Raw genomic sequence first — 69829 nt, 5'->3', positions numbered from 1 at the left:
ATCTTGATTTAAAAAAAGAAAGAAAAAGTAGTAGTAGTAATACTCGTTTTATTTAAAAAAACATGCAGGAGGGGAAATAGCAAGATCTGGAAATCCAAAACAGTCGGCCCCAACAAAGCCAGTCTCTCCAGTCTCCAGCTGCCACGTAGGCCCAGCAAACGGCCAGCTCGCCCTCGTCAGACCAAATCCCATCTCATCAATCCCACCCACCGGAGAAGCGTTGAGCAGCGTAGTGAATTTGGCGTCGGTGGCAAACGGCACCAGCGCGGCGGCGGGGGGCAGGTGGTAAGCGGAGGAGAAAACGGGAACGTGGGAGGTGCGAGAGCGCTTGGCGTTCTTGCGGGTGCTGCCGCCGACGGGGATGTCGCGGAGGGTGCCGCCGTGGGTCCAGTAGCGGCGGCAGGCCTTGCAGAAGTGGCGCGGCTGCGAGAAGTTGTAGTTGTTGTAGTAGCAGAACTTGGTGTTGGTGGAGTCGCACCGCGGGCATGGGAGCTGCTCCGCCTCCTGCGCCTTTGTGCTCTTCTTTTCGCTTCTGTCTGTCGCCATGTCTTTGTATTTTGTGAAATTGTGGTTTGCGATTTCGGAATTAATTCTTGCGATTTTATTGTGTTTGTGTGAAGAGAGAGAGAGACAGAATATAATAGTGTCGGAGTAGGGAGGGTAAAGAGCAGCTTTTGCAGAGGTTTTGGTTAAGCACTAAACATATGTTCAGTCGGCTCGAAATTGGCTTTTCTGTCTCACCCCCTACTCCTATGTACGCATCATGCATGGACCAAACTATAATCCTAATTAACAAATAAGTATATATTTAACAAAAAAATAAATGACTAAGGGCATCCGCAATGGGGCGGACGATGCCCCTGCAGCATCGCGGACGATGGGTAACCCATCGTCCGCGCCCGATGCGCGGAGGATACCCATCATCCGTCACATCGTCCGCCACTGTGGATGAGGCGGACGATGGGTCACGGACGATGCGACGCGGTTTAGTTTTTCTTTTAATTTTATTAAATTTTCAAAACCTATATATATCAAATTCACTTCATTTTTCACACTTCATTTTTCTCACTTCACTCTCATCAAATTCACTACATTTTCAAGCAAAATGGATTCCGGAGATTATTTGAATAGTCCGATGTTCGGTGGTGCACGATGGCCGGGTACAGAACCCGACGAATACCGTCATTCGACACCAACGCCGAGTACGATCCCGACTTTTCCACCGACTCAGGGACGGATCTATATACACTCTACAAGGGGCAAATGCCCCACCTCAAAAAAATTTATTTGTGCTATTTTAATCACAATTTTTTTTTTTTTTTTGAAATACCTTTATAAATGCCCCTTCTCAAAACTTTAAAATCTCTTTGTATAGAATTTTGCCCCACCTATAGAGAATTTCTGGCTCCGTCCCTGCACCGACTCATACGGGCTGTCCGATATGGAGCCGTCTCCACACCGCCCCTCCGCCGCCGCCGCTTCCGGGTCCGCCACCAAGAAGAAGCGGACAAAGGCACGAGCCCAGAAGTTGCCTACAACGGAGGTGTGTGAAGAGTTCGCCCCGGGCAGGACGAACTACTCCGACCCCAAATCCATCGTCTTGACGAGATGTTGGATTGATGTTTCGGAGGATCCGGTGTACGCCAACAACCAGAGGGTGACTGCGTATTGGGAGCGCATCGCCGAGAAATACAACGCGGCCAAGCCGGCGAACGCGTACAAGCGCCACATGGAGCAGCTCCGCAAGCACTGGGATCAAATAAAGAAGCAGGTAAATTTGTTCGCGGCGGAGTACGAGAAGTGCGAGAGGGAGCAGGCCAGTGGCGAGAGTCTCGCGGATGTGCGGGACAAAGCGATGCAGTCATACATTTCATTGTACGGCGATTTCAAGCACTACCAGTCCTGGGCGCTCTTGAGGGACAAGCAAAAGTTCGTTGGTGGTATGATTCCCCAATCGACGGCGGCGAGGAGGAGGGCGTCGAAGCACACCTTCAATGATTATACAAGTAGCGATAGCGGCGCGTCTCCGATGGACCTCAACAGTCCGGTGTTCGAGGATGAGAGTTCCTGCACACCGATGTCCTCCCGGCGTCCCCCTGGCGTCAAGGCTGCCAAGGGCAAGGGCAAGGCCACATCCTCCTCCGTCGCGCCGCCTGAGTAAGCCCCGTCGCCGACCCCGAGTTCGACGCCGTCCGCGACTTCGACCGCGGCCCATGCGTACGCGGATTTGGTGGCCTCCTCCTACTACCGAACGTTGTTGGACGCGCACACCGCCCTCATGCAGGCGATCAACCCGACTCAAATCGAGGGCATCCAGTGGATGATCAATGGCCTCAGCCGCAAGTTGGGACTTCTTTAGACTAGCCTCCTTTTTTTGTATTTTCAGCTTTTTTTTATTTCTTATTTTGTAATTTTTTTTAATTAAGTAAAATTAGAATTTCCCTTTAATTGTGTTGTTTTTATTTGTTTAATATTTTTATTTACATTTGCAAACATAATAAAAATATAAATACAAAATAGTGAAATGCTTAGGGCGTCGCTTAGGGGGGGCTATAGTCCGCCCCGCTGCAGGTGGAATAGGAGGAGGATAAAATGCTGACGTGGCGATGCATAGGGCGTCGCTTAGGGCATCCCATTGTGGATGCCCTAAGTTGAAACATTGTTGTGTACTGTGTACAACTTAAAGTTTATAATGCTGGTGTTCGGTTTCCTAGATAAAATAATACTAAAATGCAATTTAGGATTGAATTGTGAAATTATTTTTGTCATAGGGGGGTTAGCTATGACTAATTATCTCATGATTATCCATCTAGAATTAAATTGTGGGATTAAATCTCATGAACCAAACACACAACATATTTAACCCAGGATACAATTTTGCAAACCGAACACCCCCATAGACTAGTAGTATGAGAAATTGATATTATAATTTTCAGGACTTATGATCATATACTTAAACAGAAATATCATAATCAACTTAAAAGTTTATTATATTTAGCATTATTTTCCGCAAGATATCATAGCAGTAAGTTTATGAATGTAGGCTGAAATTACAGAGGACTACCTAAAATATGGAGTAGCATAAAAAGTGCATGCATCTTTCATTCAATTTATAGTACGGAGTGGTATATTGCACATAACCTGTGCTGTATATAATATGATCTACTGACATACATTAATGATAAAATAGTAATACAAGCAATCTAGGTTCTTAATTAATACAGTGAACTTTTGCATTGGTAATTTTGGTAACCTTTAAAAGTTGTTTTAAAAACCACCAGCTTTATATTTTGTGCAAATTTCCATAGTTTCCTATAATGTACAGATCGCATGCTTCTACCACGTATATCAAATGCTTTCGCTTTGCATTCAGGATGTATTTCTTAATGTTTCTCTTATAATGTCTTTCCCCTTTGCATTCAGGAGTACTTATTAAAGCTTTCACTAACATTATTAAGAATTGAATCACAAGGTTGAGCATATGCAAGGAATGCCTTACACAATAAATTCACACAAAATTGTAAAGTTGGTGGTTTTTAAGAGCACTTATAAAAGTTACGTGAAATATTAGATTTTGACAAAAGTTGATGGTATTTTAAACCAATATCTCTTAATTAAAATAGTAGTCTCCACCTGGTAGTTTGGAACATATACAACGCGCGCCTTGCATTGAGCACAAGCCGGCGTGCTTACACGATGTAGACTGTTACATGACGCCGGAGAAACACGCTCTCGAATGATTAAGCATGCTTGCCGCATCATATTGGCATTGGAAGATGCCATGTGATATTATTGTTCTTTACTTAATTTCAAAATCGTATAACAAAAATAATTTTTCAGTGATTACGACACTCAAATCACACTTTTTCCTAGACTCGAGGATTCAGATTTTATTAAATTTTGTCATTTTTTTACTTATCTTATTTTTTTTGTTATTTAATTAAGTTAATAATTTTTCGTTTACTCAAAGTACTAATTTAATTTGAGTATATAACTAAGAAAACAAAATGAAAGAGAAAAATAGGCGGACTCTTGATATTTAACTCAACAGTAACTTTCATCAAATTTGTTCCTGTGTTTTAATATGATCAAATCATATTATCAGAGCAATATACTGAAACTCAAAATTTATTTAAGCCTTTTTGGAAATCTATGGTATTGACTGTTTGTTAATTGTTCATGTTATTAATTACGTCCGTTTTTGTTCTGTAAATGTTTTTGACTCAATAGTTCAATTTGTTAACACTCTCACTACAACAAAATCATCATTTCATAGCATTTGGAAATATCAAAATATGAACAAAAACATGTTATTAGGTCACTTCATATTTAATGACATATGTCATCATAGTAGATGTGATGATAAGTAAAATGCAATTTAAGGGTCTCCAGAACTTCACTCAAACAAGCCAGGAAAACCTTATGTAATGACACTAGAGAACTAGTTTTAAAATGTAGGAGTATATTTTTTACGGAGTATACGGAGTATATTTAGATAATGCATCCTATATACGGAGTATACGGAGTATATTTTTTACTATAATACCCCTGAAAATTTAGATAATGCATCCTATATACGGAGTATTTTTTTACTATAATACCCCTGAAATTCTATGTAATTCATATTTTCCACCCACAAATTTCTAGTACGTATATAATTTATAGTTTTACCTCAAATATTTATAAATTTGATTTTCATTTTTTAAATAATTAAAATTTACTAGTACATTTTTTTTCTTTTAGATACATATAATTCCATTTTCACTTCAAACATACAAAATTCATATTAAACTACTACTCCATCCGACCATTAATAGATGTCACACTTTCTTTTTTAGTTTGTCTCACAAAAGATATTACATTTTCTTTTACTATGAAAAAAGCTCCCTCTCACATGAATATAAATATATTATTTTCTCTCTGCACCTAACACATAAAACACCATCTCCTAAAATCTCGTGTCATTTTTTAAGGGGGACATCTATTATAGGACAGAGGGAGTATTATTATTCATCCAACGCAAGCTTATAAATAACATGTTTTAAACAAGCATACTAAACAAGATTAAGTCTTAGTTATTTTCTATTTAAACTACACACAAACAATAAATTTAAGTCCATAATTAATTTCGGTTTGTTCTGGAGGTGCAGATCTGAAAAAGGAGTATATAAATTTAAGTCTTGCTATATCCAAAAGAGTATAATATGTGAGGGTACATTGATTGTTTGTCTAAACACGTGGGTCTCCTCTATCTCTCAAAAGAATAAAATTGAAAAATAACATTAGCACTCCAAATTGTATACTTATATTGCAAGTCATACTCTCTTCGTTCAAATTAAATTGAGTTAAAAGTTTTAGACATAAAAATTAAGAAATTATTTTGAAAAATAAAAAAGAAGAATAAAGTAGAAAATATAAAGTGAAAGTAAAGTAGGTGATGAAATAAAATAAGAATAATCAGATGTTTTGTTTGTTTTATAAAAAAGGAAATGATTCAACTTGCATAAAATATATGATAAAAAAAAAAATATCACCGGATAATCTTAACGATTTATAACCACAAAGCCACGAGTAAAACATGGGAAGAAAAGTAAAGCTCAAAATAGTCTCTTATACAAATACTAGAATAAAAATCATATACCACATTGATAATACAAATATTGTAATTTGTTGATTAATTTTAAAGTATATGCCCACCAAGATAAATTATCAATATTTAATGGTAGTCACTCAATGGGTATAACTTGCCTATATATAAGTGGATATAAGTGGATATACACTATAAATAAAACTAAAAATGCATTTGGCAATTATATGTAAATAATTAATTTATAAAAAAAATATACCAAAAAATATGGCTAAGCAATCATATGACCAATTATATGGGAAAGCTCTTAAAAGTTATCGTAGGGCATGATGAATTGCTTCTTAGGTTCAACCACAACTTACATTTATTTTACATTGATTCAGTCCTAATGTTTGTCCGTCAACTTTGTACTTGGATCAATGCTACGAATACATCCATTAGCACTGATTCTATGAATACTTCCTTTAGCAATAACATTTTTAAAAAATTATTCTATTAAACACATATATATCAACCTCCAAAAATAAAAATATACTTTAATATGTAGTACTCTATATTTAAAATTGCATGAAAATAAAAGCAAAGCTAAGGGTGTCTCCAACGACGCCCCTCCCGTTCGCCCGTCGGCGACGTCCGACCGGACGGGCGCCGTAGAGAGCGGGAAGGGCGCCCACGCCCGTCCCGAGTGCCCCTGCGAAGGGCTCGCCCCTCGCGTCGACGTCCGGAATTTTTAATTTTTTTTTTAAAAAAAAAAACTCTATAAATAGGGCTCCTCCAACATCATTTCATTCACACCACTTGTGTTGACAAGTTTCTCTCTCTAACCTCTTTTTTCAATTATCTATAATGGCGAGTAGTCGTGCGGGTGGTAGTAGCGGAGGCGCTTGTGATAGTGATGGCTTTAGTTATGATGAATTGGATCTCGCTGTGCAAGCGGCGATTGATCGACGGATCCGGCAGAGGCAGCAGCGGCGGCGGCCGTGCCTCGGCCGATCCATCGCCGACGGCATGTACCCCGGGACCACATTGCTGCACATCAGCGGTTGTATGAGGACTACTTTGCTCCAGAGCCGCATTTTGGGGGTGCCTTATTCTGCCGACGTTTTAGGATGCATCGTCCTCTATTTATGCATATCGTTGGTGCATTAGAGAGAAGGTGCGAGTTTTTCTGAATCAGGGAGGATGCGGCTGGCAAACCCGGACACACGCCAATACAAAAGTGTACGGTCGCAATCAGGCAACTGGCGTACGGAGGCCCGGCCGACATGTTCGACGAGTACCTCCACATTGGGGAGTCTTCAGCCGTCGAGTGTCTGTTGGAGTTTTGTGCGGGCGTTAGAGCGATATTCGGGGATCAGTATCTTCGGCGTCCGAGCCCCGAAGACTGCCAGCGGCTGATTAATATGCACGGGTCGGTGCACGGGTTCTCTGGGATGTTGGACAACATCAATTGTATGCATTGGGAGTGGAGGAACTACCCCGCCGCCTGGAAGGGGATACACACTTCCGGCTTCAAAGCCAAGCATCCCACGTTGATCCTTGAAGTTGTAGCTGACTACCGGCTATGGATATGGCATGCTTATTTTGGAGTGATGGGGTCGAACAACGACATCAACGTCCTCCAGTCGTCGCCCCTGTTCAACGATCAGTGCAATGGCGTTGGTCCCGCCATCAGTTTCGTCGCCAACGGCAACCAGCACAACATGGGATACTATTTGGCGGATGTGATATACCCAAACTGGCCCGTCTTTGTGAAGACGATCAAGCATGCGATCGGGCCAAAGAAGTCCTACTTTGCGACCCGGCAGGAGGCAGCGCGCATTTGGTGCGCTCCAGAGTCGATGGGCGATGGTGAGGGGTCCGGCACGACAGTGGTATATTCCCAACATCGGCGACATCATGTACGCGTGTATCATTTTGCACAACATGATTGTCGAAAATGAAGGGGACGAACTGAGTCAGTGGACCAACGAAGATGACACGGGTGCCGGTCCAAGCCACGGCGTGGCCACCGCGAATGTGAACATGGGGGTACCTCATGGAGAGGTTGAGCGGTTGCGCGCATTTGCCGACATGCGGCAAAGAAATGCCCATATTCGACTTCAGGAGGATATCATCGAAGAGGTTTGGACGCGGAGGGGTGGACACTGATGTGTTTTTTTTTCTATCTACTACGTAATTTTTTTTTTTCGAATGATGTATGTTTTTTTTATTATTGAAATATTCGTATTTCCCGTTCGTATTTGTGTCGAATTTTAATTTAATTGTGAATTAATTTAATAGTGGGAAGGGCTAGTGACGTGGCAGTGGAATAGGAAGGACTAGTGCTGACGTGGCATGGGAAGGGCTAGTGGGAGAGGCGCGACCGGAGACGCCCTAATTGATCAACTTGATTTGTCGTAGCATTTCGTGAAAGAGGCTTATAGATCTATGACATGCATCTAGCCTTCTGTAGTCTACTTCATTACAAACGCAACCATACAAATACTATGTATTCACTATTTTCATTCCATTGAATTAGATTCAGTTTCAATTGAAGGATAAAATGGAACGACACTTTCTCTTTCGATGTGAATGAGCAACGACAAGTTAGCTCGTTCAAAGGGCTGAGAGCCAAAGATCACAACGGATTGGGAAAAACAACTGGATACATACAGCATCTCCTTATCCATCGATGGGGTCGAAGACAATCCTTTCCCACCGGCAGGGGTGAATACTAGTGGCTACGTACGAGCTTAGTGATATGGAATCAATGACAAGCCGTGGGGACAGGCGAAGACAAGGGCAAGGGCAGAAGCCGACTTTGTTTTACTAATCCTTGGGAAAATTTAAAATATTTAATTTATAGCAACATGTTATGACTTGTAATTTTATTATAAAGTACTCCTTCCGTCTCAATTAAGTTGAATCATATTCATTTTTAGAATATCTCAATTAAACTGAATCATTTTCTTTTTTAAAAAAAAAAAATATTTAATCACTCTTATTTTATTTCATCACCTATTTTACTCTCTTTATATCTTTCCTACTTTATTTCTCTCTCCTACTTTTCAAATTGTTTTCAAAAGTTTTGACTCAACTTAGTTGAGATAGAGAGAATATATATTAATAATGTAATTTCACCATACTACTATTCCAGTTGTCATGTTTGAAACGTTTCATTTATTTTAAATAGGACTATTTATTTAGTTGCTCCATATGATTATGACTTTTTAGTGTATACTTCTTCTGTTATAATATCTGGAAAAACTTGTAAATGATACAAGTTATAATGTATAATTGGTAAAGTAAGTAAAAGATTAAAAAAATAAGTAAGAAAAAGAGAGAAAATATAATAGAAGTAGTGTTAGTGGATCGTGGAGTTATCAGTGGTGTGTAATTGTTCAAAATTTATTAATGTTTAGACTTGATCAATTTTGGAGAACAACCCAAAGTTGGTAAAAACTAATCTATTTTTTTATAATGAAATATTAAAAAAATAATAAATCCACAAATTGTAACCTGAATTATTATAGCAATAAAATAAAATAGAATATGGATTTTTTGATAAATGGGAGTGACTAGATTATCATTTAGGTTAGTAAATAGTAATATCATCTCGTTGATGTAGCCAAGACATAGAGGATTTTATTGATTGAAATATTAATGGTTGGAAATAGAATTTGTTGGGAGTATGAGTATTGGGACAGAAGTGATAGAAAAAAATGATGATGGATGTCGGAGTAGCGTGGGGGTGCAATTATTGGATTGCTCCTCATTCTGTGTGGGCCCCACTCGTCTTCAGATTCTCTCCGTACTCTTATCTCCTTCCCCATATCTCGCTCTTCTGTCCCCGTTGAAAAGTTTAATTTTTAATTTCTCTTCCCTTCTAAAATTAAAGATTATGAAAGCAACACAAATCTTAACAAATTTTTTAAAAAATAATGCTAATAGATAATAAAATTATATCAATACTAATATTATATTTTATATACTAGTATATGTTAAAAGTTTCTAAAAATAAAAGTAAATTAATTTTGAGTTGCATATTAAAAGGACAAAAAAGAGATTATTTTTGGTCATCAATACTGCATTCAATCGACTCGAGTTGGATGAGAACGGATTTTTTTTTTTAAAGTGAGAACTGATCTTGAAAATACTTGAGGACAATAGTCCATATTCTATCCCAATTATCAAAATTGGACAATTATTTGATTGATTTCGTCTAAACTACTTCCTCTATCATATTAGAAATGAAACATTTTCCTTTTTAGTTTGTCCTATTAAAAACGAAACTTTTTCTAAAATGAAAACATATTTATCTCTACTTTTTCATCTCTCTTACTTTACTCTCTCTTCATTAACTCACAAAACAATACTATATAAAAATTTGTACCAGTTCCCAAATATTGCATATTTAATGGGACGGAGGGAGTATTTGTTTTGTAATAAAAGATTTCAAAATTTTCAAAATTTTAATAAAATATTTCAACTACAACAGTCTATCAGAAATATCATGACTAAATTAGTTATGCAATTTCATTATACTAATTAGTACTATTATTATTCTGAAATCTTACAAAATAAAATGCTTACCTAAGTATTTCATTCACAACCAATATCCTTGTATGGTTTGAAGTTGTGGTACTATCAAGTTAAGCATTATCCAATTTATTTAATTGTTTATCTGTATAGTATATTCAAAGTATTGAAATACTATACCATTACAAAAAACAAATAAAATTAGACAAAATCAAATCATAGGCTATTTGATTTAATTTATATTCGAAAGAGCCTATGGTTTAAATATACTTAGATATAGGATAAAAACAAAATAATTAAATACTACTCCTTATAGTATTTAGGTACTCAACATGATAGACTATTCCAAATAACATAAAACTATTTCAACAATTGGGTGGTGTCTTTAAAGTAAATTTACAACCTTAAAACAATGTGCGTGGGCTACATCATTTAAAAGTAGTAATCCAGTAGGTTATCAAACACCAATGAATATACATTTTGTGTGTGCAGATTGAATAAATAAAGCGGTTAAAATAATTTCAAATGGAAGCAAAAGATGAAATAGAGTGAGAGACATTGCATGCCGTATTGCCGTATGAACTCGATTCGGACTGCGATGATCTGTACTCTGTCGGCAAGTGTGAAGCCCAGCCCCGCCCAGGCCCCCACACATAGGCATAGTGAATTTGACCTCGAATCAATTAGCATATCCAGTCATTTTCAGCACTAACACTGCCACTACCTGCGTGCTCTCTTCTGCTCTCTCTGTCCCTATACACACTGTAGGTGTTGTGTTGTTTGCTTACTCTTTCTTCTTTTCTCTCTGCTCCTTGCATTATTTACATATTACTACATCAGTATATGAGATTGCCCCTATTTATGAAATATGGTATGTTACATTACATGTATATACATGCAATTGCTGTCATAGTTTATGCATGCTGTGCAATTCATGTTGCGAAGCTCATGTCAAATTGTTTAAAATTATTTGTTTGTCGGTTTCGTAGGAGGAAAGTCATTTTCCTTTTGTCTTATAGTACTAGGAAGAATATAATCCTCTCTACAATACAATTCGTGTCAGAAGATCATTTCCATATCTCGGTACAAATACAATTCCAACCTTTTGTTTCTCTACTTTGTCCCACCTACAAATGTGACAACATTATTTTTCTTTACTTTCATTCTTTGCTTTTTTTTTCAAGGAAGAAGCGTGAGTTTGTTTATTGAGTTGAACTGATTAAATGGACTAAATTGAAGGCTCGACTAGTGATTAAAAGTGACCCGCATTTTATTTGGCATGGTCCTAAGCTAGAATATTCATTTTTTACTCTTTAATTAATTTTTATTGATCTCACCACTTATATAATATTAATTCAATATGAGTTTACTCCATCCGTCCCCCATTAATTAAAGATGTTTGTGAGTTTTAAGAAATTTAGTACTAGTAAAAAGTGGGTTGAAAAAAAGTTAATAAAATATGAGTCATACTTTTAAATACTATGAGTGAGATGTGTTGGTAGAATATAGGGGTCATTACCAAAAAAAATAGTATTCCCTCCATCCCTTAGAAATAAGCCAAATTTCATTTTCTGTCTGACTTATGCAAATAGTCCATATTCATTTATGACAACTTTTTCTCCTTTGCTTTTACTTAATAACGAGTATGACCACCACTACTTATTTCGTAACTGATAAGGCTAATTTCATGCATCGGTTATGTGGTGAAAAGCACTATATTTTACTGGGTCTAACACAGTTTTTAAGCCAGGTGTGTGACAGAATCGCTAGATCCATGAAGAGCTGGAGGAAACGGACTAGCGAAGGAAATGAAGGAAAAGCGAGCAGAACTGAAGGAAAAGGAGGCTAGAAGAAGGGAGTCAATAGCTGAGGGCAACAAAGACTATCTATACCTCGCTGGGCCTCACTTCAACGTCAATGAATAAAGGAGCATGCACTACACAAAGAGAACGGATTTTGCTCTTAGCTCACACACAACACACACACTTGGGAAATGGGAGTTCTGGGGTAGTTAGGGTTCTAAGGGTCTCATCTTCCGAGAAAGTCAGTCGTAACACCGTCCGCGTGAAGGGCGAAGAAACAATCCACTTTCATTCTGTTTTGCACTTTATTTCGTTTGAACTTCGCATTTTGGAAGTCAATTTGGTTGTTGCTGTTACAGATTATCTATGCATTCAGTTTGTTTTTGTTATATTGGAGTTATCTTGTGTTGATCTGCGTTGATTCTGTTTGTTTGAAGTTTTATTTCGGCAGTTGCATGTTAATCTCTGTTTTGCTCAATTTTGTGCTTGATCTGGGGAATTCGGCTGTGGATCTGTGTTGTTGTTGTTGATCGGAGGTTGTTTGTTGAATCTGAAGCTATGGATTTACTTTTGGCCGGAGTTGTGTCGGATGCTTGGATTCGGAGTGGATTTAGCATCCGAGGTTGGATCTGAACAGGGGAAATCGAGTAGTGCATGGATTTTGAGTTTTCTGTTTACCTTCTGTTTAACTTCGTCTAGTAGCCGTAGATCTGTTTAGTTCCCAATTGCTCTTCGTTAAATTGCTTAAATGTATTCTGCTTTGTTTTCCGATTACGCTTCATACCTGTTTCTACTGAGTTTTGATGCAATTTGATTTGAAGAAGATGATGTCGCTGTTAGTTAGTATTTTAGTTAGTTGTTTTTCCAGCTTTTCGTCCGTACTCTGCTTTTTCAGCCATGGTCCCCACCGTCAGTTTATTTCCCAGGTCTAGGTAATTTAGAATAGTTTCTTAGATCTAGTGATTGTCTCGATTTCCAGTTACATGCATGATTTCTGTTCTGCCTAGATCTAGCTGTTAGCGTAGCAGATTTCAATTCCAAGTTTAGTCTAATTTCCTCAACCCAAAAATGCGTGGCAGCAGCCAACCCAAAAATAATTTCCAAATCCTTGAGCATATTTAATTACGCATTCGTCTCTGTGGGATCGATCCCTACTTCCCTGTGCTAAATTTTAGTATAAGTGGTTGAGGGTTTTTGAAGAAGTATTCTGTGTGTCCGACGACTGAGATTTTCCAACGACCAGTGAGCTCCTAGGCCCTGTGATCTAGTGGATTTGCTGGACCTAGGAAACTTGTTATTCTTTTCTGTGCACACAGTCTAAACACGTTATCGTTAAAAAAGAAAAAAAATAGCTCTTCAAATGGCGTCGTTGCCGGGGATGGATGGCGTTTATTGTTATTGCGTTTGAGGATTTGGTGTAAATAGTTAATTTCTCTTATTTTGCTTTTCTTGACAGTTTATGAACATGAGCTTCCATTCTAGAAGTTTGGCTAGTTCATCTGGGTCAGGGAGCGGGCGATACAAGTGGCAAGTCAAGGAGTCTACGTCCACTATCACCACCAGATCAAGTTTGAGGACAGTGGACCCATTTCCGTTCGAATCAGAAAGTGAGAAGGAGTGGAATTCGTCAGGAGAAGAAGACTCGAAGTCGTCAACAGAAACAGAGCGTTCCGAGACTGAGGAGGAGGAAGACCCAAATATGGCTCATTTAGTAGATCCCGATCCGGAGATAGGGTCACTCACCGCACATCTCGACGGTGAACCCGCCCATGCAATAGTCTCAAACCCGCGTCGGAGGTCTATTGATATCAAGACAAATGTGCTCGGAGTTTTGCCCACGTTCTCTGAACGAAGGAACGAATGTCCTTACGAATTCTTGAACGAGTTTAGTAAGCTGTGTAGCATTCAAAAGCGCCCCAACGAGGCAACTGAGGAGGACTACCGTTTACGTGCAGTTCCGTTTGCCCTCAAGGGGGAGGCTAATACTTGGCTGCTGAGGCTCCCACCGGACTCGATTAACACATGGAAGGATTTCAAGCTGGAGTTTTTGGATTATTTTTTTCCGTCCAACAAGACGAATGCCTTAAAGAAGGAGATCCAGGAGTGCAAGCAAGAATATGATGAGTCTCTGAGCTCTTATTGGTCCCGGTTCAAGGGATTGCTGGATGCTTGTCCGAACCATAGGATGATTGAAGCGGAGACTTACTATCTGTTTTACGAAGGTGCAAACCCTGAGTCAAAGGACTTGATGAATTCCTCAAGCGGGGGAAGTTTTACCAAATATAAAGCAAGTGAAGCCAGAGAAACTTTGGGAAGATTGATCGAGGCAAAGAAGGCCTATGATAACCCGCGGAGTATATTGAGAAGGGGGTCAGCCAATGCAGTAACGGAACAAGATGACACGAAGGTGGAAGACAGGTTAGATAAATTGGAGAAAGCACTGCTGAATGCAATTGAGAAATACAACCCTTATGCTCGAGCGGAAAATGAGAAACCCCCTGGTCCAGAGGAAAGGCAACTTCAGCCTTATTACAGTCAGCCCTGTGAAGGGGAATGCCAAGCTCAAGCAAATTCGATGGGGAGCTTGAATCCAAATGGAAGTTGGAACCAAGGAAGACAGAGGGATGCCCCATGGAGGACTCACCCCAATTTTAGATGGACTGACAATGATCAAAGTCAGCCAGCCCCACTGCAGCTCACGAATTATGCACACCCTCCAGAGAGGCAGTCCAACTGGTCAGGAAAAAGTCAAGAGGGGCAATTGCAACTGGGATACAGGAATCAAGACCATACTAATTAGGGAAATAGGAATCAGAACAACCAAGGGAGCTCTTATGTGCCACCTCACCAGAGAAATAACCAGGGGAACTATCAGAATTCCCAACCGAATCACCAAGGCAATCAAGGGTCTAACAACCAGTACAATAACCACCAAGGGAATCAAGGGAACTATCGGCAGAACCAGGGGCAGAACCAAGGTCAAGGATCAAATTTTAATCAATTCAACTCCAGGCCACAAAGGAGTTTGGATGACATGGTCCACGATCTAGTGAATTCACAGCAGTTCATGCAGAATAACTTGCATTCCAACAACGATGTGGTTCACAAATTGCAAGACGCCCAGACGAAACATAAAGCCGCCATGGATATGATGGCGAAGCAACTGTCCCAGATCGCAGTTTCTTTGCATGAGATGAGGGGAAATGAAGGGAAACTTCCTGCCACGGTCAAACCACCAGACCGAGCAAATATTAGTCAAATCACCTTAAGATCCGGGCGGGGCTATGAAGGACCGACCCTGGAGATTGACGAGGAGGTACCCATACAGGCTAGTAAGGGGAAAGAAGGTCAAGTGTTTCAAGGGGATAGCCCTAGACCCAGACAAGGCCTTGTTCAGGATGAGGATATCAAGGCTACCTTACCCCACGAACCAAAAGGAAGTTAGAGGCTTCCTGGGTCATGCGGGTTTTTATAGGAGGTTTATCAAAGATTTCGCGAAAATCGCGCAACCGCTCACTCATTTGTTACACAACGATGTGGAATTCGTCTTTGACGAAGGGTGCAAGAAGGCATTTCAGTTGCTCAAGGACAGGCTCATGTCAGCACCAATTATCAAAGCGCCAGATTGGAATTACCCTTTTGAGATAATGTGCGACGCGAGTGATTTCGCTGTGGGAGTCGTCCTAGGGCAGAAGATCGACGGAAGGAATTATGTGATCTTCTATGCATCCAAGACTCTAAATCAAGCTCAGAAGAACTATGATACCACGGAGAAGGAAATGTTGGCTGTCGTTTACTCGTTCGAAAAATTTCGACCTTATCTTCTTGGGTCGAGGGTTATAGTCTTCACAGATCACGCAGCAATAAAGTACTTACTGGCTAAAAAAGAGTCTAAGCCGAGGTTAATCCGTTGGGTATTACTTTTACAGGAGTTTGATTGGGAAGTGAGAGACAAAAGTGGAACAGAGAATCGAGTAGCTGATCACTTGAGCAGAATTCATCAAGGGGAAACGGAAGAAGCCATACCCGATGTTTTCCCTGAAGAGCATTTGTATTATCTAGGGGAATTTCCTAGACGGATTAGTTGGGAAACAGTTTTGGCTTTAAACCGGTCTAGGAGAGGTTGATAAAGGGAAGCGCACGCTTAACGCAGAGCCGTGGTTTGCTGACTTAGCTAACTACTTGGTCATGGGAGAGGTGCCGAGTTCAGAAGAAATCTCTCGGGCCCAGAAGATGAAGATTAAAAGCGAAGCCAAATATTACTTTTGGGACGATCCTTACCTGTGGAAGATGTGTTCAGATCAAGTGATTAGGCGCTGCATTCCCGAATGGGAACAAAGAGATGTGTTAATTCATTGCCACAGTTTGGCATGTGGAGGTCACTTTGGACCAAGGAAGACAGCAAGGAAGGTTCTTAACAGCGGTTTTTACTGGCCGACACTCAATAAAGATGCTTTTGAATTTTTTCAGTGTTGCAAGAGATGCCAACAAATGGGACTTCATGGGGAAATTTCAAGGAGGGACGAGATGCCTCAGGTCCCGGTGATTGTGTGCGAAATTTTCGACGTATGGGGGATGGACTTCATGGGACCATTCCCATCATCCTGTGGGAACACATATATATTGGTTGCGGTAGACTATGTGTCTAAATGGATAGAGGCTAAGGCCACCATAACATGTGAATCGAAGGAGGTGGCAAAATTTCTGAAGGCCAATATTTTCAACAGATATGGAGTTCCTAGAGCCATCGTCTCAAATCAAGGAACACATTTATGTCGCACCATCGAGGCTCTGATGAAGAAATATGGTGTTCACCATAAAGTATCTACCCCGTACCACCCTCAGTCTAATGGCCAAGCGGAAATTTCTAACCGCGAAATCAAGGCGATATTCGAGAAGACAGTTAATCCGTCAAGGAAGGACTAGAGCAAGAGGCTCGATGATGCATTATGGGCTTACAGAACTGCCTTTAAGACGCCTATTGGAATGTCTCCTTACAGGCTTGTGTTTGGCAAGATGTGCCACTTACCCGTGGGTATCGAGCACAAGGCGTACTGGGTAGTAAAAGAGTTGAACATGAAGCCTTCGGCTTGTGAAGAAGAAAGGAAATCACAGTTACAAGAACTGGAAGAGCTAAGGATGGAGTCGTATGAGTCTGCCATGTGGTACAAGGAAAGGACGAAGTTATGGCATGACAAAAATCTCCGGGTCAAGGAACTCCATGTGGGATATAAGGTGCTCCTTTTCCAATCCCGGCTCCAGCTGATGCCAGGGAAGTTGAAGTCAAATTGGATCGGTCCATATACCATCGTCGGCCTCCGCGCAAACGGAGCAGTGGAAATCCAGGGAAGTGCCTCTAACTCCGTCCCTTTTCTTGTTAATGGTCATAGAGTGAAAGTCTATAGGGATAATTCTGAGCTGTGTGTAGTGGAGGAATTGCCACTACGCGCACTCTCTACTATCACCTAGATAGACGAGGAGTTATTCTCGATGAATTCCTGGGTTAGGTAAATTGGTTGACATTTTTGAAAATATGCACTGAACCAGGGAATCTCGGGGATACTCAAAAGGAATGTGTAAATAGTTTAACTGCTTTTCAAACAAAGGAAAATCCAAAAAAATAGTATATACAATTTAAATCTCCCAAAAATATTTTCGAAGTACTAGACTCCAAGGAACAACCAATTTTGTATTCTCTAACCTTGACCCAGGAGTCTGGCGTCTTCAATTTTTTTTTTTCTTAAAAAAAAAGGGTCATGGTCAGGGAAGTCAGCTAGGGAAGGAAAGCCTGGAGGAAGAAGTCAAGGAGAGTTTGGAGGAAGAGGTCAAGGAAGGATGGAGATAATTTGAATTTCAAAATTTGGCCGATATTTATGGGAGGAGTACGGTTGCTTACATCACGCCTGCAACCGCACCATCTTTTCATCAGAAAAGGCAAACCGTCGCTTCTCTCTCCAATAATCCCAATCGGCGAAAACTGCATTTCCTCTCCCTTCTCTCTACTTTCATTCTCTCTCTAAAGCACAAACCCTAACCAAATTCGACCAAGTTTCTTTTTAATTTCAGATCTACAGTAATGGATTCAACCCAGGCCACCGGAAGTTCGCAGCCAACGGTGTATGACGCAGCTCTGTTGGCAGAGTTGACGCAGAAATTGGGAAGCGTCGAGAAAGCGAAGGAAGTATACGCTCTGTTCTCCGCTAGCCTAATGACATTCGTGGCGGCCATACCATCACTGACAATTCCAGCGGATTCAGCGGCACAACCCGCAGTTCAGCAGGAAGAAAAGCTTCAAGATTCAACCGGGGTACCGGACTCTGGATCTCAACATGCAGAAACCGCTTCACGGGAGGCGGACAAAGAAGAGGCGGCGCATGAGCGGATGGAAGATGGTGGGCAGACGAACGGCGGAACAGAGATGGAGGCCGGACGACAAGGTAACGAAAACTCTAACTCTGAGGGTGAGAGAGATGCTGAGGGGGAAACCCCTGTTATAGAAGACGTTGCGGAGGGGGAAACCCCTGTTGTGGAAAGGACTGTTGAGGGGGAAACCCCTGTTCACGAATCGATGGTTGAGGGGGAAACCCCTATGGAGACTGGGGATGAAACCCCTACGGATTTTAGGGGTGCGACCCTTGAACCCATGGAAGAGGGGGCGACCCCAAGTGATGTCAGGGGGGAAACCCCCGTTTATATTGAGGGGGCAACCCCGATGGTGGATGATGTGGGGGAAACCCGGGAAAACTTTTGGAAGAGACAGATTTACACATTACTGGAGTACCGGAGCCCGTTGAGGGAGGGCTGAATTTGATCGTGGACCTGGTGGATGACCAGGAAGAGGATGAACCCCAAGAGGACAGAGAGGAGACGAGCCAGGATGCCCTGCTCGACGAAGTTGATGACTTAGTTCCTGCGGAGAAGGAAGAGTTCCCTGCCCGAGGGACAGATGCTGAAGAGGTAGAGGAACGTCGCCTGGTCAAGGAGAGAGCGAGAAAAGGAAAGACAGTGGCGACCACGTCTACACGGTCAAGGAAAGCTCCCTCCGTCCAGGAGGTTTAGGAGACCCTTTCCCCAGTGACCGAAGATCCCTCTGCCGAGGAACAAGACAAGCCTACCTATGAGTCCGACTCTGAACTTGGGGAATCTGAAGAAGAATTTGTTCCGGGACGACCGGAGATATGGCTGACTAAGGAACTGCTGGAATCTATGAGGCAGTTCGACGATCAGAAACGGGCCACAGTGTACAAGGAACGATGCAGTGTAGGGAAAATGGCTAAGTCTGGGAAGCAGTACAGCCCCAAGGAACTTTGGATGATTGCATGCGATGAAGATTTCTGCGCATGTATCTATTCAATAGGGTTCGAGTGGTTGCTAAAGCACAGCCAGGAGAAAGTACCGGTGGACCTAGCACAGGAGTTTTTCTCCACATTCCGACTGAAGAACACCTCTGACCTTGATGCGGACTCCATAACTTTCAGGCTCTTTAATGAGGAACACGAGATGAGCATTCGGGAATGGTCCTTGAGGATGGGGCTGTTCACCTAGGCTGAGGATGATGAAGGAATATGGAACGAGAGGATGATCGGTGTGCCAAAGAATACGCCGGGATTCAGAGTACAAGCAGCCTGGGAATTAATCACTCACTCGAAGGCAGGGGCATTCAAGTCAAGCTATTCCAAGGTTTCTCACATCGAGGACAGAATCCTCCGTTTTGCTCAGACGTTTATCAGCTACAACTTAATGGGAACTGCAAATTCAGCTCTTACAACTACCGACCTTTATTTCACTTGGTGCATGGCAAAGGGCGTTAAGGTACATCTGGGTTATTGGCTGGCTCAAGCATGTCATCAAATGACCAGCAACCCTGCTCGACATATGTATATCTGCCACCTCCTAGGCGCCTATCTCCAGCGGAACGTTGAAATGAAGATAGCCAAAGCCGCACCCTTGGTCGTGATGTGCGAGCCCCCTGAGGTTTTCAGTGTTGAATACTTTTTCAACAAGGGGTTGCTTCAAGCGCACGGAAAACAAACCTTCTTCTACACGGTAGGAGATAAGGTGAAGGCGGAGACAAAGGAGGTTGCGGAGGCCATGCCGAGTGAAGAAGTTGAAGAGCTGCGGAAGGATGTTCAGGATGTGAGAAAAGAAATGCAGATGATGAGAAAGGAAATGGTGAAGGAGCTTGGGGGGATAAGGAAAGAATTGAACGGGAGCTGAGAAGAGGTGAAGACCCTTAGGGGTAATATTGCAAACTTGGTAGTGAAGTCCGCTAAGCAAAACGAGCGCATGACGGAGGTTGTGGACCTTGTAATGAAGATGATGAAATGGTTGCAAAAGACACTTCCCTTGACCCAGTCGAAAGTAACTCCTGGGTCCAGCAGCGAGGTCAAGCAACCAGTCCAGAGCAGTCCTTCCGTCCAGCGACTACCGCAACCGCTCAAGCAGATGGTCTCCCCACCCGTCCCCAAGCAAGTGTCAATCCCAACAAAATCAAAGTCCGTCATGATCAGGAAGCCAGTATCTGACCAACCAGAACAGGAAGAAGAGGAGCCGGAGCAGCCGGCGAAAAATAAAGTGAAGATGACCCGACCCGGAATCCCACCCCAATCTGGCTCTCGAGGGAGCCAGCCCCAGAAGTGAATCACCCCCAGGACCAAGTAACTTTTAAATTTTGTTCTCAGTTATTTTTCTTTGTTTTTGTTGGTTGTTTGTTATTTGCACTTTGTGGTTGTCTTCTCCCACTTAGCCAATGCTTGGTCTAAGTGTGAGAAGTTTATGTTTTCTGTTTTGTTGTGTCTTCTCCCACTTAGCCCAATGCTTGGTCTAAGTGTGAGAAGTTTATGTTTTCTGTTTTGTTGTGTCTTCTCCCACTTAGCCCGTTGTTCGGTCTAAGTGTGAGAAGTTTTTATTTTCATAAACTGTTTGTTGAGTGTTGCATTGATTGATCTCTCTATTTCCCCCCTTCACGACGATGGCTTGGGGACAAGCTTGAGTGAAGTGGGAGGGGAGAGGAGTCAATGCATGTAATTGTCAGCATGATAAGAGTCTTTAGGTCTAGTTTTTGTTTGTGTCGCATGAGCCAGTGAATACAATACGGCATGATCTCCTTAGTGAAAGTAATTGAAAATATGAGGTATTTCAACTTAGAAGCCTTTTCCTTTAATAAGCCAAGTCAATCTGAATGAAGTAAGAACGATAGAGGATGCCTTTACTTACTTAGTTGTGAAGCCCCACTATAAAAGCGAGTTATAAGCCTTAAATAACTTCGAGCTAACACATGTAAATGGGCCGCCACTGAATGCTTAGGGAGAAGAGTCATGAAGAAAAAAAAAGAGGGGGAATTGGGTTATGAAGGTATAAGCTGGACGAAGTCCAGGAAAAAGGAGTAATAAGCTGGACGAAGTCCAGAGGAAAAAAGGGGGAAAAAAAGAAAAATAAAAAAGAGGAGGTATAAGTTGTACGAAGTCCAAGGGAAAGGTAACTAAGGGCAGGAACAATAATAACCTGACCCAGGAAAGAGAAGGAAACTCTCATAACCCGACGCTTCAGTGGTATGGAAATAACTTAAGAAAGAATCGATCCTAACATCCCTGGTGAGGAATGAGTGATCGAGTGAATCCAACAATTGGGTAAGTAAGAGGCTATCTTGACGAACTGACAGATTGGCTAGGTAGAGAAGGGAGAGGGCCTATTTGGAGGATTGCAGCCTGTTGGATTGACCTTAATCTTGTGGGGACGGTTGCCTAAAAATTGAAGCTAGCTCATGCATATGTGTTTATGTGTTTTCATTTGTTTTAAGTGTCTATATTTGTGCGTCAGTTATGTCTAGGTTTAGGAGTCTGTGTTAAGATAGAGTCTAAAGAGTCGGTCGAGGGATAACCTTGCTTGAAATTCGCCTTATTCTTTTTTTTCTTGTCTTTATACTTGAGGACAAGTATGGTTTAAGTGTGAGCAGTTTGATAAGGCTAATTTCATGCATCGGTTATGTGGTGAAAAGCACTATATTTTACTGGGTCTAACACAGTTTTTAAGCCAGGTGTGTGACGGAATCGCTAGATCCAGGAAGAGCTGGAGGAAACGGACTAACGAAGGAAATGAAGGAAAAGCGAGCAGAACTGAAGGAAAAGGAGGTTAGAAGAAGGGAGTCAATAGCTGAGGGCAACAAAGACTATCTATACCTCGCTGGGCCCCACTTCAACGTCAATGAATAAAGGAGCATGCACTACACAGAGAACGGATTTTGCTCTTAGCTCACACACAACACACACACTTGGGAAATGGGAGTTCTGGGGTAGTTTAGGGTTCTAAGGGTCTCATCTTCCGAGAAAGTCAGTCGTAACACCGTCCGCGTGAAGGGCGAAGAAACAATCCACTTTCATTCTGTTTTGCACTTTATTTCGTTTGAACTTCGCATTTTGGAAGTCAATTTGGTTGCTGCTGTTACAGATTATCTATGCATTCAGTTTGTTTTTGTTATATTGGAGTTATCTTGTGTTGATCTGCGTTGATTCTGTTTGTTTGAAGTTTTATTTCGGCAGTTGCATGTTAATCTCTGTTTTGCTTAATTTTGTGCTTGATCTGGGGAATTCGGCTGTGGATCTGTGTTGTTGTTGTTGATCGGAGGTTGTTTGTTGAATCTGAAGCTATGGATTTACTTTTGGCCGGAGTTGTGTCGGATGCTTGGATCCGGAGTGGATTTAGCATCCGAGGTTGGATCTGAACAGGGGAAATCGAGTAGTGCATGGATTTTGAGTTTTCTGTTTACCTTCTATTTAACTTCGTCTAGTAGCCGTAGATCTGTTTAGTTCCCAATTGCTCTTCGTTAAATTGCTTAAATGTATTCTGCTTTGTTTTCCGATTACGCTTCATACCTGTTTCTACTGAGTTTTGATGCAATTTGATTTGAAGAAGATGATGTCGCTGTTAGTTAGTATTTTAGTTAGTTGTTTTTCCAGCTTTTCGTCCGTACTCTGCTTTTTCAGCTATGGTCCCCACCGTCAGTTTATTTCCCAGGTCTAGGTAATTTAGAATAGTTTCTTAGATCTAGTGATTGTCTCGATTTCCAGTTACATGCATGATTTCTGTTCTGCCTAGATCTAGCTGTTAGCGTAGCAGATTTCAATTCCAAGTTTAGTCTAATTTCCTCAACCCAAAAATGCGTGGCAGCAGCCAACCCAAAAATAATTTCCAAATCCTTGAGCATATTTAATTACGCATCTGTCTCTGTGGGATCGATCCCTACTTCCCTGTGCTAAATTTTAGTATAAGTGGTTGAGGATTTTTGAAGAAGTATTCTGTGTGTCCGACGACCGAGATTTTCCAACGACCAGTGAGCTCCTAGACCCTGCGATCTAGTGGATTTGCTGGACCTAGGAAACTTGTTATTCTTTTCTGTGCACACAGTCTAAACACGCTATCGTTAAAAAGAAAAAATAGCTCTTCAGTAACTCTCAAAGCTCTTATGCAATCTGCTATCTGCATGGGCTTGTATCTTTATCTTGTACCCACATTTCCCACTTTCTCGATTAACAGAGAGCCAGTGTACCAAGAATATGTTTTCTTAAAGAAGTTAAGTTACCAGTACATATGCCAGGTTAAGATCCGACGTAAATTAAATATGAAATAACTAGATCTAAGGTATCTAAAGATGACAAACGAGTTTATCTTCCTACTCCATGATTTAATGTTTAAACATTATAGTATGTGATTTGTTTCAAATTTATTATGCTTCAATGTTGATTTGTACAGATTTTTTATTCTCATATAATTAAAAGTGTTACTCATATTATTTATTGTTAATATTGATTCTAATTTTATTTATTTAATATAAAATGGAATATTAATGTGCTAAAAATATATTAATCTATGCATAGCACATGTGTGGTACTAGTTTTCTCTAAAATTCCACTTTATATGTATATAGATATAGATTAACTTCTATTGTTCATAGTGATCTTCCCTTTATTTAGTCAAAGTAAAACTTCATTCTAGAAAGAGTAAATGTCATTTTTAGTCCTAAACATATGACCGAAATGCCAATTTGGTCCAAAAAATTCACTCTTTGAAAATTGGATCCATAACATATGAAATTCGTGTCATTTACGTCCATTTTTTACGGTGCCGTCAATTTTTTACGGTCAACCGTCGATTAGCACAATTTTGACCCGATTAAGCTAATTTTGACTCTATTAAGCTTATTATTACTTTTTCAGGATCGATTTGATCTTGATTATGAATATCATGGACTACTTTGAAGTTTATGAAGTTGTATGTTTTCTTGCATTCAAAATCAATTCAGATCCAAAATCCAAAATCCAAAATTCATCATTCAAAAATCAATTCAAAATTCAATTCAGATTCAAAATACATCAAAAATCCAAAATTCATCATTCAAAATAAGGATTTTGCATTCAAATCCATCAACACTTGAATATACAAACAATTGTTACAACAACAAACCAGGGACGGATGTACATTGGTTCCACAAGGGGCAAATGCCCCTCCTCAAAAAAATTCATTTGTGCTATTTTGAGCATTATTTGTAAAAAAAAATTAAAATACCCTTATATATGCTCCTTCTCAAATCCTTAAAATGCCTTTATCTATATTTTTGCCCCAGGTATATAAAATTTTTGGATCCGTCCCTGCAACAAACCATAGACAATAAGACACAACATTCACCAATTTCTCAAAATCGGAACCACCCACTGAGGTTGACGAAGAATAGCCTTCGACTTCATGAATTGGCTCGCACCACTTGAAGAAACAACATTCCATGCTCTCACATACAAAGTAAAGCTTCTCCCATGTCGGTTTTGCTTGGTTGGTATACGAAGCGACGCCACCTTCTTGCAATTGCAGAAAACGTAACTAAATCGAAGATCTCGCGAGCCGCTGCCATCGTCGGAACCCCTAGTGCGCTTTGACTCGGCCATACCAATGGGTCGGACGACGTATGGTGGTGTTGCAGAGAAAGAGCTGAATTAGGGTTCTTGAGAAAGAAAGAGAAGAGAAAGAAAGGGAGAAATCGCGATACTTCGGTTTTTATTTTACATTTTCATATTCAATTTTGCATTTTCAATTTTTTTAAAAAAAATAATACTAAGCTTAATCAGGTCAAAATTGTGTTAATCGACGGTTGACCGTAAAAAATTGACGGCACCGTAAATAATGGACGTAAATGACACGAATTTCATATGTTATGGACCCATTTTTCAAAAAGTGAATGTTTTGGACCAAATTGGTATTTTGACCATATGTTTAGGACCAAAAATGACTTTTACTCCTCTAGAAATATTATTGTTCATAGTTATTAGGCCAAAGGTTCCAGGCATTAACGTAAAACTTCATTCATTAACGTAAAACTTCATTCTAGAAATATTCAGAAATAAAGATATAGATAGAGAAAAGTATAGAACTAAAAAGGAAACAAAATAAAATAAGGTCAAATCCTTACCATGTACTCCCTATCCCATAGGAAACATAATTAATACAAAATCAATTATTTATCGAAAACAGTTCCTAATACTTCCTCGTCTCACTTAAGATAACACATTTTTCATTTTAATTTGTCTCAATTAAGATGACACATTTCTGTTTTTTAGAAACTCTCTCTCTCTCTCGAATTAATACACTCAACTATTCTTTTTCACTCCTGTTAAAATATTCATCTTTCTTTCTCTCTCTATTTTAATACTAACACTCACATTTTCTCTCTTCAATTAAACACTTTAATCAATAGTAGTAACTCCTAAAATTCCGTGCCGGCCAAGAAATGTAATCATCTTAGCCGGGATTTTCATCACTATTCATCAACCACAAAATTGTTGGCCAAGGGCCTTCACAAATCAATCCACACCATTTCAATTTTCGGCCCACATTCATGCAATTTACTACTCGTTCCGTTCCGGCCCATATGGAAAACAATAGTACTACTATTGAGTGTGGATTGACGGCACCAATGTAAAATTAAATAAATAGCTATTTTACGAAAATAAATATGGTATAGTAACTAAGTAATTTGGTTCAACTACTCGTTCATTTTGAATCCCAGCTACTTTCAATGCTGACATGATCATATGATGGTTGATGTTGCATCCACGTATTGATAGATGGTCACATTAATCTAATTCTCATATGTCGTGGCCTAATTTTAGTAGGTTGTAACCACAATAACATTACGAAAAAAATCGGACATATCAATTAAGTTTTAACAAACGTTTAAAGGAAAAAAAAAACAAGAATCAAGTAGAAACAAATACATATGAGATTTCCGAGTTGTGTATAATGAAAATGAAAAAAAAGTGGAAATAAACTTAAAGATCTCGAAGCTGGCGAAGATTGATTGGAGAGATATATCTGTGGTCGCCGTCGAGCAACTCTTTGGCGATGAGAAGGTTAGCTGCCTCGCTGGGGTGGTATGGGTCCCAGAACACGTGCTTGTCCCTGTCCGAGCACATGGTCGACGTCGGCCCGCATGGGATTACTCCGGCGTACTGCCCGCCATCTCCGCAGCAAGCCTTGCTTGCTGTTGCAAATCCTGGACATTCAATGTAACCATTTCTTGTGTTACTACTATTAATTTGATTGAAAGGTTTTTAATCAAATTAGTGTCAGTTTGGATGGGTATATAATTCATATGTCACGAAATTATATGACCTAAAATGTGTTTATTATGTTTTGTTTATTTATCTTTCTAGCGAAATTGCCGGTAGGGAAGAATCCTTACCGTAGTTGGCGTAATTTGTGATGAGTTCCATCACAAGATCGTAGACATTAGCATACACAAAAGTGGACCCAGGAAGATTCTCATTTAGTTGTTGCAGAAGATCCTTCAACTTAGCATTATATTGCTGCGCAAGCTTGTTTGGCAACGAGACACATTCATTCTCTTTCAATTGGTTGATAGTTCTTTGATACGGGATGCAACCGATGGGCCCCACATTCCCTACTATGAACTTCCTTGCGTCTAATCGGTAAAGTCTCTGCATTTCATTTTCTCATTATATACACGAATTCAAATACGACCAATATACATAAAACATAGAACTTATGTAACACATACACACCGTGAGTTGTGTTCGTAGATGATTGATCATGTCGTCCACAAAGGCATCGGGGTTTTGTTTTATTCTTGCACCCATCGAGACGACGGGGAGGAGATAATTGTTGAGGAAATCATTGGAGCCTATTGTGATGGAGAAAATTGAATTTTTGTGGAGATAGTCTCTTGCTTCTGATGCCCCTAGCAGTTTATCAATTTGCTTCCTTGTGATGGTGAAGTAATCTACTTGAATTTCCATCGATAGCCTGTTTACCTGTCAAATTATAACATTTTTTATTACTAGAATAAATATTATATATGTCATGTTACTCAATTGTCCTTAAATTAAATGTGATATTTGTGATTGATGCATGTTTCCAAGTGTACTTACAAAGATACTTCCGGTAGCATTCAAGATTCCGCCACCTCCGGATGCATAATTGACGCCGTACAATATAGCTCTTCCGGTGGTGTTGGGGGCGAGAAACGGCAGTGCGTAACGAGGCTCCCCTAGCTCCTCCCCTAACACGTTCAAAAAAAGGTATTTAGCCCTCTGTCGCGTTGATTCGTTAAAAACATAAAAAGAGAGACTTACCCACGATATCCCCAATGGTCCTTCCGTTGGTGTAGCGGCCCGTCGGATTCCCACCAGAAGCCTTGAAATCAATACCATTGGGTGTGATATCGGCCTTGGACAATGTTTGCAAATAGTTGTTGTTTCCAGCATCAACCAAGGAATCTCCAAAAATAAATGATGCCCCTTTTGTCAAATCTATATCTTGTGAATTCCCATATTCGATTAAGAGCAACACTAATAATAGGACGCAATGCAACCTCAACGCCATGACACAAATCAAATAGTACACAATAATAAGAGTTTAGTGATTTGGACTTGGATTATTTGATTGTTGGATAGTGTGAAACTACAAATTAAATGGAATTGCAATCGTGGTTTAATGACCTGAGTTATATAGAAAGGAAAAGTTGGAGGATTTTATGGGGGTGTTAGGTCATCAACGTTTGGACTTGTCGTATATTATCGTGAATAGGATTAAAATAGATAGTTGCTTCTGTGATAAGCAATAATGTATCAACCCAAGTCAAATGGAGTATTTATTTAAGATTATTACGTGTATATATGGCGGTTTATGATAATCAAGATTGTATCAACTCAAGTCAAATTTGGTATTTATTTAGGCTTAATATATGTGGATATGGAGGTTTATGTTGGAAATGAGAATCTTCTAGTGAAAATATAAATTAGGTGTGTTTGGTGGATGGGGTTTGAATAATTCTGCGGGAATGTGATGATTAGGAAATAAAAGTTATAAATTGGAAGGTGATAAAATGGTGAACTAACAATGGTGCACATGAATGGAGTCCTGTTTTTGTCTATCTTCCCTTTTAATTTCTTTATATTTTCTCCTTTTTCTAATTAATGATATATTTTCTCATTTTTTGACTTATTTACAGTTCCATAAAATTCATTATGTTATCACTCCATAGTGTAAAAATAAAATTTCTTAGTATACTACTATAATATTATAGTTAGTCAGAGCATCTCCAATGTTATGCCATTCCCATCGTCCTTCCCGTCGGACTTCCCAAAAACACATTTTGTCACGTCATAAGGACTATCCACCCTTCTTCTATGTCATAAGGACTTCCCACTGCACAATTCGGACTTCTCATCGCCCTTCCCGCGCGGACTTCCCGCAATAAAAAAAAATTCATAAATATTCAATTTACGTTACGAAATTAAAATCAAGTTCAACGAGCCGTATATATAGAATTTAAAAAAAAAATTAAATGGGGACGTCCGCGTGTCACTGCAATGACGGACGTCCGCCCGCCCTTCCGCCGAAGACCGCGCCCCTCCCATGTCCTTAAGGGACGTCCCCGAGAAGGGCGCTATTGGAGATGCTCTTAGATTTAATTTTATTTTCAATGTATATTAAATTAACCCATCTAATCAATTGATGAATTTATTTAATGTATTAAAACATGGAAAACCAAAGGTCCGGAAACAGTGCAATTTGACTCTATGACCATTTGCATCCAAATCATAAAAATTGATAGTAAATATAAATCGATACATGGAGAGGGCATTTTTGGGTAGCTGATTTATATTCAGATCTACATCTTTCATAAATTGTGGTCTACATATAACCGGAAGAATAGTGAAATATTCGGACTTTTTTATCTTTGGGCCGAGCTAAAAGGCGGGCCGATATATTTATCAAAAGTGCAACGGATCCTAAATATTTTCAAACTTATTTGTGCCCTGAAAATGAGCGAGTTAGATTTTTGGGGTAATCAGCTTACTAATATGATAAGCTGATCATTTGACTTTGAGCCAAGCGATCAATTTTCTGTGTTTTGCTGCGATACCAATTGAAAACTGCAATTTAAGGGAAGTCAATTTGTCTTCCCCTTCACAATCTATGTTTGGGTTTTCGGTGTTTTACAATGAAGAATTCCACTGGAGAAGAGGGAAAATGTTATCAATTGTTTACCAATTCACAACTGAAGTAAATGTGCATTGGTTGTGGAAGGTCTGCTTTAAATTTGATTGCTGAAAATGAGAGGAGATGGATGTTGGTCTCAACACAAATTTTCAAAATTTTGGAGCTCATAGCTTGCTCACACTGTCTCTGCTCCTCGCTAACGCAATTTCATATTGATTTTGATTTCCCTTGCTATTGGTACATCTCTTGATTCCCCCTTTTGATTTCCCTTGCTATTGGTACTTCTCTTGATTTTGATTTTGATTTCCCTTGCTATTGATTTTTGCAATTTCATCCTTTATAGGAGTATTTACTTTTTCCAATTTTTTAAATTAAACACAATACTCTCATTTTTTGAATGTTTGATTAAAGCAAATGGTCATGCCCTTTCCCTCCTTAAGTTGGGGGGATTTTGGGTTTTTGAGAAAGCAAAGTCTTATTCCTAAGATAGCCTTTTTCTTGCTTTAATTCCTTTTGCCCTTTGAAATTGGGGTCTCCTTTGTATGGCTAGTCAGTAGAAATGCTCTACCAATAGAGAAAGAAAGAAAGAAAAAAGCTTCATTTAGTTCGAGTCTCCATCGCATTCTCTCTCTGTTTCAATCTGAATTTTCTTGAACTGAACTCTAAGAGCAAACAAGAGAAAAGAAAGTAAGATTTGATGCATCTCTCTATGTTGAAACCGCTCTCTAATTGTGCCGCACTGTTATTGGATAGAAAGAGCAGAAAAAGAGATGGTTCTGAGCATTCTAATGAGGAAATTCAAGCTAATCCATCAATTTTGAGGAAATTGCAAGAAAAAGAGATGGTTCTGAATGCCATGCGTTGGACTAACCAAGAGTAGACATGCCCACGGTTCGTAAACGGGTGGTTCCGGTTTTGGGAAATGTGAAATCGGAACCGAACCGTGAGGCTATTTCACAATTCCGGTTTCGGTTCAAAAACCAGCGGTTCCGGTTCCGGTTTCGGTTTGGAACAGCCGGTTTTCCGGCGATTTTTTACGGTTTTTCACGGTTCCAAACCGCCGGTTTCCGATGGATTTTTGCGGTTTCGGCTCGGTTTCACGGTTTTCCGACGGTTTTCACGGTTCTGGTTTGGAACCGTCCGAAACCGACGGTTCCGGCACGGTTTCGGTTCGTAAAATTTGAAACCGGAACCGGCCCACGGTTCAAAATATGGCGGTTCCGGTTCAAGAAAAAAGTCACGGTTTCGGTTCGGAACCGGAACCGGCGGTTACGGTTCCGCGATTAACCGTCAGAACCGAAAACCTTGGGCATCTCTAACCGAGAGCAATAAATCTATGTGACCAAATTTTGTACAACCAAAAATTAGTTTATTTGAAAAAAAAATAGGTTTATTTATGTATTTAATTAAAATATATGGATGCATATATGGTACATTGAAAGTGCATAATATTGTGATTATATATTTATGATTTTTTTATATATTTTTCTACTTTTTTGGAACCATAAATATAATTAGTGCATACTTTAGTTCAAATTTTAAAAATAATGGAAGAAAATTCAAATACTCCATCTGTCTCGGATAATTCGTCCCAGTATTCCATATCGGTCCGTCCAACATAATTTGTCCCACTTCACTTTTACCAATTTTGGTAGTGGACCTCATATTCCACTAACTCATTCCTACTCACATTTTATTATAAAATAAAAATAGGACTCACATCCCACTAACTTTTTCAACTCACCATTAGATTTCTTAAAACTCGTGCCGGGTCAAAGTGTCCCAAATTATCTGGGACGGAGGGAGTATATAAATAAAAAAATGAGGTTAAGGCTAATAAGTCTTTTTAACTTGTCCACTTACTATATTTATTATTTTAATATATAATTAATATATCAAATTATTAATATAACCGTATTTTGGTTGTACAAAATTTGGTTGTTTATAGAGTGTCCACAATAAGGCGGAACAACCTTACCACAGCCACAAAAACTTGTCCAGCCACGCCACACCCACAAATCACTTATTTTATCAATTGTTGGTATATTTTAATTGGACTAGAATAAAATCTATTAGACAAAAATAATTTAAGTGGAATAAAATTAAGAAAAAAAAATCGGAAAAGCCCGCTACAGCGGTCTTGCAGCGTGCAAGGCAGTAGACCGTTGTGGCGGCCTTTTGTGGTCACTCTAAGGGCACTCACAATGGTGGCCTTAAATCCAGAGTTCATCTCAGAGCTTATCTCCATTTTCTTCTGCCATGTTAGCAGCTATCTCTCTGCAATGAGAAGCCATTTCAGAGCCTATCTCAGAGCCCATCTTATTTCCACATCATCACTATTTTATATTTATCACCTTTAATTGTTAGTGTGAAATAAAATGATATAAAATAACAAGAAAAATAATTAAAGATAACTCAATAAGAAAAACAAATTTAATTAAAAAGAAAACATCGTGCATTTAAAAAAAATTTGAAAAAGCAAACTAAAAACATTAATAAAAATATTGAAAACATTGTGACTAGAGAAAAGTAAAAATGTAGAGTGAGATAAAATGGAGTGAAATGGATGTGAATTATTAGTGAAGAATGAGGTATATATAGAAAATAAAAAATGAATTAAAAAAAAAAGAAATCAATGCAGCCGGTGGTTGTTCATGGAGATCGGCCCCCTCACCACATTGGGGGTTGATGATGGCCGATGGGGTGGCCGATCGCTCAGTGGTGGTGATCGGCCACAATAGTGAATGCTCTAAGACATTCTCGACAACCCATTGACCTAGCATGACGTGAACTTAGTGGTCGGGTGGGTTTACTCTGGACGAGGACGTCATTCTAGATGGTTCGTTGATTTTGCAAGCATGAACTCATATGGCCATTGGGTGTATTATGGTTGGAGTCACTTTTTCAGCGGTTTGATATACTCGCAAGGTGCGAACTCGACAGTTTGATGTGTATGTTCTGTTCGAGCAATACGGTTTTAGCGTTCCATAGTCTTTAAAGCGTGAACCCTTCAGCCCGCTAATTTTGAGTGATACTCTTCTTTTCATACTTTGAAGTACATTCTTATTTTCTATGTCTTGAAACACTCCTACAAAATTGTATTGGCACTTCCTAGACCTTATATTGCCTTCACCACAAAGTAACAAATTAGGAAGAGTAATGCCAATTTAATTCACTAAGTGGTCACTACTTACTAGTGCACTCCACATGGTGATTCTCTTTTTATCTTTTTTACATTATGAACTTCGTCACATTTTAATTTGCCTTAAACCACACTGCCTACACCAAAATTAGTGTTTAAATCGCTCAAAAGTGCATAAAATTTAAGAAAAATAACTGACAATTTAATTCACATTATTAATCAAGTTGGAATCATATCAAACTCTAGTAGTCTTGTAATTTACGGAAAATTGCTACCATCCAAAATTTTCACAATCTATGATGACCATCCAAAATTTTGCGTCGATAGAGTTATCTATAACAGGTATTAATCGATAAAACCCGTTTTAATTGTTGAATTTAGCGTATATATAGATAAGAGCATGAATTTAGGAAAAAAAATCCAATAATAAGATGAGCTTGAGTAGTAATCGGGGACCGGAAGTAGTGGACTTTGATCGAAACGCTGCTGCACAAAAGCGATTATTTGACTTTATGCCCCACCACTAATCTCTTTATTTTATTATTCATGATGCTTTCAATAAACCAAATCACAGTAATCAATATAGTAATACCAGATTGAAAACTTCAATTTAAGGGAAGTCAATTTCTTTATATCTCCTCAATTCAAGAATCCCACTAGAGGCCCCCTACCCCCAAACAAGGTCAATTTAGAGGAGAGAGAGGGAGAGACTGAGTAGTGGGGTAAATGAATTGAGGTATGTTTTTGATTCACAACTGTAGTAAATGTGCGTTTGTTGTGGAAGGTCTGCTTTAAATTTGCTTGCAGAAGAGAGAGAAAGAGAGAGAGAGAGAGAGAGGTGCTCGACTCAACACAAATTTTCTAGATTTAGAACTCATAGCTTGCTCAGGGGATCCAAGAGAAAGAGGTAGAGAGGGCTTCTTCATTTGATTCGCAAAAGGCTTTGACTTTGTTGAAAATGCCCATTTTGTATCTGACCATCTCTTGTCGATTTTGATTCCCTTATTGTTGATTCCCTCCCTTTCTTGAGGTTTTTGCAAATTTGATGCTCAGACATCGAATCTGGAATGTATCATCGTGCAATTTCATTTTTCATTTTATCTGAGCTACTCCTTGAAGAAATGTTGAGTTTAGGGTTCCATTGATCTGACCCAGTGTTTACTGTAGTCCATTTCTTTTGATTGAACTCAAAAATCTATTCTTGCTGTTTGAATGTTTGTTTAAAGCAAATGCTCTTGCCCTTTCCCTCCTTATATGTTTAGGTTTTTTTTAAAGCAAAGGTTTATTCTCGAGGAAGCTTTTTCTTGCTTTGATTTCTTTTGCCTTTTGAAATTAGGGTTTGAATTGGGTCTCCTTTACCTGGGCTCAGTCAGTAGAAGGCTCTACCAATAAAGAAAAAAAAAAGCTTCATTTTGTTTTCCCAGGCTCCATTGCCATTCTCTCTCTCTTTGTTTCCGTTTGAACTTTCTTAAATTCTGAGCAAATAAGGGGGAAGAAAGTAAGATTTGATGCATCTCTCTCTGTGGAAACCGCTCTCTCATTGTGCTGCACTGCTATTGGATAGAAAGAGCAGAAAAAGAGATGGTTCTGAGCATTCAAATGAGGAAATTCAGGCTAATCCATCAATTCTGAGGAAATTGCAAGAGCACAAATTGAGGGAGGCTCTCGAGGAGGCTTCTGAAGATGGCTCCCTTGTTAAGTCCCAAGACATTGATGGTGAGTCATTGGCCAATCAAGATGAGGGGATAGGCCGTTCGCGGTCACTGGCACGGCTTAATGCCCAGAAGGAGTTCCTCAGAGCTACTGCTCTTGCAGCTGACCGCACATTTGAGTCAGGGGACTCGATTCCTGAGCTCACTGAGGCCTTGTCCAAGTTCCTGACGATGTATCCTAAATACCAGTCGTCAGAGAGGATTGATCAGCTGCGGCAGGATGAGTACTCGCATCTCTTGGGGGTTGGTTCAAAGGTATGCCTTGATTACTGTGGATTTGGATTGTTTTCATTTCTGCAAAGTGTCCATTATTGGGAATCATCGACGTTTAGTTTGTCTGAGATCACGGCTAATTTAAGTAATCATGCTTTGTATGGGGGAGCTGAGATTGGGACGGTAGAATATGATATTAAGACTAGGATTATGGATTATTTGAACATCCCTGAGAATGAATACGGGCTTGTTTTCACTGTGAGCCGTGGCTCAGCTTTCAAGTTGCTTGCTGAATCGTATCCGTTTCACACTAACAAGAGATTGTTGACCATGTTTGATCACGAGAGCCAATCCGTGAACTGGATGGCTCAGAGTGCTAGAGAGAAAGGTGCCAAGGTTCAAAGCGCTTGGTTTAGATGGCCTACTCTCAAGCTCTGTTCGACTGACTTGAGGAAGCAAATCTCGAACAAAAAGAAGAGGAAGAAAGATTCTGCAACCGGCCTTTTCGTGTTCCCTGTTCAGTCGAGAGTCACTGGTGCCAAGTACTCGTATCAGTGGATGGCTCTTGCCCAACAGAACAACTGGCATGTCTTGCTCGATGCTGGAGCATTGGGCCCGAAGGACATGGATTCTCTTGGATTGTCTTTGTTCCGACCAGACTTCATCATCACGTCATTCTACAAAGTGTTTGGTTATGATCCATCTGGTTTTGGATGCCTTCTGATCAAGAAATCTGTGATGAGCAGTCTTCAAAATCAATCGGGTCATGCTGGGTCGGGTATAGTGAAAATAAGCCCCGTCTTTCCTCTCTACTTGAGTGATTCTATGGATAATATCCCTGGATTTGGATTTGATGAGGATGAAGAAGTGAGTGGTGCGGGTAAAGTGAATTCTGAAAATCGTCCAGTATCTCAGCTGCCAGCCTTTTCTGGTGCTTACACCTCTGCTCAGGTGAGGGATGTGTTCGAGACAGAGATGGAGCATGATAATAGCTCTGACAGGGACGGCGCAAGCACTATATTTGAAGAAACTGAAAGCATTTCTGTCGGGGAGATGATGAAAAGTCCGGTCTTCAGTGAAGATGAATCATCGGACAACTCACTTTGGATTGATTTGGGTCAGAGTCCAGCAGGGTCGGATACGGCTACTCCTTCAAACAAGCTTAAGGCATCCTCTCCTTTACCACCTGCTTGGTTTAGCCGGAAGAACAATAAACTCACTTCTCCAAATGCCTCAAAGTTAGCGAGCAGCGGAATGCACGACAAGGAGTTGAACCCAGTGTATCATGAGGCTCTGTCATTTGACGCTGCTGTTCGATCAGTTTCTCAAGAACTAGACCATTTCAAGGAGATACCTGAAGAAGAGCCATTCTCGGAGGGGTATCCCGCTTCACGAGAATACAGGACTCGGGATAATCAGCACTTCCAAGAGATTGAAGAAGAAGTTGGTATCAATAATTCAACTAGCTCTGCTCTTAGGGGATCCAATCTTCTGACTACTCAAAATGGCTGTGCTTCTAAGATATGCCTCGAGAAAGAGAGTGCTATAAGACGAGAGACAGAAGGAGAATTTAGATTGCTGGAAAGGCGAGAAAAGAGTAGAATTGCTGGAGGAAGGTTTTTTGGGATTGAGGAGAGTGAAGCAGCTGGAAACAAAGGGGGAAGGATATCCTTTAGCACAGAAGACAACCACAGAGCTCATATTGGTAAGACCTTGGATCCAGGAGACATGTCTCCCAACAGCATAGACGATGATGACTATTTGAGCAACGGGGAATGTGATGACCAAGAATCAGAAAGGGGTGAACCCGAGATAATCTGCAAGCATCTGGATCATATAAATATGTTGGGCCTCAACAAGACCACCTCCCGGCTCCGTTTTTTGATCAATTGGCTTGTGACCTCTCTGCTGCAACTAAGATTGCCTAGTTCAGGTGGGAAAGAAAGTGCGCCGCTTGTTCACATATATGGCCCAAAGATTAAATATGAAAGAGGTGCTGCAGTGGCTTTCAATGTGAGGGACAGAAGTAGGGGTCTGATCAGTCCAGAAGTTGTACAAAAGCTGGCTGAATCGCACGGTATTTCTCTTGGTGTTGGAATACTCAGTCATATACGCATCATAGAAGGGTCCAAACAGCGCGGACCTCTGAGTCTTGAGGATACCACCCTTTGCAAGCCGATGGGGAATGGCGGGAAAAGTGGATTCATCAGAGTTGAAGTAGTGACTGCCTCACTTGCATTTCTGAGCAATTTTGAGGATGTATATAAGTTGTGGGCTTTTGTGGCTAGATTTATAGAACCAAATTTCGTGAAAGAGGGCGCGTTGCCATCTGTTGTAGAAGAGGCTGAGGAATGATGGCACTCCATTGCTGCTGGTCTAAGTTGAACAGCAATGAAGATGGATTTTTTTGCCACCTCCTGCCTCGTTGCTGCTCTGTGCATTTCTTCCTTTTTGTCTTGTTGCTTTGATTTGCCTTGTTGTAGAGTCTGATTTTCGAATTTTTTTCATTGTTTCAAATATTTAGTATTTGAACTGAAGCAGATGCAGCGTAGCATTACACTCCTCTTATTCAGAATGAATTGTTGACCCCATTGCTTTCTGCTCTAGAAAAATGCCATCATTTTTTTCTTAATGTTTCTTCTTGTTTCTGATGCTGTTTCCACTGCTTCTCATCTTTCTTTGAACATAGGTTCTCAAAGATAAAAGGGGTCTAATCAATACTTATTGACTAAATTATTATCTATTCTTTTAAGAAGGTAGTATATGTGATACAAGGCACAGTTCTAGAAAAAGCTCCTATGAAATTCGTTAGATAAGTAAGAATACTATTATTAATGAATTAGAAAATTGATTTTCCTAAAGTGGTGGTGAACCAATACCATAGAGGTAACAATGACAAGATGGAGAAAAGTTAGAGGGTGTCATTAATTATGTCGTTGTGAAATGGGACCATTGACTCCATTCCAAAATTCGTACCCCTCTTGTTCCATCTCTAGTTGGTTGAAATTCATTATTGTAGTACTATCTATACAATAAACTTTTGTGATTACCCTATAGATCATTAATTATCAGGATGAAATTGTAACCCAAATGAATCCAGTTTAACTATAGTATTATTTTAGTTTAATTGTATTATCGTCTGAGGTTTGGCGATGAAACTGAAAATAACGATTGCAAGATTACATGAAAAAAATAAAAAAAATTATGCAAGTATTCCAATAAAATGGAGTAATATATTTATGAAGAGTCTGGTCTTTCTGGCTGGTCCACAACAATTATTAATATTAATTTCTTTTTTGTGATGCCTGTCCATTGATATTGATTTTCTTTTATTTAAATCAAAGCACCCCTAGAGAAAAATAAATATACATATTTTTTGTGAGAGTGTAGTCTGTTAGATTATCGATGGTTATCTATATAAATTAATAAGAGTATTAGTAATAATGAAACATATGCTAGTGGAACAGCCAATCACTCAACTTTTTGGCTTTTTATATATTTAATTGACAGCATTAACATATAAAACAAAAACAGATAATAATATATCTTCATCTAAATAACAACCAATACAAAAAAGCTAACACTGTCTCTTTCTTACAAGTAAAATATATTTAAATAAATGTCAGAATTTACTAAATCGATATCAACTTTTACCAACTCTTGTCATTGATCAACGTAGAAATGTGTTTCTCGTCAGTCAAATAATGATTAAAAAATTGCAAAGTCCAGAGGTCAATTTACCTAAGTTTTGATTATGAATAGTGCACATGATATAGTAATTAAACAAGGACAATAATTGATCAGTCAGGCTCAGCAACCAATTAATTATCACCACATAATTAACGCTGTAAACAACTAGTAGCAATTAAATATAATAATTCCATGATTATATAATTGAACAATTAGTTGAGCCATGTAATTATCGTTATTGGGCCACACCATGTAACTTTGTTTGTCATGGAATAATAATAATTTCAGACTGTTGAATGATTATGATTGATATTCTGTTTAAAGACATGCATATGATGATTGAACCTTAACTTTTCTTCTACAAAAGCAAAAACTACAACCAAATCATTCAATCAAACTTTACTATTTACATGTTATCAACATGTAAAAGTGGGGCATAAAGCAGAAAAGAAAAAGTTGTTTGAACAAATAATACTAAGTATAAATAAAGTAACAGACGCTATAGTGACTCTGACAATCTTAGAAGTCCAATTTTATTGCAATATTTATGGAATAATGGATTGTAAAGAAAAACTCCACATGATCATTGCTAATTTCAAGTGTATAAAAGAGAAGCTACTTTATAATTTCCCTGCTGGCAATGTCACAAAAAAAGAAGAGACCACCCACACCAACCATGCGCCATGCGACCCCTCCATGAGTCGCTTAATCGAGAAAAAGCCCCTTTCCAACGTCCAACGCATGGCGATGGCCGCATAGTAAGTCAGACTTCCACTTGGAAAGACAAGTTCTCCCATCTGAAGGCAAGGGAGTGCAAGGAAAAAGTTAAGTTGAATATGGCATCCTACTAATCATTTTATTCTATTGCTGTGGTGAAGCTGTATAAATGATTCACCTGATCATCTACAAACTTGATAAGCAAAGCAGTCTCTTTGGAAGCAGCTATCTATTCTCCATTCTCAAATTAACAAGTAGTGGATGCCTAGGGTCACGAGTAGTGTACTCCCTCACTCGCGCAACCATTTTTCTGCTTCCCAGTCTCCAAACCTGATAGATACAAACATGCAATCTAATTCCTATAAAACATTGAAGAGGTTGCAAAAGTAAAAAAATGAATTTTTGGAAATTCTTCAGACTACAAACTAGATGTCATTGAGTTTATCTACCTTTAAAACAGCAGTTCGAAATAAAGTTAAGAGCTGATGAAGCAACTAGCCAGCCAGTTTGCTCCATCAATCTCCCTTTCAATTAGCAGACTTAGCACAAGGTATCTGATCCTTTCCTTGACTCTCCTGCCGTCATAAAACAATTTTCTATCTCCGCCACCTCCATCTCTGGAAAATAACATCACTCGACTAGTCAGAGATATGCACCATTCATGTCATCACTTAAAGAACAAAACTGCTTTCCTATAGATAACAATTTCCACCAACCTATCACAAAATAGTCCTAATGTCTTAACTATGAAGATGAGAAGTGAAGTTTCTTAAAAACAGAATGGAGAAACCTACTTTAAAATTTGTACACATGGACCAAGTAGATGAGATATATTCATACACTAAAATCTCAATAGCCAAAATATTTCACTAGGAGCAAAATCCATATTTTTCCTGGAGATGAATTTATACAATAGGATGACAGCAATTCACAAATTTGTACCCACTTTTATTCTTGTAGCGTGATTAAGTATGGTAAGTGAAACCGGAACCCTCTCAAGTGAAGGAACGCCATATTGTTCACAAGCATCATCTTCTGCATTATTGACATAGATGTTTTTGGATATACATGTATTTTCACTACTGCTTACAGCAGCTGACGATCCATATAAACAAGTTTTGTTGTTGAACAATAGTCCATTTTCCATTCAGCAAATCATAATCAACACTGTGATGTGCATTTAAAAAGGCTAAAGGAAGTTAAGGCACACATGTATTACAAGAGATAAATAAATATAGCAAAGCATAAAATGTATGCATTTAGCTCCAAAAACCAAGCGGAGACTGATAATGAGAAATTTTCTAACAACTCCACTTCAACTCATTTCTAGATTATTTATCTAGGCACTACAAAATTGTTTTCTGCAACAAAATGTTGTGGTTAGATATAAAATTTTTCTATGAGATAGACATATATATGCAACCCAAATATGAGATTGGTAACATTTTGAGGCATAGAATCCAGATATGTTTTTGATATTGATCATCCGTGAAGATTATTTTCAATTGTTGCCAAAGATTATCAGATAATTGTCCATCTTCACCTTTTGTTTATTTTCATGTGTAACTTTTGTTTGTTAGGATTATGTTTTGTTGGCAAAGTCTTTAGTCAATTGTATTCTATTTAGAGTTTGAGTAGGGAGAGGAGTCTACTTCATTGAGGTTTGAGACTTATACTCAGGTTAGAAGTGGAACACAACTACCAATCTAAAACCTATGTGTGGACATGTTTACTGTAACTCGTAAGCATCCTGCAAAACACATCAAATCGACGTTGTGTAGGCAAATTACAGAAATATGCTAACCTTTCCAATTCCTTGCACTACATGAAGAAGCAATGTGACTAGACAGAAGGTAATGCTTATCAACAGGTTGCATTTGTAAAGAGGTAGAGGTATCCTTGATGATGCTCAAACGCAATGAGCATTTGGTTCACCTTCCCAGATAAAGAGGTAGATGGACGTTTACTTAATCATATACTACTATACAAGTCCATAACTCTCATAAATACAAAAACAAACTGAAAAGAAGAATATTTGCCGGTGTGGTGGGAATGGCCATCGGAGTTCAGTCAGTAAAGAGTTATGATTCAAGGAAATATCCTTTTCATTAACTGAGTGTAAATGGTGTTGATCACTTGACACTTGGCATTTAAGATTAACTGATTTGTAACTACTAACTTCACTCTGTTAACTCATTTTGATCATATTCCTTTTTTTTTTCATGTATAGAACTGTTCATTAGGTACATACAATATTTTTAAAATTCCTCCCATCATGTAAATTTATGTGCTTCCAACGCCGTAATTAGACAGCAATGTGAACTAAATTTTTGAACAATCAACAGAACAGGTACGTGTAATAGAAGCTGAGATTACCAAGGAGGGTAAAGGCCATCTCTTGGGATTAGTGATGGTTATGGTGGGGATTGGGGAGGGAGGGATGCAGCTGTGGACTCTTCGGATTGTAATTCGCCTAGAACCACCTGAACCGTCACAAGAGCTTGTTTTTGAACCGGTTATCCCACCGGTTACGGTTTGGAGTTTTCCATAACCGATACTGGACACACCTCCATCCAAACAAAATAGATTTTATTGGAAGTATACAAAGATGGAGAGAAAAAAAATGATTCAAATGTTGTTAGTAGAATTGTAGAAAATGAGATCCATTAGTGAAAAAAATTAATACTCCATCCTTCTATAAAAATAATCCCATTTGTAGACCGGATACGAGTTTTAATAAGAAAATTAATTAAGTAAAAGAAAAAATAGAAAAAAAAAGTCTCATTTACGAAAGGTGAAAAATGGAAAAACATAACTAATACTACTAGTAAGTACAAATGGAGGAGCTTAGTATTTAGGGTGCCCACTATAAAGCTCCAGGACTGGCAGCCGGGGTGGTTTTTATGGTTGAAATTAAAAGGGTTATTTGTCTGTAAATACACGAGCTTTCAACATTTAATAGGTTTTTCCCCAGAACTTGTATTTTTGAATCTAAATGCATGAACTTTCAATTTTTATGTTTTTTCCCCAAAATATAATTTTTCTTTAAATTAAAGCTGACGTGTACGCCGGAAGTGCGAACATGGCAAAAAGCGGCAAGTATTGAAGCTGAAAACTACACGAACTTTTGAGAGTTTACATAATATCCCCTGAACATTGAGATTTTTCGATTTTCCCAACAATAGATTTTTTTCTTAATTTAATGTCCAACACTTAAAGAATTTAGACATAAATGTTAATTTATATTTATTAAAATTCATGGAGAGTATTTTTTATAATATTTCATTAACATTTTCAAAATTACATTAAAATGATCAAAATAAACATAATCACTTAAATCGTGAATATACAGCATTAGCACATAAAAATGAAACCGCCGTCATTCTAACCACATACAATTTGAAAAATAAGTGTCACAAATATCTTAAATCACTAACATTTTTTAAATTTTTTCAAGATACTCGGACGATATATTAAAACTTCTCATTATTCATATATTTAAATTAGAAAATGAAAGTTTAAAGGAACAATCAGAAGTTGGTTATATTGATTTTCCACCTTTCGCCACTTAGATGGTACTCCACATAAGCTTTAACTAGGCCAAAATTTGTTGTGGAAAAAAATCAGAAAATTTCAAAGTTGATGTATTTTTATTCAACAAATAACCCAAATTAAAAATACTGATATGGCAGAGAATAAGTACCGCTGATATCTTGGTTACTAAAATCTAAGCAGCATAACAAAAAAAAAAAATCTTAAAATAGAATCAGCTACTAACAACAGTTGGCCCGCCGCCTGGCTTCACAGCAGCAGCAAACAAGTAAGCTGTGATCATCAAATTCTAATCCCCACTCCCTCAAATCCCTAAAGTTGAAACCCCCCCAATTCCGCCGTTCTCCATCTACATCAAATAAACATACTCTGTTTCTGAGAATTCGTACCATTTTATAGTGATGAATTTAACGTTACACGCACATACAAATTCACCACTTTATTGCACAAGATATGACCCCATCAGACCTGCAAAACCCATTGACCCTAAAACCTCTCTTAAACCCTTGGCTGTCTCAAAACCATCAAGCATCCCATTCAAATTCAACCATGAATATCAAGATGAACAAAAGATTAAACCCCTTCACTTCGCCCAAGAATCCCCTAAAAAATTCGACCTTCCTGTCGTCGTTCACCGTTCAGGGACGATTTTGAGGTACTTTTGGGATGGAAACGAGATGCAATTAGTCTCTGTTGGCGGTGTTACCCAGTTTTCTATATGGAATTTTTCGAGTTTGGGCAGAGTTTGTGGGGTTGCGATTAGGAACTTTTTTCTTCCTAGGGAAGTGAATGAGAACTACATGGAGTATGTGAAGTGGAAATTCTTGCATAGAGTTTTCAGCTCTGCTTTGCAAGTTCTTGCTACTCAGGTACTACTTCTTTTAGCATTTCTTCGTTTATTGTATCTTCTGATTAGTGCTGTTTTACAATTTAGCCTCGGCACTAGCTGTTGATTTGAAACTCTTTCATCCTTTGGATTAAATATGAATCATTATTTCAACTTAACAGTTTATTTTTTCTTGTAATTTTAACTTAGAGCGTTTGAATTTATATGATCCTGGATTAAGTTTGAGACTGATCACGAGTGTGCATGTGCGTGAATGTGTATTGGTGTGAAAAATCACTGCATATATTGACTAAGGAAACTGTGATATCTGAATGGTCGTATTAGGCGATGTTTCGGGCAATAGGTATGGGTTATTCTCGCTCACTGCCATCAGCTGCAGCCCTAAATTGGGTTTTGAAGGATGGCCTTGGGCGGCTTAGTAGGTGCATTTACACTGCTAGCCTTGCTTCAGATTTTGATACTAATCTCAAGGTATATATTCTCACTTGGTAGTCATTGTGTAAATTATTGTAAGCCATTTTCCATGTTCTGGTGGTTAGAAATCCTTTTTTCTCTTTATTGAGTAATCTTACTTATCTTCAATTAATTTTGCTGATTCTGTTGTTTTGTTTTTGGCTGAAGAGAGTTAGGTTCTCAACTTCTATTCTGTTTAGCCTGAGCATTGGTGTTGAGTTGCTGACTCCTGCCTACCCCGCACACTTTCTTCTTCTTGCAACGATAGCCAATATTGCTAAGCAAATAAGCCTGGCTTGCTACTTATCAACTGGTGTAAGTTTAGAGTTACTGCTTTGATTATAAATTCAATATCGTTGTCAAAATTGGATGTAGCCGTGACTGACTACTCAAGAAGCATTATGATTGCCCCTTGCCTATGAAGTATGAACTTATCCTTTAGTTGGAAAGCATTATAAATTTAAAACGAGGCATATATCTACTTAAACAAGTTGAGTTCTCTATAGTGTGAGTGTCTTCATGTTTATACTTGATGATTATATGCTTCAGTTAGTCTAATTCCATAATATCATATGCCAATCATGTTCATCCCACCTAGTTTTCTACATGGTGACACAGCGTATTGTGTTGTCAGACTGCTGTTCACAGAAGCTTTGCCATCTCAGACAATCTTGGTGAAGTTTCTGCAAAGTCCCAGGTAAGCTTTGGTTTATCTGGAAGATATAAAAATATCTTTATTTTATTCACTTAATATGAAGAAATCTGATTCTTATTTGCACTTCAGATTCAAACAGTGTGCTTTGATAATGTCGGTCTTCTGCTTGCTGCAACCTTCAACATTTTGTTCAGAAACAATCAGAGGTTGGTGCTCGATCCTCATTTCCTGTTACTTTGTTGCAGTGTTATCAAATAGCGGATATGGCGGTGCCATGGCACTATGGCATGGCGTTTGGTGGTGGTAACGCCATAGCACCGCCATATTCGCCATTTGACAACATTGTGTGTGTATTGCATTTAGGAATGGGGCGTTATGCTAGAAACATGGAGGTTAGATTTGTATTTTATGCTTTATTAATTGTTTTAAGAGTTTTAGATGGTATATTTTTATTATTTTCTAATTTTTGAATTATATATAAATATATAAGTATTATTTTATTTATTTAATTATTGACCGCCATACTAATACGCCAGATCCCTGTGGCGGTTTTTAGGCGAACCACCATAAACCGCCATACGAGATTGATAACATTGCTTTGTTGTAATTTATGAATTAGTACAATTAATCTATTCTTATCTTATAGTATTGTAAAATTAACTTGATTTGTATGTGTATGTGTATGCGTTTATGTATTTTCCTTTCTTTGTTTTGGTTGAAAATATTCTGACTTGCTTTTTGGTTCTAATCTCTCTATGTTTAAAGATTGTTGGCAGTTCTACCATTTGTTGTATATCCTATCTTCTCCACCATTGACCTTTTCGGGATCTACCAATCGCTGAAACATGTTCATCTGCAAACATTGACCAAGGTTAGTCCTTTATATTGCATGAATATCTACTTACCAATTTTACTTCAACCTGAAGGTTGTTGGAGTTCTCATATAGTATCATTCTTGCTTATGCATTTTCTGCAATGCTCTCTTCTTTGTATCTTAAGGTGAAAAGGGGAAATCCTTTATCCATTTATGTAATCTCTTGTCTTTATTGTACTTTCTAAAGCATGTGATATTTCATGAGCTAGGACTAATTTAATTAAATGCTGGGATTAGTTCTTTACCTTAAGCTATTATGTTTTCCACTTGGAACAAAAATTATGTTGTAGAACATATTGCATTTTATAATCTACCTCAACAGAATTCAGGCATGATACAAAAAACTTTGTGCATTACTTTTTTGTGGTTCTAAAATGTTTAAGAAACCATCCTAACCTTGTCAAATGTTATTTTTGCAATTAAGCAAGATTTCTTAGTACATTCTATATTGTAGGATAGGCTTGAGTTGATAATAAAAATCTGGATCCAGCATAAATATATCCCTTCGCCAGCTGAAGTGAGTGAGAGGGAAGGCATTAATATCATATCAAGCAAAGGTAGATTTTTCTGCATAGTTACATTATATGATCTTGCTTTTTGAGCTGCCTTCTAAGTGACATTCCGATCAGGCAGGGAGCTGCTGCCTATTAGAGTTGGTTGCTTGAATCACAAGAGGAAAATACCAAGGCTATCGCTGATGACATTACGATCTTTAAAAGATAAAGATTTCTACTTTGTTTGCCTGGAGAACCACAGCAGAGGATCCAGACTAAAGGATGTGCGTATTTTAGATGGCTCTGGCTCTTATGCTGTCATGTTTATCTCTCGAATTCTGCTATGTGCCAATTTTCTTTACTTGACTCTTGTAATGCTAAATTGTGCTTCATCTATTTGCAGCATGGAATTCTTCTATCTATGCGGGAAGGGGCTCAAACTACAGATATGATAACAGGATTGTTGCAGGTGAACCGTCTTTCTACTAATCAAATTTCTGACAATTTATATCTTATATAAAAGTGGATATGCAAATTTCCATCAATTAATTAACATCTATCTTTTTAATGGTGTTATAGGCTTGTTACATTCGGGAGGGTCTCCTAGTTGACATGGCGGAATGGGAAAACGTTTTAGAAGCTTGCGATTTGTCAGATTCAGCGTGTGAATGGCTTACACTAATAAGACAAAGCAAGAAACGTGCAGAAGCGGATGTTAGTGAAATGGTGGAGAAGATGTCGAGACTGGGATGGGTGTGCAGAAATGTTCTTCTCAGCGCTCGGGAGCAGGCAAGATATAGTTTTATGGCTGATTGAGATATGTTATTTTCGGTGCTTCCCACACAGTGATAAAGGGAATAGGAAACTTAGTTTATTTTCCGTCCTCACAAAATACAAATTCCTAGGATTGGATGTGTTGATAAAGATAAATCATACACTTCCTCTCCAGAAATGTTGAACAAACTTTTCACATACCAAAGTAGAATACCTTAACCGCATCGTTTTATATGTCCTGTCATGTCATGTATACTAAAATAGTGAAGGTGAAAAAGGTCCCAAATAATCCTGTAGAGAATTTCATGAAGCCTGATTAAACATAGGACGTGCATGATCCTGCTCAGCCGCAGCAATCTTGCAGGTGGAAGCTCCGTAGAGAAAGTCTGCCATCTGCCGATAGGGCCGAGAGGGCAGGCGCAGTGGGGCTCGTGGCGCCTGCGTCACCTTCCATATCTTGACGGACTTATCGCTGCTGCCGCTATACAAGATATAGTTCCTTCCGCCGCCAATGCGCCAGTAGGCTCCCATCTCGTCTTCCGAATCTTCCTCCTCAGCTGCCAGACACTTGACAGGCCCACTGTGCCCCGTCAGCACCGACAGGCATACGTGCTCCCCACCGTCCCTCCTCCACACACACACATTGGTGTCCGCCGACCCGCTCAGCGCCAACTTCCCCACTGTCGCCAGGCACAGCACCGCCAGCTTGTGGCCCCGCAGCACCCCGCCGTGGCATAAAAAAGTCCCGCACTCCCAGTAGTTCACGAGGCCGTCCGACGACCCGCAGTAGAGGAACCTGCCGGAGGGGTCCACGGTCAGCGCCGTCACGGCGCAGTCCAGATTCAGCAGCGTCTGTGTCAGGAAATGCTTCGTCTTCCGCCCCACCACCTGCCTCCGCCACACCTTAACGGTGCCGTCCGCCGACCCCGTGAACACGAAGCCGTCGCATGCGGCGACGAGGGCGTTCACGGCGTCATCATGCGCCGTGACAGACTCGAGGCATTTGGAGTCGGAGATCCTCCATACCTTGAAGGTCTTATCCCAGGAAGCGGAGTAGAGCAAGGATTTGTCCTCGCTCAGGCTGAGGCATGAGATGGCGTCGATGTGCGCTTTTCGAACGTGGTTACTGGGATTGAAGGAGATCTTGATCATCGATCGCAAGGTCGGCATTGTGCCCACGCGCTTGTGGAACGTGGGATCCTTGCGCGAGGCCTTCCAGATTCGGATCTTGCCGTCCTGGTGACCGGAGAAGATCCGTTCTCCGGAGATGATGATGGCCTTAACGAGACCGGAGTTGGATTTGAAGCCGGAGAATTCCTTCTGATTCTTCCAGACCCGGATGCTCTTGCTCTCGGAGCCCGTGTAGAGGAGGTCGCCAGAGGCAGCAAGGGAGTAAATGTGGCCCTCTTTACGGATGAGGGAGCCGAGCAGACGCGTGTGATGATGAGATTCCAAGGAGGGGGCGGGGAGGTAGCGGAAGCTTCTCTGCCCCGCCCCCCGGAAGAGGAAGGGATCCGAACTGAGCCAGCTGGAGAATGTTGCCCTTTTTGGGGGGCTGGAATCTGAGTTGTTCATCATAAGGGCTCTCCCTCTCGGATGTTTGTTGCTTATTGCATTAAACATTCGATTCTAGAGAGAGGAAAAGGAGGGGATGGCTGCTATCGACCTACAACCAGGACCATTAGGATATCTTCTCTTTGCAAATTGTGATACTATCTCTCGACCTCCAAATCTCACTATATTCATCCTAAAATAGGCCGTCTATTTCTATCGGTTTTATCTTGTTTTTCATCTCGTTAAGGGGCAAGATAACTAACAAATTATTTTCAATTTTTGTGCCATTGATATATAAGTGAGTTATTTATAAAACTTTCATGCGTGGTCAGATAGTAAGCCCTCCACAAATAATTACTATAACCATACATTCTCCGAATAAAATTCAACCTGAATGGCCGAAATGTTGAAACACGTAACATACAAAGGCACGAAATATTTGATGAAACCATTCTGTGATGTGAAGTAACTTACAAAATGTATTCATTTAGATAAGTTAGTATACGATTCCTCCAAGCATTGGTCGAATACACTGAATCTATTGAAAATCTATTGACCAATATAGATTAGGAATGGAGCAAGTAATTCATTTATAACAACAAATACAATGTCTACTAAATTTTCTCTCAAGCACAGTTTTCTGTAGCAAAAAACGCACTATTGACTAGCCCGGTTTGCAGCAACGAGCTTCACTTTAGTAAGCCGGACCTTGACAGGAGGCGCAACGCTTGGTTTGAATTGTTCAAAACTGCAGATGATCTTGAAACCTGCATTTTTCTTTTCTTCAAGAATTCCAGTGAGCTTTCTACACATTGCGCAGCTGGAATGTCCTTCAATATAACAGGTTCCAACCTGTCAAAGACAAGGAAGAAAAACACAAAAAATTGAGGTAGGCATAATCACAAATTTCTGGTTTTTATACCGAGGTAAAAATGGTGAGCTCATTTGTTACTAACACTGTTGAAGTGGGCACGGTGAAGAAATTAGGTTGGGGTCTAAACAATAGCCACATTTTCTATGAAATACAGCTATAGGAGGTATAGGGAGAGGGTGGTTACAGAGAACAGGAAAAAGTGTCATCACTAACCCAGATTTTCTCGTCTTTCTTCTCTTTGACTTCTTCTCAACTTTCTCATCCTCAGAGTCCGATGAGAAAACTTTTCTGCACACAACATATTTGACAAGGTTAGGATCTTGTGAGATCACAACAACATACGATGATGGCATATAAAATGCAAGGAGGACTACAACGACTTTATACAAGGTAAGAAGACTTACTTCTCACGCTCTGCAAGAAGTTTGACAATGTTATCTGGTAGCATTCCTTTGTTAACTAGAGACTCTTCCCTTGTTTCATTTTCCATCTCATGTTCGGTGATATCTTTTTTGGGCAATGACCGTGGGGTCAAGTTTTTTGCCCACTGTCTGCGACGTTCTTTCCCTTCCCGCACTACCCTGCCAGGGTTCACCTTTTGTTAACAGCACTACTAAAGATCATATAGCATTGCCCCATTGCGTAGACATTTAAGTACATTAATTGTTACTCTCATGTAAGCATGTGAGCAAGTGCAATCCATATTATACAATTCTCAAAGATTGGGGCATAATTACATAGCTTAAACTTTGAAAAAAATCTATATACTTCGGCTACAAACAATATCTTCAAAAAAAAACTGGAAGCCAAGAACCAAGCATTAAAAGTTGTTGATGGTACAACATGCAAGAAATGACGAGGAACACCTAATGCTTAAACCATCCGAAATAATCTTATTCAGACAGAGTATGTAAATATTGAATTTTCTTCGCCAACATTATTCATTCGAAATGGCTATCAAGAACAACAATAACTCACATGTACAACCAGAGAAGACAAAAATATATCGTCAATCAGAGTAGTTAAAACACAAAGAAATACATAAATATATGTCAACCTGGGGTAAACCTTGTCGTCCCCAAGTCAAGAGCTCATTCAACTAAATTTCAATTCTCACTGCCTTCTTAGCAGGGTATAACTTTGGATAAGATAAAGATTATTAACAAAGTAGAGCCTGTATGTACATCAATCTTGCCTAGAACAAGAGCACAAACAATTTCAGCACAGACATAGCATTTTATTCCAAAAATCTGTGAGTTTAAGTAAAATTACCTGGCCTTATTTTCCTTTTGCACTTTTCTTATCTCTTCATCTTGTTGCATCCCCTAAAAAATAAAAAAAATAAAAAAGTTATAAGCGAATATCACGGTTAAAAAGAAGGATTCATAGCACGAGAATTAATCGAACCTGCTCGGAGGTGAACTCCTCCGGTGCATCGGAGTCGTAATCCGACATATTGCACCGACAGTTTTGAAGCACGACGGTGATTGAAACTTGGAAGTTTGAGATGGTCACAATTAGGGTTTTAGATTTAGGGGTTTTACAAATGCGGGCAGTCGCTAGCTATTGGCATTGGGCTTTTATTCCGTTGAAGTCCAATCTTAAAAATAATGCTACTGGCCACAGGCCACTGGGACTCATAATGGTATCGCATATTGAATTTTATGTGTGTGTATGTAAACATTTGTTCGGAATATTAATATTGATTTTATTTATACTTTGCTATCTAGTTTTTTTGTTTTCTGCAATTATGACATTATCATATATCAAATACTAGTAAAAATTTAAAATTAAAATTTAATACAAACAATACTATTAATCATATTTCGAGATAAATTAATAATTATAATATAATCAATAGTAAATACTTTATTAAGATAAATGTTAAATACATTAGTTTAACCTAATAATAATGTATAACAAATTACAAAAATGCTATCAAATTATTACATATATATGTGTTAATCTTTATTTCATGTTAGGACTATATATAGTGGTCTTGTGGTTAGACAGAATGAGGAAATCTTTTGCATTTTAAGAGTGCCAGTTTGTCAAGGGCCTCAAGGCCTTGTTCTCAAGGACAGTATTTTAGTATTCCACTTTCATACAACGGTTTGGCCAAAATATGCCTAAATTCCCTAGCCATGACTTCTAGGATCGACAACTTGATGAACTCTTCTTCCTTCAGTACTTGAATATTGTCCTACAACACGAGCATGAGGCACATTTGCTTCTCCCCGAGCCAGGGCATCAACATTTTCAAGCAGGTATTGTCGTGGGAGGCGGCCTATCACATTCCCTTCTTCATTACCATCTTTGTCCAGAAATGCAAAATGGGGAATACCCTCAACACCGAATTCATCAAGCTCTTGTTCCCACTTTGTATTATCAACGTTCAACATAACAAAATTCACTTTGTCCCTAATAGCAGCAGCCACAAGTTAGAGCAGGAGAGTAACTTTAATAGAAAAATTACCATGAGTTGCCATCCAACTCCATATATGAAATGAACATGTTTGAACTATCATACTTGGATGCAGTCATTCACACAAATTAAGAGGCCAGGTGTCAATGTAACCAAGGACTGAAAATTCAATAACCTGAGTGATTTCTTATCTCATGAAAACATAATATGCTGAGGCTGAAAAGACCTTTCTCAGAATCACCACATTTATGCCATAATTTTTACCAAATTCTGAAGGTAAAGGAACAACAAACAACACAGGCATCAAAGACGTTAAATTTAAAATAAAAAACTAGTACATCAAACAGCAAACAATTTAAATGGTGAAAGATACATATAAACAGTAGGTTAGAAAAACAATCGGATGGTTAAGATACACATACACCACACATATGCATTCATAAACGATTGTGATGTGCCAAAACATAACATGTAGGAGCCTTAAGATACTTACTTAAACTGTTGTTTAACTTTGTAGACATCCGGTGCTAACTCACGACATACTTCACACCAATCTGCATAGAACTCAACAACAGTGGGTTTGCCATTTGAAAGAGCCTGTACAGAGATAGGCAAAAGCAAAAGGTGATTGGTTGCAAACTCATGAGTCGAAGCTTCAAGTGCAGCTACTCACTTAAAAGAGTGAATTATTACTAATTCCTGAAGATATTTGAATACATCTAATCCAATCAGTCATGATGCTAGAGTCATGACTCATGAACCAAATTAGGGTGCATTTATTTATCATGATTAACATAAGATGCATGATTGAGTATTTGTATCCTCAATACTAGGATTTCTCCAATCCCAACATTCCAATGGGATATGAATCCAACCAAATTAGCTGAAATGAGAGAGATTACCATATCCCAAAGTTCCAATCCATCTTAGTAGTAAATTACTATGGATTACTACTATTTATCTATCTTAATCCTCACGAGCAAACGCGCTCATAAAATTAAAAGAAGAAACACAATGAATCTCAAGAAGTCATCAATACATGGAGCAATATGTTGCTAAACCTAAGAAGCAGCGATTATTTGTTAGAGGAGTAGGATAGAAAATAGGAATAGACCTCTTCATAGGGCAATGCTAAAGCGGAGAGATCCTTCAATGATGTGCCGCCAAAGTCCAATCGCGCAGAGGCGAACAATCCAACAGCCCCAAGCACAGAAGCCACCGCGACTCGGCGGTTGAGATCCTTAGTTGGATAGGCCGGCAATCCAGCGCCAGCCGACGAGGTCGTTTCTGTCGCTACGGCATCAATTGCAGATTCAGGCTTCTCCTACACAAAATTGGTTATCTTAGCGAAATAATCGGTGTTGGTCAGAGAGCGAGTAGCGAGAGACAAAATCAGGCGTACCTCCGTTGGGGATGGATCGGAATTGTTTTGGCAGAAAATCCTGTGACGGCGGAGATCAGTCTTCTGACAGTGTGAGGAGAAATTGACGAAGAGCGGCGGGTGGGGATGAGAGTGGAAAGATGAGGAGCGGAATTGGGGAATGGTGGTGGCGCTGGAGGTTGAAGCCATGGCGGGACGGGACGGTGGAGTTTGTGAAACAAAAAGGTCAAAGGTACTACACTTAGTTGCCGTCTAGAGTTGTACAGTACTATTTTGTGGTGGTGTGGAACAAGACACGTCTCTTAAACAACAACAGTATTGAAGTTTTTTACGTAAAGATTTCAATAATACTACAAAAATAACAATTGGTAATAGTACAAACTTTGATCAAATTTTATAATTTTAAATAAATTTAAAGTTAATTAAACTTAAAAATATCATAAACTTGATATTATTTAGCCTTTCTTAAAAACGTTTCTACATGTCTTATTGGGTAATTATGGCTTAAACAGAATTTAATATTTCTCCTATGACTGTTCCATAGTAGTGGAAGTATTTTTTTTCGGCACAAGAATTAAGAAAAATTGTGTTAAATGAGTTAACTAAATAAAGAATAATGTAGAAAAGAAAAAAGATGAAGAGAGAATAAAGTAAGAGGGAGTAAAGTGATAAGAAATGTGTTACTTTGGGAAATGACTCCACTGCTATAGAACATACCAAAATGGCAAAATGACTCCACTATTATGGAACAGAGGGAGTATAATTCTTTCCATATCAATATAACATGCAGTTGTTTTGTTCGAAATATGTTTTCTTGATAGTTCATTTTGTACTCTGTTCTCCTGAGAATATCACGCGTTTTATATTTGGAGTTTCATTTGGAGTTTTAGAGTAACACATAATATGCATTTCATTCATTTATTTTACTTTTATATCAAATTAATATATTTATAAATTTTTCTATCCAATACTGTAACCTTATTTTGGAAATATGTTTCTTGATATTCACATAGATTATTCATTTGACTTTATCCAGTGAACTTAACCTATTTAATTAGACTCACTTTACCAATCACATATTTCATCACTTTTTTGTGGAGTAATAAATGTGGATATGGTGGCAGTATTTCGAAGGAGACTGTACTGAAGAAAACATACAAAAAATCATTTAAAACTAAAATCATTTAGACGACTCTGCTGGGGATCGAACCCAGAATCTCTGGTTCCGTAGACCAGCGCCTTATCCATTGGGCCACAGAGTCCTGTATAATCTTAATGAACCAACGGAAATTATTGAAATTTTCTAACCATTTGACTCTTTTTGATTTATTAATAGCACTACTATCATATAAAAAAATTTATATAAACTCCCCCTACTGCATCCCTCAGAATTGGACTTGGTACTCTTCTGACCTTGAATGCCAAGAAGAATAGCAGTAGCTTATTTCGAAAGAGTAATGGGAAAAACGTTCTATAGCTAAAATGTTACTCCATTTGCTTTCTAAATTGAAAATAAAATAACAAATGGAAAATGGAGAATAGATAGTGGTGGATTTTGGGGCCGACACTATTGCATGTATTGGGGCAAGAATTTAAAAGGATAAAAATGGGTTGCGATGGATTTTGAGGACCGGTTTTAAAGGACAATACTGATGGATTTTGAGGACCGGTTTTAAAGGACAATACTGATGGATTTTGAGGACTGGGTTCAAAGGACAATGCTGCTAATGCCCTTATCGGTTTAGCAATGTGTTTAGGCTACCCTAAACCGACTAGGTCATTAAAATTAAACGTAACAGAAGGATAGATATGAAACCATAAGGTAGATTTCTTTTTATAGCCGGACATGAAATCTGCAAACCTTAAATCAGAAGCCGAATTACATTATCTTAAGGGAGTCCAGTTCATAAAATGAAACATAGATGCAGCAAAATAGTTGAAGGCAACATATAAGCATAGGGCTAAAACTATTCATTCTTCTCATTCGTTCCGGCATTGTTTGAGGTATCTATTGCAGGTTTCTTAGCAGGGCTTGATTCTGCAGTCGAACTCATCACGACTCGCTTGACTCCTCTTCCCACCACGCCTAGATGTGTCACTCCAGCATCGCCACTTGTGTGAGCTGTAGAAACAGCTGGAGAGTCTGCTCCAACAGTGGTGACAGTACCCATCTGCGATGAGCTCATTGCCGGTTCATTCTTCTCAAGAGCCCTAGCTTTTGCAGACATAATCCCACCCAGGATATCTGAGAGGATAGATTTTGGGTTTGAGACAAGCTGTTGAAGGTCTTCAAGCTGCAACCAAATAAATAACAGTTAATACAATGTCAAAGAAACTCTTCATGTGTGGACGACCCTGTCGTCTTACCTTCTTTTCTAGTTCCCCACAGAGACCAATCAGTGTTTCAATCTCTGACTTTTTATCAAGAACAGTTGGTCCTGTCTCAGTAGTGGCTGATGCTTCTGCTGGTAAGCTCTTTGCTTCATCTGAAAGTCGCTGAACTCTTGACTTGCAAACTGAAATAGCTTTTTGGCAATATGGAATAGCTTCTTCTGGTTTCGAACCAATTTCAAGACACAAGCATATCCTAAAGTTCCTGAATTCCAGTTAAGGAAGATAAATTTTAATTTTCTGGAACATGCTTGGAACAAAAAAAGTACTATATTTACACCTACTAATCAACTTGTAAATATACAATTAAAACAAGGATACAGCTCAGCAATAAGCCGACTATCAGGTTCAACCAAGCGCTCCAACATAGAGAGTGCCTTCAAGTAGTCACTCTGTGAAGTCTCAACATCCTCTGTGGACAAAGAAAAGGGTTCTATAATGAGCAAAGAGAGACCAAATGACCACTCTCTATTGGACAAAATGCTATAGTAACGATTGTTGTGAAAAAAGGAGGGAAGAAAGAAAAGGACCTCTTTCTAGAGCTACTTCTGCCAAAGCTGACAATATGTCCACCTTTTCTATTGTGTCACCTGAGCCCTTCTCAACGATGGCACGAGCAACATCAAGCATCTTCCAAGCCAAATCAAGGTCAGACTCATCCTCATCACCATCAGGTTGGTCTTCAGCATCACTCTCACTGTCTCCTTCATCTTCAGCTTTCACATCTAATTCTCATCCCAAGAAGTCATCAGCAAATGTACATACAAATAGTAATTAACTACTATTAGTAGCACATGATCAGATATACCCAGTAAACAAAATCATTATTTTGTCCACAGTAATTGGGGAACTAGGGCCCACAAGAACTATGTGAAGCTGCTATTGGTTAACACTTCTAACTAGGTCAATATTTTTTGGTTTTGTGATGTACATAACATATGTCAAAAAAAAGTAAGGTGACATAAATGTTACTCATGTCTTCTAACCATGAACTGGGCTAAATATCAGCAAATCTAAGTACAAGAACCACATTTTTCTTACGCACGTGCTCTGAACATGTATCAAAGCCAAAATACATGAACAAGCTACTACTTAAATGTCTAAAACTGTTACCCATGTTTAGAACAACAAATGTAAATAAATCTCGATATATCGTTTACAAACAAAATCTACTACGCACATATTCAGCAGCACAATTAGCTCACTTAAGTTAAACATGTCACATGATCCACATAGATACCCGTTGAGAACATGACCACACATTGAAAAGGAGCACAAACTGTTATTGACAATCCCTTTGTGATAAATTTGCATTTTCACCTTGCTCCACATTTTTTGCAGGTGAGGTATCTGAAGATTGGCCATTGACGTGAAGTTTTGATGAACTTTCTTTACTGGAATCTTCACGAGAGACACCCTCCTTTTTTGGCATAGAGCCCAGGGGATCAGACTCCTCTTGTGCTTTGTACAGCAGAGCACATCCATATTTATAGTAAGCAGCAACACACTCTGGAGCAAGTTCGCCAAATTTCGCAACCCTAAAACCAATTTTAAACCACATCCAAATTTCAGGCTACAGAAAAAAAAAAAAAAAAAAAAATTCACGCGAAAATGTCTAAATACTGTGGAATACGTATTATACTCAGTAAGCTAGAAATAAATTAGAGAAGAAGTCGCAGAAAATCAACAATAAAAGACAAACATAAACTCTCCTATAACTAATTAAGAAAATTGAATTCTCAAACATAGGAAAAGCCAAGTTCCAGCTCTAGTGCAAATATACACACATATATGATAAATATCACCTGATTTCTAGGGCACGGCTGTAGCAATCAGTGGCTTCGGCGTAATCGCCATCCTTGGCGGCTTTAGAGCCACGAGCCATCAACTCGTCGGCGAATTCCAAGGTCTGTTCTCGTTCATCGTCGTTAGGGACGGCGGATATTTTAGAAGCATTGTTGTTGTTGCAGGTGGATTCTGCGGGGGCACCACCATCGCTGGATTCAATCACCGCATTGACAGAGTTGGGGTTTCGATCGTCAGCGGGTCCTTGCACTCTGGAATCCGCCGCGCCATCTGCCATTTTCAAATTAACAAACAAGAAACTGGAAAAACCTCAATCAAACGGGAAATGTTAAGCAAACCCTCTGGCGCAAATCGATTGACAATTGAAAAATAATGACGAGCTTATATAAAAAGCTCCCTGGATGAAACGACATCGTACCATGTTTGTCAGGGTCTCTTACCGAAATAGGAGTATATAAGTTAGCTTCCTATATACAGAAAAAAAATGATTAGCAAAATTGATTTGGAAAATTATTCTAATGTGTTATTAGAGCATCTTCAATGCTATTAGGCCAGTCATAGGCCAGTCACTCTCTCTCCCTGCCACGTCAGCAGCACTAAAAATCCACCTGTCACATCAGATTTAGGCCAGCCATAGGCCAGACGCAAAAAATAATTCAAAATATACTATATTTACGGAATTAAAATTACGATTAAATTACGGAATTAAATTTACAAGACATATACGGGAAAATTCATTAATTGCATTTAAAAAGGTACATAGATAAAAAAAAATTACATTTAAAAAGGTACATAATAAAGAAAAAAAACTATCCCCGTGCAGTCCTCCGTGCCCACAACTCTTCAATTATATCCTTTTGGAGTTGAATATGAGCATCCACTTGACGCACGTCGGCAAATTCCTTGAGGCGGCCGGCTTCATCTAGAGGTACCCCACGTCGTACGTTAGGGGTGGCCGTTCTGTGGCTTGGACCGGCTTCATTGTCATTGGCCCAACTAGTCAGTTGTACGCCTTCGTCTTCGACGATCATGTTGTGCAAGATAATGCAGGCGTACATTATTTGGGATACGCATGTGACATCCCACAAACGCGTTGGACCCTTAATTGCCGCCCATCGAGACTGGAGCACACCAAATGCGCGCTCCACGTCCTTGCGCGCTGACTCCTGTCGTTCCGCAAAGTATGCCTTCCTTTCATCACTTGCGTGTCTGATCGTCTTCACAAAGACAGGCCACCTAGGGTATATCCCATCCGCCAAGTAGTAGCCCATATCATGCCGGTTGTCGTTGGCCACAAACGAGACGGCTGGACCGACGCCCTGGCACTTCTCGTTGAAGAGGGGAGACGAGTTCAGGACGTTGAGGTCGTTGTTCGATCCGGCTACCCCAAAATACGCGTGCCAGATCCACAGCCAGTAATCAGCTACGGCCTCGAGGATCATCGTGGGATTCTTTGACTTGTAGCCAGTCGTGTAGGGCCCCTTCCAGGCAGTCGGGCAGTTCTTCCACTCCCAATGCATACAGTCTATGTTGCCTAACATCCCGGGGAACCCATGCTTCTCCCCGTGCATCTGCATCAAATTCTGACAATCTTCGGGAGTAGGGCTTCGAAGGTACTGCTCACCGAAAACGTTCATCACGCCCTCACAGAAATACTTCAGACATTCCAGGGCTGTCGACTCACCGATGTGGAGGTACTCATCCCACATGTCTGCCGCGCCTCCGTAGGCCAACTGCCTGATTGCCGCCGTGCACTTTTGAATAGGGGTGTGGTCGGGTCTGCCAACCGCATCGTGCCTGAAGCGGAAACACAGATATCGACGCTCTAATGCGCCAACGATACACATAAATAACTCCATGCGCATTCTAAAACACCGCCGGAACATGTGTGCGGGAAACCGCGGGTTCTCCGAAAAGTAGTCGCCGTACAGCCGCTGATGTGCAGCGGCGTGATCCCGATCAATCACTGCTCGATGGTGGATAACCCGTGGAGGGCGAGGTATCGCCTGCTGTTCCACCCTACGCATGTACCGCTCCATCTCGCGGTTCATGTAGGCCTCCATAGCCTCGTTCATCCTCCGTTCGTACTCCTCAGCATCCCCACCACTACCACCACTGCTACCACCCGCGTTACTCATCGCTCGATGATGCTCTTGTACAGAAAGTTAGAGAGAGAGAAAACTCGTTAAAACAAGCGGTGCAAATGAAAATGAAACTAAAATCGCGTTTATATAGGTTTAAAAAAAAAAAAAAAAAAAATCGGCGCTGGCCGATCGGGCCGCCACAATGGCGGCCAGCGCATCAGCCAGCCACACGCAATCGGCTAGCCTTGGCCGGTTTTTCCGCCCAAACTCGGCTAGCCTACTCCAATGGTTCGGCTAGCCAGTGGCTAGCCTACCATTGGAGATGCTCTTATATGTCCCAATTCACCCTACCAGGAGTAACTTTTATTATTTAAAATGTTGATGCTTTATAAACGGTGCACAGATTCACCCCTCCTAAAGTCCTAAATTAATGTACTTAAAGTTATTAAAGAAACTTAAGATTCATACTTTTTTTCAGTTTTATATTGAAATCACCTATATTAGCATTTTCATATATTCTTTGAATGCACAAACATTTCTTCTTGGAGAACTGAAAATATGTATATCGACAATTACAAATGTTACATTAATCAATATATGGACTCATATTAAAGTTTGGTTTCAATGTTTCAAATATGTAGGACCCATGTTAAAATCCAAGACCCACGCTATTTACGTAGTCTCTCCAGTTTACCAACGTGAAATCTTCAATCGATAACCGCAACATGCATTAGAGTTGAGCCACAAAAGCTTTTACGCTCCCTTCCTCCATCGCAAAACAAATGTTGAACTTCAAATCTCCAATAGTTCGAAGCCCTTCTCCCTCTGGTGTTGGTCTTGTTGGAGGCAACAAGCTATAGTCATAGCATGTCACTCGGTCGTTTAAAACCTATATGTTAAATTTTCATAAACCCTCTTAATGCTTCATTTCCGAGTCTGAATTAAATCGATTGCGACACTCCCTAGATTTGTCCCTATAACATCCGACCAATGTCGGTTACGATGACCCTAATTTAGGCTAAAAACAAAGGTTTGGATTCCCTGATGTGCATTCAGCCACAATAGAAGTGCTATCACACACGAAAAATTATTTCATAAAAAAATTAAATAATATTTCAATAGTAATATAATTTATCAGTGTATTAATAGTGTGTATGCAACAACACCCATTGTTGTGGCTGAATGCACAACAGAAAATCTGAAAACAATCTAACTTGCGATTTCTTATTTTGACATGTGTTGACTTCAAGATATCTCAATTTTGTAAATCAATGGTGGTTCTCGTTGCCATCATGGAATTTCTCGTAAGCCTTAATATGAATATTTTTGTGTGATAATATATGCTTGTAATGGAGTTTTACCATCTATATTTTGTTCAATATTTTTTTAAAACACTAAAGGCATGTTCAGTTTCCTATTTTAAAATTCAGTAGATTTATATCTAAGTTAGAATTGAATGGAGATGGCCCACCAACTCGTGTTCATTATGTGATGTTTAGTTAGCATGGAACAACCACGGCTTTGATAATTTAAATAATTTATTTTAATGTTTCGTTTTAGACATTGACCAAATTAAACCCCGTTCAAAGAGGGGGAAAACAAAAGCGACGGGGGCAATAATGTAATCTGCACACCATTTCTGGGTTTGTGGGCCCATCCCAGTTTCAAAAACCAGCTCTTAGCCAAGATTTGTTATAGTCTATTTCAAAATGGAACAGTGCGGGCCAAACCTATATCTAGGGCCTTCAAGAAATTAGTCAAATAAACTGAACTTCAGATTGATCCTAGATTTAGTCTAATTATTGGTATTTCCAAGAAACTGAAGACATCAATTCGAACAATCTAGTTCTATAGCTTAGAAATTTTGTACTCTCACTACAATTATTTTTTTGTTGATGGAAGACATAGTAGCTCTACTTCATATGCAACCATTACCTATATAGTCTATTTTCTTAACAAGACATGATCGGTTGAGCAGTCATTACTCTTTGCGAGAGAGAATAATGAAGAGTTACTAATAATAGACTTGCAACATATTTATGCAATTATGCTTAACACTTGTTTTAGAATAGAATTACAAAGGGTAAGGAAAAATATCGACGAATATAGTAAGATACGAAAAAATATCAATGCATCACCAATCACCATAATTTTCTTGTATGAAAAATGAAGTAGCGCTTCAAGCTCAGATGTAGGACTCTGTGGCCCAATGGATAAGGCGCTGGTCTACGGAACCAGAGATTCTGGGTTCGATCCCCAGCAGAGTCGCTGCTATTTTCTCAGTTTTTGATGTTTACTTGTGTAGCAACGTTAATAACCTTTTAAAATCATAAAGGAGTTAACTTCTTTTAAGTGGGCATATAGCTGAATTTTAATTACTTTATGTGTCGGCCTATTAGCTCAGTTGGTTAGAGCGTCGTGCTAATAACGCGAAGGTCGCAGGTTCGAAACCTGCATGGGCCATAATTTGAATTTTTAATTTTTCTATTTCTATAAATGAAAATATGGAAAATGTCCACGTCAGGCAGAGGTTGAGTTGGACCAATGAAAGAAGCTGTTATCCTATCTCTTTATCTGTGAAACATGAGAGAACCATACAAAATCAAATTTATTTGAGGGAGTGGCAGTGGCACACTTCCTCTCCTCTCTAATCACCACAAAAATCATGGCAACGTCATCTTTACAGGCGGCCGCCACCTTGATGCAACCCGGCAAGGTTGGCCGTAGCAGCCTCCAGCTCCGCCCAGCCCAAGGCGTCACCAAGGCCTTCGGCATCGAACCCTCCGCCGCCAGATTGACTTGCTCTCTTCAAGACTTTGCTCACAAATGCACCGACGCTGCAAAGATCGCTGGTTTTGCCCTCGCTTCCTCTGCCCTCCTTGTCTCGGTATTCATTAACCTCCATCTTAATTATCCATATATTCTACGTTTTATGATCTGTTCCATGTTGTGTATTCTCATACTCTTTGGCTCTACTAAAAATATTTTGAACCATTCAAAATATCAATTAAAATCACTAATTAGTGTAATTTATTAAATAGATCTCGATGTTAATTGGATCCAGAATATGAAATTTATGAAAATGACTAGGCCAGAATATGAATATTGCCTATGGAGATAGTCAGTTCATACAAAGTGTTAATTGTAGTTACACTTTAATGATTCATGCCATGGAATCTAAGTTAATTAGACCGTAGGTATTTATGAAAATTATAAGAAATATAGTAATAGTATCTCATGGTGTGATCCATTGCTAACACATCAATGCAGTATTAAAAATGTTAATACGAAATTTCAACATAAACTTAGTTGATATTTAAAATATCAAACACAAAATTGAAGAAAAGTTAGCATTATAACGCACCCCTAATATGAAGGGAGCAAGCGCGGAAGGTGTGCCGAAGAGGCTAACCTTCGATGAGATCCAAAGCAAGACCTACCTGGAAGTGAAAGGCACCGGCACGGCCAACCAGTGCCCCACCATTGACGGCGGCGTCGACGCCTTCGCCTTCAAGCCGGGCAAGTACAACGCCAAGAAGTTCTGCCTGGAGCCCACCTCGTTCACCGTGAAGGCGGAGGGCGTGAGCAAGAACGCCCCCGCAGAGTTCCAGAAGACCAAGCTGATGACCCGCCTGACCTACACACTGGACGAGATCGAGGGCCCCTTGGAGGTCTCCCAAGACGGCACCCTCAAGTTCGAGGAGAAGGACGGCATCGACTACGCGGCCGTGACCGTCCAGCTCCCCGGGGGCGAGCGCGTCCCCTTCCTCTTCACCATCAAGAATCTTGTAGCTTCTGGGAAGCCGGAGAGCTTCGGCGGGGAGTTCTTGGTGCCCTCGTACCGGGGCTCCTCTTTCCTCGACCCGAAGGGCCGTGGTGGATCCACTGGGTACGACAACGCGGTGGCGCTGCCGGCTGGGGGGCGCGGGGACGAGGAGGAGCTGGAGAAGGAGAATAACAAGAATGTGGCGTCGCTGACGGGGAATATTACGCTGAGCGTGACCAAGAGCAAGCCGGAGACAGGGGAGGTGATCGGAGTGTTTGAGAGCATTCAGCCCTCGGACACGGATTTGGGATCAAAGGCGCCCAAAGATGTCAAGATCCAGGGCGTGTGGTACGCGCAGCTTGAGTAATGTTTGTAACTGAAAAGGGATGACTGAACTCCTTGGTGTATATTAACGTTATGATTTTCAATTATATGTATTTCGCACATACAAGTTTTTTATATTTTGAGGCCCTATGTATTTTGCCCATTTTTTTAATACTATTGTAGTACTAAGCCTTTCATCGTAAAGATAGAAAATTAGCTCATAACACGAACAAATAAAATAGGTGTATCTACTAACTGTAATTAAACATCTTCATTAGGTGAGATCAGTAGTTACAGAGATTTCACCCAGCTTCCTCAAATAGTACCAATTCTTGTACAGCAATAAACTTTTTACAGTAAAATTCTGAATTACTTTAATTCAGGGGAAATTTGAATCCTAGATTTCACTTGTGGAGTGAGTGAATTGATGAATATTTGATGATTTAATTGAGATCGATTTTTCTATATTTTTTTCATTTCCAAATTATAAGACAGATATCCTTAACAAAGTTTCCGTGGAAGGTAGTCTAACATCATTTCAATATATGAAAGGAACGGCATTAACAAATAAATAATTACTCCAATTTGGATCCTCAATAGTGAATACATCTGCCAAGAACTGCTGCTACCGACAATCCATAGATCTAGAATTCTTAACTGGTTAGCTAAGTGTATAGTATAAACCAAAATTGAAGAAGAAAAAAGATAAACAAAGAAAAAAAGGAAAAAAACAAGAAGCAAAAAAAGTCAAAGAGAAGAAACGGTTGCCGGCGGCGAACAGTTTTGACGGCACAAGGGGCAGGAACAGACGACAGAAAGCCACCTCAAAATGCAGTCATGATGGAAAACATGGCCGCAGGGGATCCGCTTAGCCGCCCCGCCTAAGCACAGCCCCTCCGAGCAAACTGCGCAGTCGCCGCCGCCTTCCACCGTCGGCAGCTGATCAAGCAGGCGGCTGGCCGCCTTAGCCTTTGATTCATCTTCTACTTCTTCACGGCTATCGATTGGCTCGTCCGCCATCGTCAACGCTGCATCGAGATCGAACATCTCATCAATAGCCAGCATGTTCATCTAACAATATTAAATACAGTTTTGAGATGTCAGCTGCGTTTGATTTCGTGATTGTTATATAGCCAGCGAGTCAACTTTAATAATTCATCACGTAAAAAGGCCGGTTTCATTTATCTCACGTTACACCCAAGTGGAGTGGGTCAACACTCAACTTTAAATATATTCATCAAAAGTTTTGGTTTTTTATGTTTCAGGACCTGGTTTTTACATAGTTCGTAGTATTAAATTTATTTCTTTGTTTAATCACTTGAGCAAGATATTGACAAGGTAATACACATAAACCTAGTTGTACTTAATTATTGACTTAGTTAATGTTAGATCAAGTCGCCCAAGGTAATACACATAAGGATGTATGGAATATACCATGAATATAAATTTTATATCAAGGTTTTGTAAAAGCTGAATTAGATTATGTTAAATTTGAGTGATGCTAATTTCAGTCAAATTATAAAATACATTTAAAACTATGTAAATATAGTATGTAACATAATTACATAATGAGTTTCTGAGTGTTTGTATGAACACGGAGTGTCGGTCAGAAACTTTACTTTGCTATATGAAGATCTACCAAACCTACCAAATAATGTAGGGAACAAAAACAATATTCCCTACGAAATTCTATTTGCAACTCTGCAGGCGACTGCAGCTACTCATTTATAAACCCAACTATATATTCAGTTCAAGAAAAACCAGTATAAAAAAGTACTCTTTGTCCAATTACAAGTGATTGACTCTCCTTTTTACAATGTCCTATTACAAGTGAACAATTTTTCTTTTTAGCAAAATATAATTCTTACTCTCTATTTTTTTGGTCACTCTTGCTGTATTTAATCTTTATTACTCTATTTTATTATCTCTACTTAAATCAATAAGTATCTCAAATACTACATGCTCTATATATTTTGACTAAATACGTGAAAAATGCTCATAGTTGACGTTTGCTGTCATAGCAGTTCTTTGGGCCCTGAAAAATAGGATCTGGAAGACTAATATTAATTCCCATTTCCCACGTTTAGTATATACCACTCCCTTCGTTCCATAGTAATGGTCTAATGGAGGCGTTTCTTTCCGATACGGAGATTAAGAAAAATTGTGTTAGGTAAGTTAAGTAAAGGAAGAATAAAGTGGAAAATGAAAAAGGTAGAGAGATAAAAAGAGAATAAAGTAAGAGAGAGTAAAGTAAGTGTGGAAAAATGTGTTGACTTTTACTAAAAAGGGAAATGACTCTATTACTATGAAACATACTAAAATAGAAAAATGACTCTATTACTATGGAACAAAGAGAGTACCATTCTACTAATCTGCGTTCCATATAATGCATTTTAAATAGTATATCATTATGTTTTTATTGGAAACAAGTATAGTCTCCTGTGGCGGAGCCACGCTGGGGCCTGGGGCCCTTGGGCCCCTCAGCCATTTTACCTTTCTCTCTATATATAATATATGAATCCGGCTATAATCAAGGATATTTCTAGCTCAGTTGGTTCCTTGTTCCGTCTACCATTTGTAACCTCCCAAGACTCCTTAAGCGCAAATTTTGATATTTTTTATTTATTGCTTTTATATTTCTCTTTTATGATGAATACCCTATTATATTATAATATTATATGTTTATATTTATTCTCTTTCATTTTGAAACTGTAATCTATACATATTTATAAATAAAAATTATTTTATTGTCCCATAAATATGTAAACACTACTGTAATACTAACATCGTTAATTTTTATTTATAAGTTTTGTTGATTTTCTCACAACTAGTAATTTTTTGTAATGAATTTCACACACTAATATTTATTATCTTTACAATTTAAGAAAATAAATTAATTCACATTGACTTTGTCCATGTGTTTATAGGTTCTATTGTCCATGTTTTACTTATTTTCACTATATATATATTCCCCTCAACGATCCCTCAAGCTCGTATTGCTTATGCGGCAATGCCTCATTGGTTTTGGACAATATTGATAGTTGATACTAAAAAAAATTGAACAATTATCGATCAAAAATTTGGACCCCTCACTGATAAATTCCTGGCTCCGCCACTGATAGTCTCTACGTCTTATATGAATAGAGATATTTATTTTTTTATGAAGTTTAAAAAAAAATGTTAAATAGATGATAAATAAAGTAAAAGAGATGAACATATAAAAAAAAGATTATTTTTATCAAAAATAAAAATAACTTAATTATATTAAACTTTCTAAATAGAAAAATGAGATTAATAATATAAAATGAAGAGACTATATAGTTTGTCCATCTAAGATTACAGTGAGGTGATTCATCTTTAGCCGACATATTCTGCAAGACTGTAATGCAAGGTATAAGTCAATTTTAAAACAATACTCCTTTATAGGAATCCGCGGTACAACTTAGCAAGCAACTCCACCAATAAATGGAGTATATCCCTAAATCGTGACGGTGATATGCATACATGGATTTATTTTTAAAAATTCATACATGAATTTATACTCATCCAATAGTGGATTTTTTAATTAACAGTTATTCGAATACTCTTTCCATTCCTAAAAAAATCGATAAACATATAATTGACATAGATTTTAATATACAGTTAATAAAATATAAGAGATATGAAAAAATAAAAGAAAGAGGAAAAATATAGTGGAATGAATGTTAGTGGATTGTGGGATCATGGATTATTATTTGTTTAAAACTTTATATATTTAGATTTTGTCTAATTTTGGGGGATGGTCTAAAATGATAAAACTAGTCTATTTTTTTGGGACAAATGGAGTAAATAGTAATAGTACATTTTTTTATATTCCTTCCGTCCCATTCTAATTGAACCATTTTTCTTTGTAGGATGTCTCACTCTAAATGATACTGCATTTTTAAAAATGAAAACATCATTCTTTCTATTTTTTTATTCTGCCTTATTTATTCTCTTCACTTAACTAACAAAATACCACTACAGAATTCTTGTGTTTGAAATAAAAATGTTTCACCTAGAGCGAGATAGAAGAACAAACATTAATTAACATTTAGGTTGTATTTGACATAGTCAACGGTGTCAAATCACAGGCAACATCACTCGTAGATAATTTTCATCACCACTTGCATAGCACAAAAGGTTCGTCTTCCACTAGGTTCCCACTTCCGCATGCAACAATCAATCATCTTCAACTCGTTGTGATATATCCATTCATATTGTAAGGGTAATTATTTGAACATAGTTTTGGGCAATGACTACTATTGCCAACCAGGACAAGAATCGGCCCAACGCAGAAGAATTTGTGCAAGAGAAAGAGCAACCACGTTGCCAAAGATATCATCCTCAGTCCTGACGAGGAACCCTACAAAAATTTATAATGTAGATAAAAACTGAAACGCAATTATATGCGTTGGAAATTTTTTAAAAATACTAACAACAATTTATGAAACAAAAGAAAACGTCCATAAATTAAACACAAATTAACTTCATTTTTTGCTTTTTCAGGATGCTTCAATTTCTGTCATTTAATTTTAGTTGGGATACCAACGGTAATAACGTTTTTCTGAAGCACTAGTGTTATATTTAGAAACACAATTAACGTCCTTAATTGCATTAAAAAATGTTCATAACGGATTTTTTTGTTGTTGTAGTGGAAGCCAAACGAATCCTAGCTTTCATGTTTTCAGCGAGAGGAAGCTAAGAAATTTCTAAACTTGTACATGCTCGTTTTGGGGATAACCAAACAATAAAATTTTCCTATGTAAAAAATCACAAGGCCAACCGTTCAATCCCTACCGTCCCCGTTTTCTTCTCCTGGAAATAATAATATTGTAACTAAAATCATGGTGCAAATGAAGTGGTGCTATAGGTGATGTTTGGTTGTCATAACTCATTATCATATCATTATCTAATTTGGATTAAATTGAGAGATTATTTTAACTAGTGTTAGTCTACGCGCTATGCGCGACACATAATATTTTTGTTCTATTAATTAGATATTGTGAATAAACTAAATAAAATAAAATTAATATCATTACATAAAATAAAAAAATAAAAAAATATAGTATAATATGTTAAATAATTATACATATAAAATTAAATAAATTCTAAACTAAACCAACATAAAAATATTTATTAATTACGACACTTATAGGTCTCTACAGCGAAAAAAATATTATCGTTACAACAAACATACTTCAATACTAAAATACTATCGATTGGTATAAAATATTTATGACTAGTACATAACTAAAAAGTATAATGAAGACAATGATATCATCATTAAAAGATAAAATGATGTACAAATTTAAAAACACACACATATAAATATTAGAACAATAAAACAATACTACCTCCGTCCATCAAAATTTGTCCCATTTTTGCATTTCCGTCCGTCCCACCAAAATTTGTCCCATTTCACTTTTACCATTTTTGGTAGTGGACCCCATATTCGACTAACTCATTCATACTCACATTTTATTATAAAATTAATATATAAAAGTAAGACTCACAATCCATTAACTTTTTCAACTCACTTTCCATTACATTTCTTAAAACCCGTTCCGGGTCAAAGTGGGACAAATTTTGGTGAACGGAGGTAGTAGTTCGTAAGACATAAAAAAACTTAGTATATGTGAACAGCCTAAATTGTACAATAATAAGAATAGCAAAATAAAACAAATATAAAATAAAACACAAACTCCAATATCCCGCTGACTCTTCCCCAGCCTTATTTTCCTCCTTAATCTCCAAACTAATGATTTATGCATATGCGCGAAAACAAAGGTGATAGTTTATCATCTTTGTCTTCTTTGCTTCCTTTTGTCATTTCGTTGTTTTAGGTGTTTTCTTTTCATGAAAACTATGGAGTGACGAAGTTGGAGACAAATATGTAGAGTAGTAGCTTCAAAATAATATAGATAGTCAGAAGCTCATGTAATTTCTATATATGTAAAAAGAACTATTATAGCATGGACGGAAAAATTAAAACAAAACTAAAATAATAAAACAAACTAATACTAAGAAAAACTTAAAAGATGAACTAACATTACCGAAACAAAATAATATTATATAAATGTACTACTATAGGTAAAGAGTGATAACCATACCGATGTAGTACTAAAAAAAGAACTATTATAGCATGGACGGAAAAATTAAAACAAAACTAAAAAAAAAAATAAAACAAACTAATACTAAGAAAAACTTAAAGATGAACTAACATTACCGAAACAAAATATTATATAAATGTACTACTATAGGTAAAGAGTAATAACTATACTGATGTACTACTAAAAAAAGAACTATTATAGCATGGATGGAAAAATTAAAACAAAACTAAAAAAAAAAAACAAACTAATACTAAGAAAAACTTAAAGATGAACTAACATTACCAAAACAAAATAATATTATATAAATGTACTACTATAGGTAAAGAGTAATAACCATACCGATGAAAATTCTTCTTTTTGCAGAAAATTCGTGATGTAATGAGACAAGACAATGAAGAATAAATTATAACCTAGCAAATGATACATATTTAAAGAAAAAAAGTTGAAAGTATTACATAAATTCCTTGGGACCGTGACTTGAATCCTTGTTCCCTGCATAAAAATAATAATCAATGTATGATTTTAGTTTTGGTAAATGACTAAAAAATG

The 69829-nt window shown here is 38.6% G+C and overlaps 8 protein-coding genes, 1 long non-coding RNA gene, 3 other non-coding genes and 1 pseudogene across 13 annotated transcripts in view; 5 read left to right on the top strand and 8 right to left on the bottom strand.

Annotated features, from left to right (window-relative positions):
• The window catches only part of LOC125197476 (dof zinc finger protein DOF3.4-like), an 813-nt gene extending 97 nt beyond the window's left edge, over positions 1-716 (bottom strand). The window contains exon 1 of the mRNA XM_048096225.2: positions 1-716. This exon is cut by the window's left edge and continues 97 nt beyond it. Coding sequence (XP_047952182.2) covers positions 49-546 — 498 coding nt within the window. The 5' untranslated portion in view covers positions 547-716 and the 3' untranslated portion in view covers positions 1-48.
• A 25354-nt stretch (positions 717-26070) lies between these two features.
• LOC125197503 (GDSL esterase/lipase At2g23540-like) lies at positions 26071-27893 on the bottom strand. Its single transcript, XM_048096258.2, has 5 exons — positions 27549-27893; positions 27345-27475; positions 26979-27227; positions 26639-26894; positions 26071-26449 (listed from the first exon to the last, which is right to left on the bottom strand). Exons 1-5 carry the CDS (start codon positions 27796-27798, stop codon positions 26226-26228), a joined length of 1110 nt encoding a protein of 369 aa, XP_047952215.1. The 5' UTR covers positions 27799-27893; the 3' UTR covers positions 26071-26225.
• A 5289-nt stretch (positions 27894-33182) lies between these two features.
• LOC125194311 (uncharacterized) lies at positions 33183-37120 on the top strand. Its single transcript, XM_048092455.2, has 2 exons — positions 33183-33470; positions 33900-37120. Exon 2 carries the CDS (start codon positions 34072-34074, stop codon positions 36841-36843), a length of 2772 nt encoding a protein of 923 aa, XP_047948412.1. The 5' UTR covers positions 33183-33470; positions 33900-34071; the 3' UTR covers positions 36844-37120.
• A 1573-nt stretch (positions 37121-38693) lies between these two features.
• On the bottom strand, positions 38694-39831 carry LOC125192225 (uncharacterized). The gene is made up of 3 exons (XR_007171329.2): positions 39345-39831; positions 39074-39225; positions 38694-38975 (listed from the first exon to the last, which is right to left on the bottom strand). It is a non-coding gene; the product is annotated as an uncharacterized LOC125192225 (long non-coding RNA).
• A 2813-nt stretch (positions 39832-42644) lies between these two features.
• On the top strand, positions 42645-47022 carry RUS4 (root UVB sensitive protein (Protein of unknown function, DUF647)). Of its 2 annotated transcripts, XM_048091788.2 has the most exons (11): positions 42645-43316; positions 43619-43765; positions 43916-44062; positions 44382-44444; positions 44532-44608; positions 45168-45273; positions 45731-45833; positions 45906-46054; positions 46174-46239; positions 46350-46559; positions 46909-47022. In XM_048091788.2, exons 1-11 carry the CDS (start codon positions 42849-42851, stop codon positions 46921-46923), a joined length of 1551 nt encoding a protein of 516 aa, XP_047947745.1. In that variant the 5' UTR covers positions 42645-42848; the 3' UTR covers positions 46924-47022. The 2 variants fall into 2 exon arrangements, with proteins under 2 accessions (XP_047947745.1, XP_047947744.1); XM_048091787.2 differs by lacking the exon at positions 46909-47022 and having other exon boundaries at positions 42646-43316; positions 46350-46778.
• Positions 46583-48330, bottom strand: LOC125193863 (protein JINGUBANG pseudogene; annotated as a pseudogene).
• Positions 48331-48559: 229 nt separating this feature from the next.
• Positions 48560-50552, bottom strand: LOC125193864 (UDP-N-acetylmuramoyl-L-alanyl-D-glutamate-2, 6-diaminopimelate ligase). The gene is made up of 5 exons (XM_048091790.2): positions 50380-50552; positions 50245-50297; positions 49377-49553; positions 49186-49260; positions 48560-48950 (listed from the first exon to the last, which is right to left on the bottom strand). Exons 1-5 carry the CDS (start codon positions 50425-50427, stop codon positions 48788-48790), a joined length of 516 nt encoding a protein of 171 aa, XP_047947747.2. The 5' UTR covers positions 50428-50552; the 3' UTR covers positions 48560-48787.
• A 425-nt stretch (positions 50553-50977) lies between these two features.
• HCF164 (Thioredoxin superfamily protein) lies at positions 50978-53055 on the bottom strand. Its single transcript, XM_048090022.2, has 4 exons — positions 52800-53055; positions 52512-52721; positions 51891-51994; positions 50978-51393 (listed from the first exon to the last, which is right to left on the bottom strand). The coding sequence occupies exons 1-4, from the start codon at positions 52965-52967 to the stop codon at positions 51111-51113; spliced, it is 765 nt and encodes a 254-aa protein (XP_047945979.2). The 5' UTR covers positions 52968-53055; the 3' UTR covers positions 50978-51110.
• A 912-nt stretch (positions 53056-53967) lies between these two features.
• Positions 53968-54040, bottom strand: TRNAR-ACG (transfer RNA arginine (anticodon ACG)). Its single transcript has one exon. It is a non-coding gene; the product is annotated as a tRNA-Arg (tRNA).
• A 548-nt stretch (positions 54041-54588) lies between these two features.
• Positions 54589-57342, bottom strand: LOC125197115 (uncharacterized). Its single transcript, XM_048095820.2, has 6 exons — positions 56975-57342; positions 56490-56707; positions 55700-55894; positions 55491-55581; positions 55146-55374; positions 54589-55072 (listed from the first exon to the last, which is right to left on the bottom strand). Exons 1-6 carry the CDS (start codon positions 57250-57252, stop codon positions 54746-54748), a joined length of 1338 nt encoding a protein of 445 aa, XP_047951777.2. The 5' UTR covers positions 57253-57342; the 3' UTR covers positions 54589-54745.
• A 3912-nt stretch (positions 57343-61254) lies between these two features.
• On the top strand, positions 61255-61327 carry TRNAR-ACG (transfer RNA arginine (anticodon ACG)). The gene has a single exon. It is a non-coding gene; the product is annotated as a tRNA-Arg (tRNA).
• Positions 61328-61448: 121 nt separating this feature from the next.
• TRNAI-AAU (transfer RNA isoleucine (anticodon AAU)) lies at positions 61449-61522 on the top strand. Its single transcript has one exon. It is a non-coding gene; the product is annotated as a tRNA-Ile (tRNA).
• A 160-nt stretch (positions 61523-61682) lies between these two features.
• Positions 61683-63286, top strand: LOC125196577 (oxygen-evolving enhancer protein 1, chloroplastic). Its single transcript, XM_048095149.2, has 2 exons — positions 61683-61946; positions 62437-63286. Exons 1-2 carry the CDS (start codon positions 61725-61727, stop codon positions 63190-63192), a joined length of 978 nt encoding a protein of 325 aa, XP_047951106.1. The 5' UTR covers positions 61683-61724; the 3' UTR covers positions 63193-63286.
• The last annotated feature ends 6543 nt before the right edge of the window (positions 63287-69829 follow it).

This window comes from Salvia hispanica, chromosome 4 (assembly GCF_029641045.1).
Source record: "Salvia hispanica isolate PSC_SH4W2 chromosome 4, Shi_PSC_v1, whole genome shotgun sequence".
In the NCBI taxonomy this organism is placed as follows: Eukaryota; Viridiplantae; Streptophyta; class Magnoliopsida; order Lamiales; family Lamiaceae; genus Salvia; species Salvia hispanica.
Note: the sequence above shows the minus strand (reverse complement) of the source record. Positions and strands in the feature narration are given on the sequence as shown.

Coding starts and splice junctions, on each gene's coding strand:
- LOC125197503 (XM_048096258.2), bottom strand. CDS start 27,798: ATGGCGTTGAGGTTGCATTGCGTCCTATTATTAGTGTTGCTCTTAATC. Junction 26,895..26,978: donor ATCTACGAACACAACTCACG/GTGTGTATGTGT, acceptor AATGAAATGCAG/AGACTTTACCGATTAGACGC. Junction 26,450..26,638: donor CACAAATTACGCCAACTACG/GTAAGGATTCTT, acceptor TTGAATGTCCAG/GATTTGCAACAGCAAGCAAG.
- RUS4 (XM_048091787.2), top strand. CDS start 42,849: ATGAATTTAACGTTACACGCACATACAAATTCACCACTTTATTGCACA. Junction 44,063..44,381: donor CTTGCTACTTATCAACTGGT/GTAAGTTTAGAG, acceptor TTGTGTTGTCAG/ACTGCTGTTCACAGAAGCTT. Junction 44,445..44,531: donor AAGTTTCTGCAAAGTCCCAG/GTAAGCTTTGGT, acceptor TTTGCACTTCAG/ATTCAAACAGTGTGCTTTGA.
- LOC125194311 (XM_048092455.2), top strand. CDS start 34,072: ATGCATCTCTCTCTGTGGAAACCGCTCTCTCATTGTGCTGCACTGCTA.
- LOC125193864 (XM_048091790.2), bottom strand. CDS start 50,427: ATGTCGGATTACGACTCCGATGCACCGGAGGAGTTCACCTCCGAGCAG. Junction 50,298..50,379: donor AGGAGTTCACCTCCGAGCAG/GTTCGATTAATT, acceptor TTTATTTTTTAG/GGGATGCAACAAGATGAAGA. Junction 49,261..49,376: donor CTTCTTGCAGAGCGTGAGAA/GTAAGTCTTCTT, acceptor TGTTGTGTGCAG/AAAAGTTTTCTCATCGGACT.
- LOC125197115 (XM_048095820.2), bottom strand. CDS start 57,252: ATGGCAGATGGCGCGGCGGATTCCAGAGTGCAAGGACCCGCTGACGAT. Junction 55,895..56,489: donor TGCAAAAAATGTGGAGCAAG/GTGAAAATGCAA, acceptor GATGAGAATTAG/ATGTGAAAGCTGAAGATGAA. Junction 55,375..55,490: donor AGTCGGCTTATTGCTGAGCT/GTATCCTTGTTT, acceptor ACTGGAATTCAG/GAACTTTAGGATATGCTTGT.
- LOC125196577 (XM_048095149.2), top strand. CDS start 61,725: ATGGCAACGTCATCTTTACAGGCGGCCGCCACCTTGATGCAACCCGGC. Junction 61,947..62,436: donor CCTCTGCCCTCCTTGTCTCG/GTATTCATTAAC, acceptor CCTAATATGAAG/GGAGCAAGCGCGGAAGGTGT.
- HCF164 (XM_048090022.2), bottom strand. CDS start 52,967: ATGGCTTCAACCTCCAGCGCCACCACCATTCCCCAATTCCGCTCCTCA. Junction 52,722..52,799: donor CCGATCCATCCCCAACGGAG/GTACGCCTGATT, acceptor AATTTTGTGTAG/GAGAAGCCTGAATCTGCAAT. Junction 51,995..52,511: donor TAGCATTGCCCTATGAAGAG/GTCTATTCCTAT, acceptor ATCTCTGTACAG/GCTCTTTCAAATGGCAAACC.